Genomic DNA, 72,089 nt, shown 5'->3' with positions numbered 1-72,089 from the left:
GGTTTTTTTCGAGACAGGGTTTCTCTGTAGCTATCCTGTAACTAGCTCTTGTAGAGTAGGCTGGCCTCGAACTCCCAGAGACCTGCCTGCCTCTGCCTCCTGAGTGCTGAGATTATAGGCATGCGCCACCACCACCCAGATGGAAGACCTCTCTTATAGGAGCTGTGGCACCCTTGCTTGCTGCCAGCTAACAAAGCCCATCTGGAAAAATATGTGGCTATCAAGAAGTCTTGCTTAACTCCATTCTTTTGTGTCTAATTTTTTAACTCTCTCAGGTTTTATGTTGATGCAGTTGCCTCATTTTGGCATCATTTTATTGACAGAAGCTGTTTGTTTGTTTGTTTGTTTGTTCGATGCCCAGAAATAATTACACAGAGACTATTGATTAAAACACAGCTTGGCCAATAGCTTTGGCTTCTTATTAAGTAACACATCTTAAATTAATTCATTTCTATAAATCTGTGTATTGCCATATGGCTGTGGCCTACTGGTGAGGTTCCATCCAGCATCTGTCTCCTTTGGCAGCTACATGATGTCTCCCTGACTCTCCTTTCTTTTCACGTCTCTCTTTGCTCAGAATTCCTACCTTGTTCTATTATGTGCTGCCATGAGTCCAAAGTAAATTTTTGTATTAACCAATGGGAATAAAACATATTTGCAGCTTACAGATGGGAATCCCAAATCTTCCAAAATCTATAGATCTGGTGATCCTTGAAATTTCCGTTACCTTTTGTTTTTGATAAATGAAAAGTCTGATAGTCCTCAATAAAACAGTCACAGCCTTGTCTTGCTGTAGCCTTTTCAACACAAGTCTGGCTTCATTCCTTGTGGCCCCATCCTGTGATCTTAACTTGATACATAAGCAGAGGTGCTTAGAAGACTTCATGAAAAATTTATCTAGAGATCATTTTTTGTGATATTTTTGTCCTAATATTTCTTATTCTCTCCATGTTTTGGGAAGTATGTAGGTAGAATTACAAAGGAATAAACTGATTTTCTATACAAAATATTACTTCTATTGGATGGTTATTACTGATGACTCATTCAGGAATACAGTGAAAAAAGAATGAAGAAAGAGACAAGTGTAGCTGCAAGTTTTTCTCCCATCTACCAGCTCCCAAATCACCATTCAGAGGCTTATATTAATTATAAATATTTGGCCAGTGACTCAGATTATTACTGGCTAGCTCTTACATTTAAATTAACTAATAACCCATACTTTGTATATCTCTGATTCACTACATGATTCATGACTTGTTACTTACATCTTTATCCTCCTGTGGCTCTTGGAGTCTCCTTGAATTCTCCTTCTTTCTCTCTGTATCTGTTTGGATTTCCCAGCTAGCTATATTATGCCCTGTCATAGTCCAAAACAGCTTCACTATATAAAGTGGTGGATATGAACCTGGGTCACATTTCAGAACACAGGATGGTGAACTACCCAAGCTATGAGACATCTGCCATGGAGAAGTGCATAGGAGTGTGGAAGTAGCAAGAGTGAGATATATGAGAGGTTGCAGGGTATTGTGTGATATTTTAATCATATTTTGGTAAAAAAAAAAAGCATGTTTCAAGTCAGAGGACAAAGCTAGGTATTTACTGACAAAAGATACCATAGAAGTTTGGAGGACTGTGGCTAGATAGGAGAGAAGTTGTAAGGTTGGGCTGGGAGAGGATCTTGGCCTTCTTTGGATAGAGGAATGGAAGAGGAAGAGTCACTGGTGGCTTCTTCACTGTTTCTCTGATCTTTCAGGTGTTTACCCCTGATATCTGACTCTCAATTTTTATTGATAAAGATTAACTAGTTAATGTTTCATTTGACCCCCTAAAAGATATGCTTAATAAACAGAAAGAGGTAATTAATACACCTAGATATAAATTGCACAGTAGTTTATTAACTTTAATTTTTTAATGCTAATGAAAAGGAAATGGCAGCTGTGGATAAAATTAAAAGGCATACCCTTTCATTTTTTTTATTTAGACCTAAGGAGAAATGTTGTGGAACATTTGTTGAAGATGTGTTACATCTATTTATGCTGTGGAATATTTATTTAATGATGCAAGAGTGGGTTGCATTCCATTATGTTGCATTTTTTAACTCTGTGAAGCTGTGTTACTTTGCCTGCCTAAAACACCTGATTGGTTTAATAAAGATATGAATGTCCAGTATACAGGAATGAGAGGGGTAGGTTGGGATGCCAGACTGAGAGTCTAAATAAAAGAAGAAAGAGAGAAGGACTGAGGACCAAGAAGAGAAAGAGGAGAATGTCAGGGACCAACCACCCAACTTCAGAGTTGTAAGAAGTAAAGAAAAGTATGTAGAATAAATATAAAAGCCCAAAGGCAAAAGGTAGATAGAATAATTTAAATTAAGAAAAGCTTACTAGAACCAAGCTAAGACTGGGCATTATTAAGTAAAAAAAAATCTCAATGTGATTTATTTGGGAGTTCGATGGTGGGCTCCCAAGATAGCCAAAGAGTATAAAAAGTGTAACTACAGGATGGATCATCTGTGGGTATATGCCCAAGACTGGTACAACAGCATCCAGGGGTAGATCTATTCCCAATTTTCTGAGGAACTGCCATCTTAATTTTCATTGTAGCTCTATAAGTTTGTAAAAGTTTTTTCCCCATAGATAACCAGAGTGATATAGCTAAAGTGTTGCTCAGCTCATACCAGTCTATATTTTAAGAATTTTTCATTGACTTGAAATTATTAAGCCTGATCATATCCCAATATACAAGTTAAGAGGCTCAGAACCACCTGGTATTCCAGATTCAGGGGATCTGACATGACACCCTCTGTTCTTCTACACATGGAAGACATTCTTTCTCACACATAAACATTCACAAAATGTGGGGATAAACTTCTTTTCAAAAGTACTCTACCTCATAAAACAATTAGAGCAAAACAAGCTGTTTTAGGCATATAATACAAATTATACACTGTTTTTTTTTATTTCTTATCTTGCATTTGGGTTGAGAAAGTTTTTATTTCCTCACTCTGATGCAGACTTACAGGCAATCTTCAGTCATAGGAAAGAAAATGATGCCGAAGTGCTCTTAATCAATATAATTTTCTTTTTATAAGAGAATGAGATCCTTTTAGTAATCAAAGCTGTTTTTTATAATATTAAAACATTACAAAATTTTATTCAAATTTTCCAATTTTGGTGGAATACTCTCCTCACCCAATCCATTTTCTTTTTTTTTTTTTTAAATCCATTTTCTATTATCAGCAAAGGAGAGAACTAGAGTTCACAGGATGACTACTGGCCAGTGATTTATTGTTATTAAATTTTTATTAGTGTCTTGCCATTCTTGTTTAAGGAACCATAATATGTATTTGTAGACCTGTCTTTGTGTCTTGTTTTGCCTATGATGCAATATATACTTTTGATTTTATTAATTATGATCTACATTTATTGTTGTTTCTCTAGAAAATGATAGATCTTCATCTTTCTTTTTCAGAAAATATACTATATTATGAGGTCTTTTATCATAACTAAGGAAAATTATAACTACAACTATAAGTTCTTCAACTCCATCAAAGACCCCAAAAGGACATAATATTACCTAAGTAAACATGAAGTATATTCCAAGCAACTTCCAAATCTCTAGAAATGACAGAGACATCTTGTTGCCTGGACAATCACCCAAAGTTCTTCTCCATTGTTGGGGCACCCAATTATTCAGCCCACAGGCCCATAGTATCCATCAGACCTTTCCAGGAAGCAGAAAATTTGAAAACCTGTTCTGCCTTGCAATGGAAAAGTCCATCAGTTTCTTTCTTCTCTGCCATACAAAATGTCCTACAGATTCTTTCATGAAACAGAAACCCCAAAGGACGGTCTCACCTTTAAGCAAGTCCAGCAGTCATTTCTCTGTGGGTGCTACACATCCAGTTCATCAAGCAGTCCAGGCAAGAGTAGTTTCTTGCCCAAATGGTTAACAAACTCCAAAAAGAGCCTCTTCGATGCCCATCATCCTCTTGAAGTAGATTGGTGCTTCCAGGAACAGATGTGTCTCATTGTCATGAAGTTCTTAAGCTCTTAAAATATTTTAAATGTCATATTCTGCAAGTCTTTGAAAGATTTGAAGAATCCCTATCTATCTGAAATACATCTCTGTACATCTAGAAAATCTAACTAACATGACTACAAACTTGACTATTACCATTATAGATGACTCTCTACCTATATTTTAAATTATACATTACATTTTAAAATGAGCTACACAAATACAATACCTTAATCAAGAGCAGAAATACATATAATAAAATTGACCTTAAATTTGTATCAATAGGCCAAGATCCATACCAATGCAAATTTCTATAGCATATCCCCCTTTAAATGTAAACAAATACTTATGAAGAGTATTTGGGAATATGGGCAAAGTTCTCTGCGAATGGCTTCCTGCTTTTTATTTGGCAAAGTGATTTTTTGGGGGTGTTCACAGCAACCTTTTGGGTAGTCTTGATTCATTAAACCACATTAGTCTGGAAGGATTCCACAGGTTCTCATCTTCTCTGGAAACAAAAGAACAATATCTTTTCCAAAGCAGCAAATCCTTGGACCCAAATTCTGAAGACATGATACCTTTAGAGCATATCTGTTGTTTACTTAGCTCCTTTACAGTCAAAAAATTCAAAGAAAACACAATAATATACATAATCCAGACACTCTGTATATAGTCTATCTTTATGTGGCTTTTTTCTTTTTATTTTATTACTTTTTAATATTTATTTTATTCTATTTACTCCTTTATGACAGTCTGTACTCTGTCTCTTCAAAGATTTCATTTCCCTTTTTATAAACTATTTGTTTCATTTTATAACTCCCTATATTTTTTCCTTCTCTCTCCCAAGCCTATGTACATTTTTTAAACTTGCTGTGTCTCATTTAGACGTCTTTTATGTATGTATGAATCTGTCCTATTGTGTATATGTAATTCTTTACTATTTAGGAGTGCTTCTTAAAATGCTGAGGACTTCTTATGAACTTAGGCTGTGCCATTGGTAGAGCAAGTACAGCCTGCCAGCTTGCTCCACCCAGTCCAACATAGCAGAGGCATGTTTGCTGCCTCTGAGAGTCATGTACATCGCCCCATTTTCAGGAACGCAGGGGGTCTCAGTTGCCATTAGCAATCTGCTCACAGACCCCATTGCTGGTCTTCCAGAAAGAGTCAGAGTTTGTGCTGGCACCACATCCCAGAATGCCAGCATTTAAAAATGGTGCAGCTCTTTCAGTTTTGATTTTGATTTTGATTTCTACCTCTAAATCAGGAAAACCTCTCTTAAAGGAGCCACAGCATGTCATCAGTAAGCAAAGCCCATCTGGGGAAATAAATGCAGCTAAACTTCATTTTTTTAGTGCCTAGAATTCCTTTCCAAGCTCTCTAAGATCTTATAGCTCTGCTATAGTTCAAAGTAGTTCCTTTATTAACCATTGATAATCGAAGCATATAGAAGGGAATCACACTTTATGAGTTTCTATAGCCTCAACCCATTTCCTGTTTTATGTGCCTACTGTATTGTAGTTGAATCTAATCAGTCAGGTTTCTTCTTTTGCTTTCATGACTTCCCCACCATTATGAACTCTATAAATAAATCACATAAGATTCAGTAGACTTAACTGCTATTTGGTGCTAAGGTGGTTTGGTAGCGTACTCTTTTCATTTTTGTTTGTATATATTTGAAGACAAGTTTTGTCTGTGTACCCCTAGCTATCCTGAAAGTAGCTCTATATACCATGCTGGCTCAAACTCAGAGATCCTCTCACTCTGACTTCCAAGTGCTGCAATTAAAGGTGGGACAGCATTCCTGGCTTTTTTTGTTTTTATATTGTTGTATGATGATTTTGTTCTTATCAAGCATGTGATGTTGTACTGTGCTTCACCCATATCTTGAATCTTAAAATTTTACAGAGTGTATCATTATTTTCCCAGAATGGCATGTATTCATGTCATTAATACTGGCTATGCCTTCATAGTCATTGGATTGCAGGTGCATAAACTTTTACCTGCCTGTTTTTGTTTGTTTTGAATTTTTATTTTATTTATTTATTTATTAACTATTTCTGTCTCCTCCCCAAATTTTTATTTTAAAAAGGGTGTTTTACCTGTATTTATGGATATGCACCATGAGTAGTACCTGGTTTTTATATTGATCAAAAGATGGTACTAGAAACCCTGAACTTGTAATAATGGATAGTTATGATCCCCCATGAGCCCACCTATATGCAAGATCAAGAGACTCTGTACTGTTGAAACATCTTTCCTGCTCTGTGTTGATTATTTGTAATCAGCATATTAATTGCTATTGTTTTCATTTGTCGATTTGTAACTTTTTAAATACACAGTGCCTTCTAGTAAAACCTTATTTATATTGCAGTTTAAATTGGGGCACTTCATGTTTCTGGTAGATGAATAAAGAATTGAAGTAAATGCATAACTCTTTATTGAAACTTCATTAAAATCTATGAGTTGTTTCTATCTTTTATGTTTGTTTGATTATTTTTTATGTGAAACAGGTATTTAATATGTATTTCTGGATTTCCTAGATGTGACTGCATGGACTAGGCTTGTATTCAACTCAGACGCAGATAAAGAAATACATGCCTCTGCCTTCTGAGTGCAAGGATTAGAGGCATGATTCAATGCATCCAGCTTTTTTCATCTTATTTTTCTTTTTTTTAGTTAGAACATAATCATTCATACAATTTCTATTATCTGTACTCTGTACTGTTGATCTGTTTACATATCTTTTATTGTTGGTTAGTAGGCATTTCTCTTGCAAGGTGATATCCCATTCAAAGGGTTCAGATGTGACAGAGGTGAACCTCCTATTCAGTTTGCTTCTAAAGTGTCTAATTGATTAAATTAGGATGTCTATGTCGTGGAATAAGTATGGAGAGCACCAGAATTATATGACTATACTGTCAAAGAAGTTTATATTTAAAGTGTTGTCAAACTCATGCTTTCTGTTGTACACATGTATGGGATATTTTAGAATGCAGTGACCTATGATGACGTGCATGTCAACTTCACTTTGGAAGAATGGGCTTTGCTGGATCCTTCCCAGAAGAATCTCTACAAAGATGTGATGGGCGAGACCTACAGGAACCTCACTAGTATAGGTAAGACTGAATTATATTTAATGTTTCAAATATGGGTATCAACTGTTCATTGGTTAATGATGCTCTTTTGTAATATGATTGAGAAAGATGGATGGGGTAAATAAATCAGGCAGGTTTGTAAGGTGTGCTTCAAATGGTAACTAAATTTTTCTGGTACTATATTTTTAGGATACAGTTGGGAAGACCATAATATTGAAGAACATTGTCAAAGTTCTAGAAGACATGAAAGGTAATTTTCCTGTATAACCTGATACAAATGTACCTCTGAAGAATTTTGAATGTATCCTATATGTTTTAAGAATAACAACAGTGTAAATAATAAAGTGCATTGATGTTTATAAAAATTCTCACAAAATCATATACCTTAATTTCAGATAGGTTAACTGCAGTGGGAGCTGGGGGATGGCGTTCCTGCCACACAGCTCCCTGCTCCCGACCGCCTGGCTAGCTCATGCCCCAAAATAACGACACACAAACTGTATTTTATTAAACACTGCCTGGCCCATTTCTATTCATGTGTGTAGCACCTTGAGGTGCACTTACCAGGAAGATTCTAGCCTATGTCCATCCTGGTTCGGAGCTTCATCTCGTCTGTGTGATGAGCTGCATGGCATCTGTCTCTGAGAGAAGCTGCCCTGCGTCTGAGCTCACTTCTTCTTCCTCCCAACATTCTGTTCTGTTTACTCCACCAACCTATGTTCTAACCTATGAGGGCCAAGCAGTTTTCTTACTAATTAACCAATGACCTTCCTCCATCAGTGCACTGCTCTTGCAAGTCATTCTTTTAAGAAAGAAGTCAAGGAAACAATGTCTTAACCTATTACCATTTGAATCGTAATACAATGAGAGCTATGCTGTAAAATTGCCAATTTATTTCATATTATTTATATTATAAAAGATACACATGTTGAAAAGGTGATAAGTATATCTCTAAAATTCTCTACTACACTAATAGTCCATAGAAAGCATAGTTTAACCCATATACTTCTTAAGTTTAATGAGGGGGCAGTTAGATTTATGAATCAAGGGGCAGCTGTTGTGGAGAGGCCTTAATCCAGAAACCACAAGTCTATGATGACAGAAAGTCAAACTGTGTGAACTCAATTTGGAAACATTATATTTGTTATTGTTCCTTTATTAGGTATATTATACATTACTTTGGATACAAGCCACGTGAGCATAGGGATGTGAAAAAATACAACATACCTCCCACTCTCAGAAAAGATAGAAGATATGTAGCAGTCCCCATGCTGAGTATACTTGTTGAATTTCATATATGAGTATAAGTAATTGGTTTTCTACTCTCATTGTTAATATATCAATAAGCTCACATTTCAGAAAAGTACCATGAGTACTAGGACTGTGTAAATACTTTTGTTTATCATAGTTCATTAGCAAATACGGTATCACTCACAGTATTGAAAACTTTATGAATCCAGTAAGAGTGGGAAAGCTCTGAGTTTTTTCCAGTTCTCTTCAAATACATGATAATTCTCATATGGAAAAAAAAGATCCTGTAAATGTGAACCATCTAATAAAGGCTGTTATCAGTTATCTTCAAAGATGAAAAGTAAGCCTTAATGTAAAGAAAAACAATAGGTGGGCAGTGGTGGCTCACGCCTTTAATCCCAGCACATGGGAGGCAGAGGCAGGCAGATCTCTGTGAGTTCGAGACCAGCCTGGTTTACAAGAGCTAGTTCCAGAACAGGCTCAAAAACCACAGAGAAACCCTGTCTTAAAAAAACAAAAAAAAACAACAACAAAAAAAAACAAGATTGTAAACATGGTGATAAAATCTTAATATATAATTACTGTTTAAAATAGGAATAAATTGTAAATTAATTCATACAGATAAAGAAATTCAACAATGTATTAAATGTAGTAATGCTTTCACATGTACCATTATCATTGTAGGTATGAAACAAGTCAAACTAGAGAGAAAACTTCTGCATATACTCAATGTGTTAAAGCCTTTGCATGTGACAGTCATCTTTACAGGCATGAAAAAGCACATAATAGATTGAAACCCTATGAAGAAAATGAGTGTGGTAAAGCCTTTTCACATCACAGTCATCTTCAAATGCGTAAAAGAACATACACTGGAGAGAAAACCTATGAATATAATCAATTTGGTAAAACCTTTGCACATCACAGTCATTGTCAAAGGCATAAAAGAACACATACTGGAGAGAAGCTCTATGAATGTAATCACTGTGGTAAAGCCTTTGCATGTCACAGTTATCTCCAAAGACATAAACGAACCCATACTGGAGAGAAACCCAATGAATGTAATCACTGTGGTAAAGCCTTTGCACGCCACAGTAATCTTCAAAGGCATGAAAGAAGCCATACTGGAGAGAAGCCCTATGAATGTAATCAGTGTGGTAAAGCCTTTGCTTGTCACAGTAATCTCCGAAGACATAAAAGAAGCCATACTGGAGAGAAACCCTATGAATGTAATCACTGTGGTAAAGCCTTTGCACAACACAGTCATCTACAACGTCATGAAAGAAGCCATACTGGAGAGAAGCCCTATGAATGTAATCAGTGTGGTAAAGCCTTTGCATGTCATGGTAGTCTCCGAAGACATAAAAGAAGCCATACTGGAGAGAAACGTTATGACTGTAATTAGTGTGGTAATGCTTTGTATATCACAGTCATCTTTAAACAGATGAACTAACACATGCTGGAGAGAAACCCTATGAATGTAATGAGCATGGTAAAGGCTTTTCATTTCACAGTACTCTTTAAATGCATGAAAGATCACACACTGGACATAAACTCTGTGAATGTAATCAGTGTGGTAAAGCATTTGCATGTATGAATAATGTAAATCATGAGAAAATTCATACTCCAGAGTAATCCTATAAATATTTTCAGTGTGATAAAATTTTGTACTTTATACAAGAGTAAAACATTTTGTATGCAACAATCTGTTAAAAATCTTTGTATATTACAGTAGATATTGAGCACCTAAAAAAGTTACTGAGGACTTCTTATTATAAAGTATTTGGTAAGATCTTTAGCCAAAACACTTATAATCAGCTACACAGTGATTTGGGATTTCCCTCTGTATGCTGTGAATGTATTTTATTACCGTTGTTTAATAAAGAAGTTGCTTTGTGTCTATGGCATGGCAGAATAGAGCAAGGCAGGAATTCCAAGCAGAGACCGAGGAGAAAAGAAAGTGGAGTCAGACTCCATGTATCTGCTGAAGGAGACAGATGCCCTGGAACCTTACTGGAAAATCACAAGTCTTGTGGTAAAATACAAAATAATAGGAACTGGCTAATTAAAATTTCAGAGTTAGTTAATAAAAATCCTGAGCTAGCTGGACTGTGGTGGCGTACACTTTTAATCCTTGAATTTGGGAGGCAGAGGCAGGTGGATATCTGTGAGTTTGAGGCCAGCCTGCTCTACAAGAGCTAGTTCCAGGATAGGCTCCAACGCCACAGAGAAACCTTGTCTCAAAAATCAAAAAACAAAATAAAAAAAGGCCGGGCAGTGGTGGCGCACTCCTTTAATCCCAATACTTGGGAGGCAGAGGCTGGTGGATCTCTGTGAATTCGAGACCAGCCTGGTCTACAAGAGCTAGTTCCAGGACAGGCTCTAAAACCACAGAGAAACCCTGTCCCGAAAAACCAAAAAAAAAAAAAAAAAAAAAAAAATAGGCCAAGCAGTATTTTAATTAATATAGTTTCTGTGTGGTTATTTGATGTCTGGGCAGCCAGGAATGAACAAGGATCCTCTGCTTATAACACAAGACTATTTCTTCTGTTGAAATAAATTTGGCAGCGTTAATAATCTTTTCAAGCATCATGCCCTTTTTATATGGTTTGTAGTTACAAACTCATGGTAAAAATGAATTCATGTATTTATGAAGCCCTTTGTATAGGGTAAATGGGCCAGCCAAAGAAACACATGCTGACCATGAAACAAGAGCCAGTGAAGTACATAATTTTGACTCTGAAACTGGATTCAAAGAAATATATTCTGACTCCAAAATCAAGACAAAGAAACACACTTTGTTCCTGAATCCAGAGCCAATGCAAGAAACACCTGACCCTGAAACCAGTCTCAAAAGGTTTTAAGGGGTAAGTGAAAGAACACACTTTGACTTTGAAACAAGAGCCAAAGATACACACTCTATCCTTGACCAACTGAGCACAAAACCAGCTAATCCCTAAGATCGAGATCTACCAACCCCTGAGCTTGCAATCCAGCCCATCCTGCATTGCTCAAGATCAGAGATTAACATCTAACCCATTCCCACCCTGAGAATCTTCTCCCTGGGAAAACTCTGCCCCTAAGAAGTCCTATATAAGTCCTGTACCTGTACAGTTGGCATCTGCCCATTTCTGTCCTAGCAGAGGCAGACCCTCTCCTGGATTCTTCTCTTCCAAATAAATTTCTTGAATGAGTTTTGGTTGAAGACCTTTCACTGGAGTGATAAGAAACTTTGTAGTGGATTGGAACAGAGAAGCTTTGATGACCTCTGCTGGCAAACTCTCTTAAAGGAGCAGGGCAGAAGTAGCAACTCTTCACCAGAGACTGCAACATTTCAGCAACAGTTTCCCATTAACTCCAGTGAAGCAGAGAAGTAACAATTTGGGCTGAAGCAGAGAAAGACATTGACCTCTCTATTAGGAAACTCCCTAGTGTGGTGGAACAGCAAGGCGCTGGAAACCTCTTCTAGGAAACCCCCTTAGGGGAGTGGAGCAGAACAGCAATGGACATCTCTGCTTTGAAGCTCTCTTAGCAGAATGAAACAGGGCCCATCTGTAATGGCTTTCATGAGAGGAGCAGTATTGCCACATCCTGCAGGAAGAACCTCTCCCACTGGTCCACAGCCTCGGGTATAGTCGGACGTTTTAATAGTCGGTGTATATCAGGGACCATCTTTGACAAGTATACCACTTACCAGGGTAGGGGTCTGGGGAATAGAAAAATAAGTAAAGAGAATGAAGACAGAAGTGAAAATAATAAAACAGAAACATAGGATAGTACCGGGAGGGAGTTCCAGTGAATATGTAAGTCAGCCTGCATTTCATTTTCCATATACTTTAATACCCCGATACAACAGGGGGAAGAAGACAAAAGACAACTAGAACAGTTTCTTGCTTCAATACTTTGAGCCACCAAGTCTGTAATTGTTGAAAAAAAACATTCTGTTATTCAGGCAGTGAATCCAGCCTAGACTAAGTATCCTAAAGGCAGTCATTCCCTAGGTCAAACCTCTTAATTCAAAAGGAGAAGTATGTTTGAATTGTCTAACTTTCCTCAAGGGCAGGCAGATTTACCCGTATGGGCCCTCTTAAAGTCCAAAACACAAACCAACCACACCTTAGGTCAGAGTGTGTAACCACACCTGTTAACAATTTTGATCAACGTCAAACTCTGACCTTCAGATAAAGTGGAAATAGACTCGTGGTTTTGGACCTCCACAAGGTAGATATCCAGTACACTTTCCCTTCCCAGCTGTAGGTATGGCCTGACTTCTAACAGTCTGGGTACCTTTTTCTTCAGAGCCCTAGCTATCAGCATACCTTCCCTCTACAGCTTCAGTTATAGCCAGATTTATCAACAGTCAGTTGGGGTCAGGAAGGTTAGGGCTTAGGGCTAGGGGGTCTAGGGGGATTAGGGCTTAGGGCTAGGGGGTTTAGGGCTTAGGGCTAGGGGGGTTAGGGCTTAGGGCTAGGGGGGATAGGGCTTAGGGCTATGGGGGTTAGGGCTTAGGGCTAGGGGGGTTAGGGATTAGGGCTAGGGGGTTAGGGATTAGGGCTAGGGGGTTAGGGATTAGGGCTAGGGGGTTAGGGATTAGGGCTAGGGGTGTTACGACTTAGGTTTAGGGTTTAGGCTTAGGCAATTGAAAGTTTTTCTATTTATGTATAGTGGTCTGAACTGCCATCTGGTGTCTTAGAGTGATAAGCACATCTGTTCATGCCTTTCTGACTTTTAGAGTCTTCCTTGAGAAGTCAGATATAATTCTAGTATGGCTCCCTTTATATGTTACTCTGTCTTTTTTCTTTGCATCTTTTAATATTCTTTTTTCATTCTGTATTATTATTAGTGTCAAGGATAATTTTTTTTTCTGTCCCAATCTATTTGCTCTTCTGTATGCTTCTTGTTCTTTTATCGGCATCTCCTTTAAGTTATGAACATTTTCTTCAGAATGTTGTTAAAAATAATTTCTCAGCCTTTGAGCTGGTATTCTTATCCTTCCTCTATCCCTATTATTCATAGGTTTTATCTTTTCGTAGAGTCTGATTTCCTGGATTAACAGAATGTCCAAGATCAAAAACACTGGTGATAGCTTATGTTGCAGAGGATGTGGAATAAAAGGGACACTTCTCCATTGCTGGTAGGAGTGCAAATTTGTACAGCCACTTTGGAAATCAGTATAGTGATTTCTCAGAAAATTAGGAAACAACCTACCTCAAGACCCAGTGATACCACTCTTGAGTATATGCCAAAAGGGGGCTCAATTATAGCACAAGGACATGTGCTCAAGTAAGTTCATAGCAGACATATTTCTCATAGAAAGAACCCGGAAACAACTTAAATGCCCTTCAACTGAAGAATGGATAAAGAAAATATGGTACATTTAAACAATGGAGTACTACACAGCAGAAAAAATAACAACAACTTGAAATTTGTGGGCAAATAGATGGATCTAGAAAACATCCTATTGAATGAGGTAACCCAGACCCAGAAAGACAAATATAATATGTACTCACTCGTAATTGACTTTTAAACATAAAGCAAAGAAAAAAAACCTGCCTACAATTTACTACCCCAGAGAACCTAGACAATAAAGAAGACCTTAAGAGACATACATGGATCTAATCTACATGGGAAGTAGAAAAAGACAAGATCTCCTGAGTAAATTGGGAGCATGGGGACCATGGGAAAGGGGAGAAGGGAGGAAGGCAGAAAAGTGGACAAAAATATAGCTCAATAAAAGAAAAAAATATATACATATATGAAAATGTCATAATGAAACCCATTGTACATCATAAATATATGCAAATAAAATACATTTATAGGTAATTTGGAGAGGAGAGGACTAACATTATTTAATTTTAAGCATAAGCTTGGTAAAAGAATATTTAAGATATGAATTCATTATCAGTCTTCCTGCAAGACTGATGTTGCCAAGCATTATGGATGTATTATTTCATTTTGAAAACTGAATAGGTGAGAAAACTGAAGCAAGAAATAATGTAACAGAAATTCTTTTGAGTCACCAACCATCTTCAAAATCATGACACAGAAACTTATTAATTGTGAATGCTTGTCTTTTGTATGTTACTTGCTATCTCTTATAACGTATATTAACCTGTTTCTCCTCTTCTAGGTTTTGCCTCATTTTTTTTACCTTTCTTTCATTCTGCACTCTGTGTCTGGCTGACACTGCCTGGCTGGCTGTGCCCAGACATCTCCCTTCTTTTCTCCTTCATTCTGTCTTCTCCCTCTATTCTCCTCCTATATATTCTCTCTGCCTAAGAGCCCCACCTATCCCTCTACTGTCTACCTATTGGCTATTCAGCCTTTTATTAGACAAATCAGATGCCTTAAACATCTTTACATAATTAAACAAATGCAGCATAAACAAGTATAACACATCTTTGTGTAGGTAAAGTAATATTCCACAACATAAACAAATGTAACACATCTTTGCAAAGTTAAAGTAATATCCCACATCAGAATAATGATGTAGGATTTCCCTCTGTATGCTGTGAGTATCATTGCTTAATTAAAAAACTCATGCACATAGCAGAATAGAGGTAGGTGGGAAAAACTAAAGTGAATGATGGGAGAAAGAAGGTGGAGTCGTGAGATGCCATGTAGCCATCAGAGGGGAAAGATGAGAGCTGTCAACTGGAACCTTGCCAGTAGGCCACTAGTTCATGGTAAAATATAAAATAATAAAAATGGGTTAAATTAAGATGCAAGACCTAACCTATAAGGAGTCAGAGCTAATAGTCCAATAGTGATTTAATTAATACAGTTTCTGTGTGGTTATTTTGGGGCTGAGCAGCTGAGAACAAGTAAGTGGCCTCCTACAACTAATTGGCCCCTAATGTGGTGTATAATCGATGAATATGCAATTAAGAGTATCATGCTTTACCGACTAAGAAATGGGTTAAATTAAGATGCTAGAGCTAGTCAATAAAAAGAGCTAATATAATAGGCCAGGCAGTTATTTAATTAATATATTTTCTGTGTGGTTACTTTAAGGCTGAGCAGCTGGAAACAAACAAGTGGCCGCCTACAACAGAATAGTATGTTCAAAGAGGACAGTTGATACTGGTGAAGCCCTTTCTGCTTTAGTGGGAATTCTTATGTCCCTTTGGTGAATGTATAAGGTACAAAACTGATATTTAATTCTGATCTTTGGAGACATGTAAGTGAAATCTGCCCACCAGTCTTCCCTTGGCAAAGTTGCCCTATATTAGACAGCTTATTAAATGGAGGTTTTCTGAGGGCCCCCTCCTACTTGACCTGACAACAGGTAGGAGAAGCTTTGGAAATGGCTAAGAGTAGGGATGTTCCCTTGCCCATGAATTCAAGTTCATTTAAAAATTGGAAGACTCTGAACTCTGAAATGTGTACTGTGGTATCTGTTGATAAGGTTCTTCCTTCACTTCAGAGGAAGCCAGAAGCAGTGCTTTGATTCTAAAAGACTTAACTAACTAAAATGCTGTATTTACAATGTTTGGCCGTTGATACAGTTTTTTTGGTGCACAGTATTATTTATTTATTTGGTTTTTTAAGACAGAGTTGCTCTGTGTATCTTTGGAGCCTGTCCTGGAACTATCCCTGTAGACCAGGCTGGTCTTGAGCTCACAGAGATCTACCTGTCTCTGCCTCCCAAGTGCTGGGATTAAAGGCATGCGCCACCACAGCCCACTTTTTGTTTGTTTGTTTGTTTTTGTGTGTGTGTTTTGTTTTGTTGTCATACTACTTTTAAATCAAACTTTCTTTTTGCAAAAATGAAAATCAGGACATGTTGCCCAGAGCTGGCCTGTGGTATCACTAGCTCAGAACACCCAAACTGGCAGAATTCCATTTCCCTTTGTTGATTTCAAAACAAAAGCGGGATAGTATCTCAGAAATAAATTCTCAGCACCCAGAAGTAAGTCAAAGTTGAGGTTGGTCTGTTTCTAGGTGGGATTTTTGGAGGCCCTCGCCTCATCCTGTAGGCTGCCTTAGAAAAACAAAAGGCCTAGAGACAGCATTGGCCTTGGTAGACCAGGCATCCCTCCTATGAGGTCATTTCAGGGAAGCCTCCATCGCCTTTACTCCAGCTTCCTGTAGTCAGGGCTTCAGGTGCAAGTTCAATTTACTGAAATTTAAAACTGCAGGTGTGGGACAGGTGGGTCACTTTTTGCATGCAGTCATTAGGGAGAGTCTCCTGCCACTCAGGACGCACCACCCAATCAGGGCCTCAGGTGTACCAGCCCCTCAGAATGGGCGGAGGCTCTTCCGTCCGCCATGCTTGGCTTAGCTCTGTGGCTGAGCGTGTGTGAGCTGGCGGGTGTGCAGCGCTGTGAGCGGGCGAGTACTGGCGAATGGAAGCAGCATCATGGTGAGCGGGGTCCACTGTCCCCAGGCAGGGATGAGCGGCTGGCTGCCCAGGGGGATCAAATGTGGTGGGTCCTCTCCCTGCTTAAATGGCAGTGCGCCCCATGCGGTCCTTGCAACTTCTGGTGCTAAAACTGCACCCTCCAAATCCCTTGGCTCTGCATCTGCTCAGAGCACTGGCTGCAGTGGACTGTGTGTTGATAAATTTTTGTGGTTTAGCTGACCTTGCTATTGTGCCTGTGGTGCTTTTACTCTCTCTGTGTAATGCAAGTTTCTAAACCCCGAGAGCCCTAGATTCTCTACTGTCTTCTAGAAAGTTCACTTCAAATTTAACACTTACTGTACATTTGGAGTTAATCTTCTGGAGGTTGTAATGTCTGTGTGTAATTAGTTTATTTATAGTAATATATTTGCATATAGATACCAGCCACATTTGTTAGTAACTGCATACTGAGTGTTCTTGGCTCATTTGACTGTGTTTTTATTTCTACATTTGCTATTATATGCAGCTGATCTTTTATTCTTTCCCAAATAGTACCATTTTTATTGTAGTTGTATGAGAAGTTTTGAAGTTGGGGTCACTATATTTACTATTTATTCACTAACTAGTTAACTTTATTTTTCTGTCCATATTATGTTTTGATTTTAGTTTTCTGTTATTGATAAAATAAATTGTTAGAATCTTATACTTAAAATTATTTTTCCCCCCTGTTTTTGTTTGTTTTTTGAATGAGGGTTTCTCTGTGTAGCCCTGGCTGTCCTGGAACTCACTCTGTAGATAGATCTGCCTGCCTGTGCCCCCTGAGTGCTGAGATTAAAAGATGTTTAACACCATGACCAGTTTTATAGTCCAGATTCTTAAATGACATAATATTGAGGCTTCCTATCTACAGCCATAGAATTTCCCTCTTTTTATGGTGTTTCTTAATTTTTTTTAATTATAAATTTATAGTTCTGGTCCATTGATATTGTTATATTTTTATATATTTCTGGCCATTTTATCCATGGTGACATATAAGAGGCACTCTATGTGTGTGGGTGTTTTCCTTGCATGTGTGTATGTTCACACATGTTGGGTACCTCATAAACCTCATGGCCTGCAGGATAATGATCTGCCAGGCAAAGAATGAAACTCAAGTCAGCACCACTTTTGCAGGTACTCGGGTAATAATTTCTTTCATCTATCCCCAGGGTTTATTTTTCCTACACATTGAAACACAGTAGGACTTTGAAAAAGGCTTCTACATGACAATTATCCCAACAAAGCTTCAGCTATGTGGGGACTCTCTAGCAACGTAGCAAAGCACCTGTGACCTTTAGAGTAAGAATGGGTTCTATAGGGTGGTAAACCAAGCTCAGGGCAAGGATCTAAGGAGGAAGGATTTGTAATAAGCATAAGTATCCTTCTATTGATGAAGAATGCAAAGTACATGAGACCTCTTCCAAAAGGATGGGTTCTAATCACTGTAAGATTGAGCTCATGATAAGCGCTTAAAAACTGTTCTGCATGTTGTGGGATTCAGGAAGGCTGGATCTGTAGAACAGATCACCAACAGCTAATTCCAGGACAACTAGGACTGTTAAGCAGAAAATCCCTGTCTTTAAAAAAAAACCTATTTTTTCATTGGTTTTATTCTTCTTCTCACTACTGTTGATCTGTTTGGCTGACTCTCTCTATATCTGTTAGTAGGCAGTCGTTTTTCAATGGCATAGTCAGTAGCCTAGACATGAGAGGGTGATCCTCCATTTCAGTTTCCTTCTAAAATGAATTGGTGGTTACATCACAGACTCTCTGTCATGAAATAAATGCGTGAAGCTCACTGGATTATATAGATGCAATGTCAATGAAATACACATTTGTAATCTTGCCAATCTCACCCATCTGTTACACACATGTATGGGACATTTTAGGACTCAGTGACCTTTCAGGATGTGCTTGTGAACTTCACTCAGGAAGAGTGGGCTTTGCTGAACAATTCCCAGAAGAGTCTATACAAAGATGTAATGCTGGAGACCTGTAGGAACCTCACTGCTATAGGTAAGAATGTGAGTTTTCATCTGCTTTCTAAATTAGGGGGCAAGTGTTTCTTGGTTACCAGTGCTCTAGTGTAAATTATGCTGTGTAAAAGGAAGTACATGGTGAGGAATTCAGGAATGGTTACAATGTTCACTGAAGTTTGAAACTTAAATTTTCCAAAATTTCCAACAATATGTCATACATTTTCTGGTATATATTTTAGGCTACAAATGGGAAGACTACAATAGTGAAGAACCTTGTCAAAGTTCTAGAAGAAATGGAAGGTAATTCTCATGTGAAAGCTAGTACCAAGGTCCCTTTGAAGGAATTTTAACGTCCCCTGGTAATTTCAGGACAATCAACAGAAAAAAAAAAAAAAACAAGCACAGCTTTAAATGTATTGATGATAATTATATTTTCACAAAGCTTTATTCTTCAGTGTAAAGTAGCTGTTTGGTGTTTCTAATACATTTCACTAAGAAACAACACTAGTATCTCTTTTTTAGCCATAGTCCTGTGAGCTGTGAACTAACTATAGAGCTAACAAGTCCATTTACTTTTAAATAATTCAGGTTTGACACCTTAATTAGGGGATCAGTGTATGTCTAAGATCTTATAGAACACAATAGACCACAGTAAAGCAAGCATTACAAAGATGCTTGTAGTGACGCCCCAAAATACAGTGAGAGGGACAGTCAATGAGAGGCACGGAGGTGGAGGAACCTAAATCCCTATACCAAAATGCAACTTTAGGAGGAAAATTTGTTATGAAGTTAAATTGTCTGACGAAAATGTGAAAACCTTTTATTTATCATCCTTCAGTAGGCATATCATATATCTCTCTAGATACAAGCCACGTGAGCATACAGGATATGGAAAAATGCAATGTACCTCTTTTTCTCCAAGAACAGTTCAAAGATTTATAGGAGCCCCAACTATGAATAGACGTGGTGAATGTGATACATGTTTACAATTAATTTGTTTTCAACCTTCAATGGGAATATATCAGGAAAGTAACACTAGAAAAAAGCCCTATGAATACAAGCAGTGTGGAAAGCCTCCAGTTTGTCCTGGTTCATTTGGTACAGGCAGAGTGGCTCACACTATAGGATAATGTTATACGTGTGATCAGTGTGGTAAATCTCTGTGTTCTTCCATTTCTCTTCAAAGGCATGAAAAAAGTCGTATTAGAAAGAAACTCCATGAATCTAACCGATGTGGTAAAGCCTTTGCATATCAGAGTCAACTTCAAAGGCATAAAAGCATTCATCCTGGCGAGAAACCCTATGAATGTAATCAATGTCGTAAAGCCTTTGTGCGTAACAGTCACCTTCAAAGGCATGGAAGAGTTCATACTGGTGAGAAACCTTATGAGTGTACTCAATGTGGTAAAGCCTTTAAATGTCCCAGCAGTTTTGCAAATCATGAAAGCCGTCATACTGGAGAGAAACCGTATAAATGCAATCAGTGTGGTAAAGCTTTTGCAAGCCGTGCTGATCTCCGGGGGCATGAAAGATTTCATACTTTAGAAAAACCCTATAGATGCAATTATTGTGGTAAAGCTTTTGCATATCCTAGTAATCTTCGATATCATGAAAGAATTCATACAGGAGAGAAACCATATGATTGCAATCATTGTAGTAAAGCTTTTGCATGTCGCAGTGATCTCCTAAGGCACAAAAGAATTCATACTGGAGAGAAACCCTATGAATGTGATCAGTGTGGTAAAGCCTTTGCAAATCACAGTCATCTTCAAAGACATAAAAACATTCATTCTGGAAAAATACCCTATGAATGTAATCATTGTGGTAAAGCTTTTCCGTATCATAGTCAACTTCAAATTCATAAAAGAAGTCATACTGGAAAAGAACCTTACAAGTGTAATCACTGTGGTAAATCCTTTCTATCTCCCAGTATTCTTCAAAGGCATACAAGAATTCATACTGGAAAGAAAAAAACCCTATCAGTGTGAGCCTATGTGGTGAACACTCTGTATGTCACAATAATTTTCAAATACCACGAATTATGTCATACTGGAAAGTAACTCTGTAACTGTAATTAGTGTGCTGAAAATTTTATGTCACAGTGGCCTTGGAGAGCATGGAAGATGCCATACTAGAGCGAAAGTTTAAATGTGAACAATGAAGTAAAGCTTTCACAAGTCACAGTCATTTTTAAAGACCTGAAGGAACCCCTTCTGGAGTGCAACCATATGAATGTAAATGGTATGCATAGCAAACTCCATTTCAGATACTCATACAGCAGAAGAACTTAAGGATGTGTATAGTTCCATTTCTGTTGCTGAGATTTAAAAAAGGCATTTCTAAGGTAACTTATTGAAGACTTTACTTTGGATTATGGTTCCATAATCCATCATGACAGGGAGGCATGGTAGCTGAAGCAGGAAGCTGAGAACTCACGTTCTCAACCTGAAGCATGAAGCAAAGAGTGGGAACCGGAAATGATGCAAGGCATTAAGCTCTCAAAACTCACCCCCAGTGACATATTTCCTCCATCAAAGTGACAGTTCCTAAATTATCCCAAACATTGCCACTAATTAGGGACACAATGTTCAAAATACCCAAAAGTTTAGAGGATGTTTCTCATTCAAATCAACATAGAGAGGTAATGCCTTTTTAAGTTACTGTCATCTCTAAATACATTAATGAAATACTGCAGAGAAACTCTGTGTGTAAAAAGTCTTCAGCCAGCATGCCTGCTTTCAGTTATGTGAAGAAATTCATGATGGAGAAGTCTTTGTAGGTGTGACTGTAGATGCTGCAACAACTGGCTTAGAGGAATGAACACAGCAGAAAAACAGTCAGAAGTGGAAATGTTTATTTAAAGATGTGTTTAATTTTTAATTGTGTGATGTTGGTGTGTTTGCATGTGAGTGTGCGCAAAGAAGCCAGATGTATTACATCTCCTATTGCAATAAATGCTAGGAAGTTGCCAGCCATCTGCCCTTGGTCCTGAGCATTAACGTAACTACTGGGCCTTCTTGCTAGCTATGGAAGTAATATTTTAAGCAATATTAAGTATATTTACCTTGATGTCAGAAAACAGGAAAGAACTCATTCACTAGAAAAACCTTATTCTTGTAAACAATTTGGTAAAGACATTCGGCATCACAATTGAGTGGTAATAAAAATTTTTGCTTCATCATTTCACCATAGTTTTGAAATAAATATAATTTTCCATGTTCACTGAAGTGTATATCACTCCAATGTTGTTTGCAGTTTGAAACCTTGGGGGGTAGCCATTGATGTGTGCAGTAGATGTGGTAAATCTCTCTACTGAAGTTTATTTGGAGTTTTTATTTTCCTTCTATGATTTCTGTTTCACTCCTATTGTGCTTTTACTTGGTAATAGTATTTTTCTGCTACAATATATAGACTTGGATGCCCATCATTCAAGTGGTTCACTTTTTATGTAAATACCAAGCAGTATGTGATCATATTATTCAAGCAATAGTATCTTTGAACTTAGGATGCAGAATTGTACCTCCAATATTTCATGTTAGATCAACTGGTTTTAATAATGTAAATGTTCAAATGATTGATAGCAGGATACTAGGATGATCTCGTGTATCTGAAGCAGAATTTCCACGTGTGTCATAGGTAATAAAGTGGGATGTCCATCACTCCTATGTCTCATACCACTCCTGGTGTTATTTCTATTTTATCAGACATTTCTGTAGTGTTTGTGTGTGATCTGGTCATGGGCATGTAGGCTGCACCAATCTAGATAGGAGCCCTCAGGTGTCCTGCCAGATAAAACTTAAGCAGCCAGGACAGTGTGACACTGAAACAGCCCCCTGCCTACAATAGAAACGTCCAAGTAAAGGAGCCCCTCGATGCTTCTGAGGACTGTTTCTCTGTCTGCACTCTCTGTGGGTGTACCGCAGTGCACATCATACTCTTCCTACTTTTGTTTATTGTTTTCTTTTTAAAACTAATTTTTCTTAAGTGCATAAACACATCTCTGAGTGCATGAGTATGCAAGTATGTTTTATGGAAAAATCTTTTAAAAATAAATTTAAATTAAAAACTGATTTATACAGTGATATATCATCTATGAGACAGACAGCAGCCAGGGCTCATTAAATGAACTCTTTCTGGTCCTTTAGATTTGGGAGTGTTTTGGCATTGATCCTTCTACCTTTTAAATCATACATTTTGATTAACAGATAGCATTGGCTCCTAAGCAATCCTCTTCCAAAGTATCCTTTACTTGATTTTCACCTAAGACCTTATGATGCAAGTTGAACATGCTATAGGCATTTCTGTCTATTATTTTATAATTTACATATGTTCCTGCCTCACTTTGAGCTAAACATATCTCAACATGTTTGTGCATTTACCTTATGACCATGTTCAAAAGTGGACTTGAACAGGGTTAGGAATAGGCAGAATCTCTACATGAACATGTCCAGACTCCCTAAGTAAAATCCTTTTGCTTTCTTGGTTGAGGAAAAGCATTTGGATATGCTTCCCATGATCTCCTTGCCTCCTATTAGTAAATCTCAAGTCTTTTTGTCTTGTCTGTGTTTGTTTTGTCTTCGTGGACCCAGGAAGATGAGACCCGTTGAGTTGCTCATGAAAAGCACCCTCCCGTTTCTCTGTAAGTGTCTGTATAAACTTTCCTTTTGTGATTTCTCACTTGTCAACAGATGGACCTGAATTTTATGGAGAAAACTCCTATAGAAATGGAGCCATAATCTAGCATTCTGGTAGGAGAAAGAATTGTTGTGTTTCTGATCTTTTCAGTAAGGCAGAATGCATTGTCTGACCCAGTGCCAACCTGCTGTTTAGTTATAGTTTACATGCAGATAAACTGGGTTAAGGTGGTTAAGAAAAATTAGTAAGTATGTTAGAGTCATCAGCTGAGGGAGCCTAGGAGAGACAGCTTTTAACTCTGGGGTGTGTCATTATGAGAAGTTTAGCTGTGAGTGAGACTATTTTTATTTGTGACAGTGGTCACATCCATGTCTCCATGCAAGTTTGGAGGTCAGTAGACAACTGTGTACAGTTAGTTCTCTCCTTACTCTTTTCCTTGGGTTCCAGAGATGCAATTTTGGTCACACTGTGGGGCCATCTCTCCAGCACCAGTTTGTTTTTTGTTTTGGGGGCATTTTTTTTTCTTTTTTGAGTTTTCGGTGGCTTGAAGGTATTTTCTTTTTCATTTTCAGATTTTATGTCATTTCACTTTGTTTGCATAGTCTACTGTTTAAGGTTTCAGTTTCTCTTTTTCTTCATCAGCTGGGTTAATATCAAATGTGCAAGGGCAGTTATAATCCCAGCTATGACTTTTGAAATCAAAGTAGTTTTTATTTAAAATAAAACTAACCTTAAGCCGGGCGGTGGTGGTGCACGCCTTCAATCCCAGCACTCGGGAGGCAGAGGCAGGCGGATCTCTGGGAGTTCAAGGCCAGCCTGGTCTACAAGAGCTAGTTCCAGGACAGGAACCAAAAGCTACGGAGAAACCCTGTCTCGAAAATCCAAAACAAAACAAAACAAAACTAACCTTAATATATGTAAATATGTATATAATATGTGTATACATAAACACATATGCACATGCACAGTAAAACTAAACAACCATATGCAAACTTGAAGAGACAGTCAAACAAAAGAACTAAAATAGTGTCCACCAGAGTGGAGATGGGAGGAAATGTTTCAACAAAGATGATACCTTTTATGGACTCATGAAGACATGTTGCCAGCATATTCAGATCAACATATGAATGTATAGAATTTCTCCTCAATCAAAATATGACAAGGAGAGAAGGAAAAGCTCCAAAATGAAAATTATAGCCCAGACTAGAGTGGTGGCCCATGCGTATAATCCGTGTGAACAGTAGGCTGATGCGAGAAGACAAATTTGATGCCTGCCCTGCCTACATACTGATAACTACAATAAAGGAAAATTCACACACATGCACAAACAGCACATGAACTGCAACCCTCTTTTTTGTATAGAAAAATTTTAAAACAGATTGAATTTGATTACAAATAAGATTCTATCACTTAAAAATAGTATTTGAAATTGAAATAAACATCAAGTTTTTAAAATCTGAATAAAGATATATATATTTTATTATGTATATGATATCATACATATATAATAAAGTTGGAATTTTTTTCCACTCTGAAAATTGAAATGACAAAATGAAGTAAAATTTAAATTCTGTGGAATTAAAATGCAATGAAAATCAGTCAGTATAAAAATTGGCCAGAACTGATGGCAAATGACTTTAACTCCAGCACTAAGGCAGGTTAGTTAGTTAATTAGTTAGAGGCAGGTGGATCTTTGTGAGTTTGAGTTCAGCTAGGTTTATATTGTAAGACCCTATCTCCAAAAAGAAAAAAATAATTTAAAAAAGTATCTGAATTTTTTGCAACTTGTTGTTGTGACAAGGTCAAGACCCTCTGGCAGACCCAGGCTGACTTTCAGAAGAGAGTTACCATGAATGCTCTTTACTCTCGGTCTAGACCAGCTGATTCTCAGGCCCATAAGGCTTAGTCACCCCACCAGCCTGGTCTACACAGGAAGTTCTAGGCAAGCCTGTCTCAAAGCCATAACAATAACAACAAACATACATTGGGAGAAAAACCTCTCCCATAAATGGTGCTCTAAACAGTCACACAGACAAGAAGGAAACTAGATCCATATCTCTTACTCTGCACAAGAACTAATTCAAAGTGTAACCCAGACTTTGTAAGACTTGAAGCTATGAAACTGTAAGAAAATACAAGCCAAATTCAAGATACAGGCATCTGGGGCTGGTGATTCTCATTTGGTAGCATACTTGTATTGCATGATTAATAAAAACCCAGAGATATTGGCATTCAAACTGAAGATCAGAAAAGCAAAACAGCTAACCACTGGCTTTTACCTCTACCTCAGACCCAAGGGGTTGATACTGCCTCCACGAATCCTCAGTCTGAGACTGAGCTTGAGACCTGTCTTCTCCCACCTTATATTCTTCTCTAGTCCTGGGATTAAAGGTGTGTGCCCCTACTGCCTGGCCTCTATGGCTGACTATTGCGGCTGGTGGGATTAAAGGTGTGTGCCACCCCTGCCTCGCCTGTTAAACTACAACAGAGATGTGTACGTACTTGATTCTGTCACCCTTCTTTTCGATTGTATGGTTTTAGTAGGGAGGGAAAGACTTTTGCTCTGTTTTTCTTTGTTTTACTTGATAGGTTTACCTTTTGGTATTAAAATAGCATTTCACCTACATAGCACAGGCTATCTTTGAACAACACTCCTGCCTCAGGCTCTGGAGTGTTGGGATTGTATACCTGCCATCTCTCCTTTCATGTAAGCCCTAGACTCTCCAGTGCTTCTTCTGTGGCAGTGTTTCTCTGGTGCTGTTTACGGGAGGCTGTGGCTTCACATGCAGGAGCAGGAATGCTGTGGCATGGCAGTAAGTGCACAAGGTGCTGACCCTGAGGCTCCTGGAGGAAGTTTCCACCACAAGCACATAGTGCAGTTACTCTGAGATTGTCTTGGCCGAGCCTGAAATTATCAATTCATTTAGCAAGTGATTCTGAGATTAGACTGCTTTGCAGCACAACACAAATCACTCGGACAGTCTAATTTTTCCCATAGTCACAAAGCTGACCAGTCTGCCTCACTAAGTTAGGCTTCATATGAGGTAGGGCAGGGAAACGCACTCAGAGGTGAGGAAGAGCGAGGCAGGCCTGGAGCAGATATTATAGTGGTGGCCGAGGTTACCACCTAAGTCCTCTCTGCCTGAAACCATGGGAAGGGAGAAGAAAAGTTCAGCTACTGAGGATTTCAGTAGATGAATGCATCAAAGATTAGCATCATTTCAAAACTACCTTCTATCAATGCAGGCCAAGGTATGGTAGATAAAATTATTCTTCCTTCTCTGAAATAATTCTAATGTCCAAATGCTAAGTGTATCATTTGGACTCTCTAGAAACTCAACAATAGGATCATGGATCAAAGTAAGCCAGCAAGCTAGACATACAAGAGAGCTCTAATGGTTTCTGCCCAGAGGCTAGCAGGCTCAAGATCCAGGGAGAAGTGACATTTCAAACTGAGTCTGAAGCAGAAAAAAAAAAAAAAAAAAACCCAAAAATCTCAGTTTAGAAACAGACAGAGAAACTCTCTAAGCCAGGAAAGGGTTAAGCCTTTCTTTCTACTGGGGTCTTCAACTGATTGCATAAGCCCCACCCACGTTAAGATCAGCAAGTGCCTACACCCAATGGACCCATTTAAATGTTAATTTCATCCAAACCTGCCTCCCAGAAACATCCAGAATAATGTGTCACTGAATCTCTGGACACTCCACCATTGCACATAAAAGTATAATTCAGCAAAACAATTCATTCAACACTTGCATAACCCTGCATTAGAAGGCACATAATGCTCCCAGCTAAACCATGTGCTGTTCCCTCCTTCAGGAGCATGTAGAACAATAACCCATACGCAATACACACAAGCTAGCATTGAATGCCACCAACCAGTCTCGAACTTGACCTGTTTACAGCAGGAAGAAATTGTTGTCTTCCAAAGGGCTTCATGAAAAGGGCACTGCTGGGGCTGGAGGGGTTGCTTAGTGGGTACGAGCACAGGCCATACATGCAAGCCTGGATTCCATTTCCAGCACTCACATGAAGACCCACAACCATCCATAACTGATCTGACACCCTCATTTGACCTCTGGACACCAGGCACTGAACATGGTGCACATACTTACATTTTGACAGGACACCCATATACATAAAATAAAATAAATAAATCTGAAAGAAACAAAAAAGACAAGGATTCCAGGAGGCCATGGAAGGATAATAATGATAACGTCATAGGAGATGCATTTCATGTTTTTCTGTTACTGAAAATAGGTTGTTTCTTTCACATATATAGCCTGATTAAGGATTTCCACTCTCTACTCCTTCCGGTCCTTCCCTACACCCTGCTATCCAGATCCACTCCCTTTCTGCCTCTCATTTGAACCAAACCGACTTCTAGGGAATAACAATAAAATAAAATTTGAGAAAAAGCAAATATAACACATCAGAATAGGACAAAATAAACCATCGAAAGGAAAAGAACCTACTTTAGAAAATACACAAGAAATAGACGAAAATACAGAGACCCACTCATTCACACACTCAGGATGACAGAAAAACACTACACTTGAAGCCATAATATTGACCCAAAGTCTTGCTTCCCTGGCTAGAGTCGAAGATGTTATCTCTAATGAAGAATGAAATATTTCTTAAAGTACAGAAAACATTGAATTGTCTATTTTACCCGTAACTTGGAGTGTGTGAGGAGCCGTTCCTACAGGGGTAGGTGACAGAGGGAATCCTGCACATTTTACAACCCAGGGCCAGAGCCCCAGTGAAGCTGTGTAGTTGAAGTGATAAGTATTCCAAGAAGTTCCCAGAATAGCAACTTCCCACACCTCCAGCTGTTTGTGAGGTTATCCTTATCTTTGCCAGGAGCCCTGTCAGACTGCCGATGAGGCCTCTGACAGAGTGGCAAACACCCAATCAACCTCCACAGAGCATTCCATGAACCATGCTGCTGGCTAAAGAAATGTTTCCAATTCATGCAACAAGTGTCTCAGTGCCTGTACAGTGTCATTCACTGTCACAAGTCCAGGGAACAACGGGAGAAATGTACATTTTCTGCTGGAAGGGAATCAGTATTGATTATAAAACAAAATGTTTTTCTAGTCGTTGCATGTCTTCCTTTAAACTATTTTTATTATTTATTTAATGTGTTCCATGACCTTGAGGATAAAAACCTAAACGTTTTAATTTATTATATATTTAGGTATGTGGGTGTGCTGACACCATGTCTATCTGTGCACTGCTTGCCTGCTTTATGCCTGGGGAAGCCAGAAGAAGACACTGGGTTCCCTGGAACTAGAGTTACAGGTGGTTGTGAGCCATCACCTGGGTACTTGGGATAGATGTTAGGTCCTCTGGAAGAGCAGCCAGTGATCTTAATCACTGATCCATCTCTCCAGTTTCAAACTTAAACTTCTCAACCCAGTGTTTAGTCCCACGATATCTGCCCTGTTCTTCTGACCCATGTCCTTATGTGCTCTGTTGCAGCATACACAGCTACTTGCAGCTCCCAGCCTCACATTATGGACAACACATGTTGTGCCTAAAAGGCCCTTCTGCCTCTATTCCTTCTTGAGAAATCAGCTCTTTAAAAATAGCACAGCAGGCTCAGCATTGTGGTGCATGCCTTTAATCCCAGTCTCGGGAGGCCAAGCAAGGAGGATCTCTGTGTGTTCAAAGGCAGCCTAATCTACCTAGAGAGTTCCAGGCCAGTCAGGGCTACACAGTAAAATTCTCTACCTAGCCTCAGTACCACCACTCCAGTTTGAGTTGGAAACCCTTCCTTGTATTCCTAATGCCCTCTGTTTTTAAATCTGTAACCACCCATTTATTTACTGTCTTCCTCACAAAGCTGTGAGCTCCTTAGGAACTACCACATTTACATTGTTAGTATATTTGGTACCTAATACAGAGCTTAGTGTCTGGAAACATTTAGTAAACTAAAGTTTAATAAGAGAGTAAATGAAGGAATGAATTAAATCTATGTATAAGTGCATAAGAGTTTTTAATCTGTTATGATTTAAGATTTACTTTTATTTTTTGCATCTGAATCTTCTGCCCATATGTGCAGTGTGGGCATGCCTGGTGTCCTTGGAGACCAGAAGAGGGTGTTGAGTCCTCAGGAGAGTTGTGAGTCACCCTGGTGCTGGGAACCAAATCCAGATACTCTGCAAGAACAGTAAGGGCTCTTAATCGATCAGCCAACTCTCCAAGCCCCGGTTTTCAGTTGCACCAACATGGATTGCATATCACTAATGTCAACAGCATCTTGTCAGATGACAACTGGTCATAAAGGAAGCACAGTTTCTGTCTTTGCATCTTGAAAGAGGAGAAGAGCTCAGTTAAACAGCAAACCTCAGGGCACTAGCCTGGGAACTGCAGTGCTGAGAAAAGACTCAGCCACGGGAAGTCAGGGCTGAAGTCTCTTCTTAGCAGAGCCAAGGTGACAAACTTTTTCAACAGAAGCTAAGAATGAGACTCAGAAAAGACACAGAGGGATTTTTCAAGAAGACGGAAATTTCACCTGGCAATAGAAAAACCTAAGCAGAAGATATGAGTGGATTCCAGGACCTGCTCTGAGGCTCAGACCCTCAGAATCCTGCCTGCTCCCAACAGGCTTGGCCGGTGGACTTTTTACAGCAGCTCCCTGGCTCCCAGGCAATGATGTTTGTTTGTTTAAATTTTGAGATTTGTTATATATGTATGTATATTTTGCCTGCATGTATGAATTGGCACTGCATGTGTGCCTGGTACTTAGAAGTCAGAAGAGGGCTTTGGATCCCCTAAAACTAGAGTTATGGGTGGTTGTGAGGCACATATGAGTGCTGGGAATCAAACCCTGGTCCACTGCAACAGCAGCTAATGTTCTTTACCACTCAGACAATGATGTTTGTAATCGAATGAAATATTTTTCCTTCTTTGATGGGGGTCTTGGAAATTGAACTCAGGGCCTTTCTCAACAGCCCCAGTCACATTCAATGGTACCTGCTTATGTGGAGAGGGAGGCCTTTCCTCTGTGCTGTAGGTCTTCTGATGGGAAATCTCCTTCAGTCAATGGCCTTTGAGAGTCTGGACCAGGTTAGGTGTGGCCTTGGGTACCAAAACTGCATGCCCACTGGCTTGCTCTCTCTTTCTTTTCTCTTTCTCCCTCTCACCTGGATTCTGGGTTCAGTTCCTGTTCCTGATTCGTACAGAGGCCTGGGATCTGTGAGTTCCCCCTAAATAAAGAAGCCCTTATTATACCCCATTCAGAGCTAGTGTGGGATTTCTTCATTTGCATTGCCCTTTATCTGGTGCATTCCCCTTTAGTCTTCTGTGCTTCAGCTGGAACTGAACTGTGGCTTGACCTGCAGCAACACCACTCAGACACTGCTCTAATTTGAAGACTCTGGGATTTCTCTTGCTTCTTGAAACTCACCTTTTTTGTTTTATTTTTTTAGGGGGTGCATTTTATTTTACTTGAAACAAGCAGCATGTTACCTTTCTGGAGCACAATACCTTAGCTTTACCTTCATCAGACAGTTCTATGGGTAGGGAACCTCTTCTCCTGCTCCTTCTCCATCATCTCATCCTTCTCTTTTCAGCATTAGCAATGGATCCCAGAGACATTTTCATTCTAGGCAAGTGCTTTATCACTGAGTTATATTCCACCTAAGGTATCTTAATGGTTTTCAGAGGGGGCACCTTGGAAAGATGATGGGCTAGAAATAAAGCTCAGGGGGGACAGTGCTTGCCTAGTACCTGAGACGCCCTAAATCCATTCCCAGTACCAAACATGTGCGTTTACTTACATACAATCTTTCTCTCCAATACACACACACACACACACACACACACACACACACACTAGCTGGAGACTTTTCCCTGTCCCACCTGGTCCCACTAAGCCAGTTTTTTTCCTGTTCACCAGTCCCCACAGCTTCTTATAAAATAATCACTCAGAGGCTTAATATTAAATACAATTGTTTTGCCTATGACTCAGGCTTCTTACTGACTAAGTCTACATATAAACTAACCGATTTCTAATAATCTGTGTATCGTGGCTTTGTGGCATTACCTGTTCTCTAGTACATCTTATTGTTCCAGCAGCTTCTGGCATCTTCCTGACTCCCCCTTCTTTCTTCCTGTATCTCTGTCTGGATTTCCCACCTAGCTACATTCTGCCCGGCCATGGGCCAAAGAAGCTTCTTTATCAACCAATAGAAACAAAACATATTCACAGCATACAGAGGGGCAATCCCATAGCAACATGCAAACGTCAAAGTTGAGTTCACATACACACACAAAGATGGACACCACAGAGTTCACCTACACAAACACACACACACAGAGACATGACAGATGAGTTCACCTACACAAACACACACACAGACACCACAGATGAGTTCACCTATACAAACACACATACACACACACACACAACTAAGATGTTCCTTACACCTACCCTTGCTGAAACAATAGCCACTTCACCACCCATTTCAAAATCCTTTTCTTTGCTATACTGGTGGGAATTCAAGTCATTTAAATACATTTCAGAAAGTGATTTGAAAATATGCAAGAGACTAAGTAACTATTTATAGCACATTACTTGTTAGCTTTCAGACATAGCCTTGGGGAAATAAGTAAAAATAAGAAACCTAAGACAAAGTCTCTGCTGTGATCTGCTGGACCTGCTCTGCCTGCGCCCTACTTCCCTTAGTCCCTGGCTCATTGGGGCATCCAGGAGTTCCTGTGTAGGTGCCGAGAAGTTTCATCGGGACGGGTGAGTGTGTGCTATCCTGGGGCAGACTGTCCCGGTAGAGAGCACAAACACCCCTCCCCCAGCTCCTGCTGCAGGGCTTGCTCTCCTACACACCCGCCCCCACCCCCACCCCCAAACCTGCCTTGTCTGCAAGGTCCTTAGCTGTGGAACAGTTTCCTGCCATTTCACTAAGGCTACCAACCCAGAGCAGTGAGTTCTTGACTAGAGGGCAGGCCTCAAGGTCCCCGCCAGGGAAAGCAGGCCCCTGCTGCTGGGGCTGCAGTCTCTGCTGTGATCTGCTGGACCTGCTCTGCCTGCGCCCTACTTCCATTAGTCCCTGGCTCATTGGGGCATCCAGGAGTTCCTGTGTAGGTGCCGAGAAGTTTCATCGGGACGGGTGAGTGTGTGCTATCCTGGGGCGGACTGTCCAGGTAGAGAGCACAAACACCCCTCCCCCAGCTCCTGCTGCAGGGCTTGCTCTCCTACACACCCGCCCCCACCCCCACCCCCAAACCTGCCTTGTCTGCAAGGTCCTTAGCTGTGGAACAGTTTCCTGCCATTTCACTAAGGCTACCAACCCAGAGCAGTGAGTTCTTGAGTGGAGGGCAGGCCTCAAGGTCCCCGCAAGGGAAAGCGGGCCCCTGCTGCTGGGGCTGCAGTCTCTGCTGTGATCTGCTGGACCTGCTCTGCCTGCGCCCTACTTCCATTAGTCCCTGGCTCATTGGGGCATCCAGGAGTTCCTGTGTAGGTGCCAAGAAGTTTCATCGGGACGGGTGAGTGTGTGCTACCCTGGGGCGGACTGTCCTGGTAGAGAGCACAAACACCCCTCCCCCAGCTCCTGCTGCAGGGCTTGCTCTCCTACACACCCGCCCCCACCCCCACCCCCAAACCTGCCTTGTCTGCAAGGTCCTTAGCTGTGGAACAGTTTCCTGCCATTTCACTAAGGCTACCAACCCAGAGCAGTGAGTCCCTGACCAGAGGGCAGGCCTCAAGGTCCCCGCCAGGGAAAGCGGGCCCCTGCTGCTGGGGCTGCAGTCTCTGCTGTGATCTGCTGGACCTGCTCTGCCTGCGCCCTACTTCCCTTAGTCCCTGGCTCATTGGGGCATCCAGGAGTTCCTGTGTAGGTGCCGAGAAGTTTCATCGGGACGGGTGAGTGTGTGCTATCCTGGGGCAGACTGTCCCGGTGAGAGCACAAACACCCCTCCCCCAGCTCCTGCTGCAGGGCTTGCTCTCCTACACACCCGCCCCCACCCCCACCCCCAAACCTGCCTTGTCTGCAAGGTCCTTAGCTGTGGAACAGTTTCCTGCCATTTCACTAAGGCTACCAACCCAGAGCAGTGAGTTCTTGACTAGAGGGCAGGCCTCAAGGTCCCCGCCAGGGAAAGCAGGCCCCTGCTGCTGGGGCTGCAGTCTCTGCTGTGATCTGCTGGACCTGCTCTGCCTGCGCCCTACTTCCCTTAGTCCCTGGCTCATTGGGGCATCCAGGAGTTCCTGTGTAGGTGCCGAGAAGTTTCATCGGGACGGGTGAGTGTGTGCTATCCTGGGGCGGACTGTCCAGGTAGAGAGCACAAACACCCCTCCCCCAGCTCCTGCTGCAGGGCTTGCTCTCCTACACACCCGCCCCCACCCCCACCCCCAAACCTGCCTTGTCTGCAAGGTCCTTAGCTGTGGAACAGTTTCCTGCCATTTCACTAAGGCTACCAACCCAGAGCAGTGAGTTCTTGACTAGAGGGCAGGCCTCAAGGTCCCCGCCAGGGAAAGCGGGCCCCTGCTGCTGGGGCTGCAGTCTCTGCTGTGATCTGCTGGACCTGCTCTGCCTGCGCCCTACTTCCATTAGTCCCTGGCTCATTGGGGCATCCAGGAGTTCCTGTGTAGGTGCCAAGAAGTTTCATTGGGACGGGTGAGTGTGTACTATCCTGGGGCGGACGGTCCCGGTAGAGAGCACAAACGCCCCTACACTAAGGCTACCCAACCAGAGCAGCGGGCAGGCCTCAGCAACCCCCGAAAGGGAGCGCAGGCACCTCCAGCTTGTACTGCAGTGTCGCCTGTGTTCTACTGGACCCCGCCCGACCCCTTGCATTCGGCCTTCTTTACGCGGGTCATTGGAATACCACGCATCCATGTTTTGGTGTTGAGGAGTTCACCTGGAAGGGAACGGTTCCTGCCCCTACACTGAGGAGATACACCTAGAGAGTTAGTCACAGCAAAGACTGGTCCAAGACATCAGGCCTCTCCTGGCTCCATTTGAAGGAAAAGATGGGCAGGCGCCAATGCAAGAATTCCCCCAACAACTTGAAAGGCAACGTGACATCACCAGGATCCAGGAATCCCGAAATGAGAAGTCTAAACCCTAATACAGAAGAATTAGAAGAATTCGACTCAAAAGTGAATTTTATGAAAATAATAGAGGACCTTAAACAGGAGGTGAAAAACTGCCACAACCAATTAGAGATTACAAACAAAAAGGTAGAGGAAATGAATAAATCTCTCAAAGATACCCAAGAAAACCAAGAGAAACAAGAAAAAGTAATCAAACAGGTAAGGGAAACGGTTCAAGACTTGAAGAACGAAGTGGAAGTAATAAAGAAAACACAAACCGAGGGAAGGATGGAGATGGAAAATTTGAATAAACGAACAGGAACTACAGAGACAAGTACCACCAACAGATTACAAGAGATAGAAGAAAGAATCTCAGACACTGAAGATACCATAGAGAAAATAAACACTCTCATCAAAGAAAACAGCATAACCAACAAATTCTCATCACAAAACATTCAGGAAATATGGGACACAATAAAAAGACCAAACCTAAGAATAATAGGGATAGAAGAAGGAGAAGAAGTACAGCTCAATGGTCCAGAAAATATATTTAATAAAATTATAGAAGAAAACTTTCCCAACCTTAAGAAAGATATTCCTTTGAAGGTCCAAGAAGCATACAGAACACCAAATCGACTGGATCAAAAGAAAACATCTCCTCGTCATATAATAATCAAAACACAAAACATACAGAACAAAGAAAGAATATTAAGAGCTGCAAAGGAAAAAGGTCAAGTTACCTATAAAGGTAAACCTATCAGAATTACACCTGATTTCTCTATGGAAACCATGAAAGCCAGAAGGTCCTGGATAGACATACTGCAGAAACTACGAGACCATGGATGCAAGCCCAGACTACTATACCCAGCCAAGCTTTCGTTCACTATAAATGGAGAAAACAAAGTTTTCCAGGATAAAAACAAATTTAAACAATACGTAGCCACAAATCCAGCCCTTCAGAAAGTAATTGAAGGAAAATCACAAACCAAGGAGTCCAACAATGCCCACAATAACTCAGACATCTAAAGACCCTTCACCAGCACAACTTGAAGAAGGGAAACACACAAACTCTACTACCAAAGAAAAGAAAGAAAGAAAGGAAAAATGACCGGAGTTAACAACCACTGGTCATTAATATCACTTAATATCAATGGACTCAACTCACCTATAAAGAGGCACAGGCTAAGAGATTGGATACGAAAACAGGATCCAACATTCTGCTGCTTACAAGAAACACACCTCAACCACAAAGACAGACATCTACTCAGAGTAAAGGGCTGGGAAAAGGTTTATCAAGCAAACGGACCTAAGAAACAAGCAGGTGTGGCCATACTAATTTCTAAGAAAGTTGACTTCAAACTAAAATCAATCAAAAGAGATGGAGATGGACATTTTTTACTCATAACAGGAACAATTCACCAGGATGAAATCTCAATCCTGAATATATATGCCCCTAATATAAAAGCACCCACTTATGTAAAAGAAACGTTACTAAAACTCAAGGCAGTCATCAAACCACACACACTAATAGTAGGAGATTTCAACACTCCTCTCTCACCAATGGACAGGTCAATCAAACAGAAACCTAACAGAGAAATAAGAGGATTAAGGGAGGTAATGAATCAAATGGACTTAACAGACATCTATAGAACATTCCACCCAAATAGGAAAGAATATACCTTCTTCTCTGCAGCTCATGGAACCTTCTCGAAAATAGACCACATACTCGGTAACAAAGCAAACTTACACAGTTACAAAAAAATATCGGTAACCACCTGTGTCTTATCAGATCACCATGGATTAAAGTTAGAATTCAACAACAATGCTATCCCCAGAAAGCCTATGAACTCATGGAAACTGGACAGTCAACTACTGAACCACACCTGGAACAAGGAAGAAATAAAGAAAGAAATTAAAGTCTTTCTTGAATTCAATGAAAACGAAGACTCAACATACTCAAACCTATGGGACACTATGAAAGCAGTGCTAAGAGGAAAATTCATAGCATTAAGTGCCCACTTAAAGAAAACGGAGAAAGCACACATTGGAGACTTAATAGCCCACCTGAAAGCTTTAGAAAAAAAAGAAGCAGACTCACCTAGGAGAAGTAGAAGACTGGAAATAATCAAATTGAGGGCTGAAATCAACAAAATAGAAACACAGAAAACAATCCAAAGAATCAATGAAACAAAAAGCTGGTTCATGGAGAAAATCAATAAGATTGATAAACCCCTATCCAAACTAATCAAACGGCGAAGAGAGAATACGCAAATTAACAAAATCAGAAACGAAAAGGGAGACATAACCACAGACTCAGAGGAAATTCAGAGAATCATTAGATCTTACTACAAAAATCTGTATGCCACAAAATTGGAAAATGTTATAGAAATGGACACTTTTTTAGATAAGTACCATATACCAAAGTTAAACCAGGACCAGGTGAACAATCTAAATAGACCTGTTAGTCGCGAAGAATTAGAAGTTGTTATAAAAAACCTCCCCACCAAAAAAAGCCCAGGTCCAGATGGCTTCAATGCAGAATTCTAGCAGAACTTCCAAGAAGACCTAATACCTATACTCCTTAATGTATTTCACAATATTGAAACAGAGAAGTCATTGCCAAATTCCTTTTATGAAGCTGAAGTTACTCTGATACCAAAACCACACAAAGACACAACCAAGAAAGAGAACTACAGGCCAATCTCACTCATGAACATCGACGCAAAAATACTCAATAAAATACTGGCAAACCGAATCCAAGAACACATCAGAAAAATTATCCATTATGATCAAGTAGGCTTCATCCCAGGGATGCAGGGCTGGTTCAACATACGAAAATCTATCAATGTAATCCATCATATAAATAAACTGAAAGAAAAAAACCATATGATCATTTCATTAGATGCTGAAAAAGCATTTGACAAAATTCAACATCCCTTTATGATAAAGGTCTTAGAGAGATTAGGAATACAAGGGTCGTTCCTAACTATAATAAAAGCTATTTATAGCAAGCCGTCAGCTAACATCAAATTAAATGGAGAGAAACTCAAAGCTATTCCACTAAAATCAGGAACACGACAAGGTTGTCCACTCTCTCCATACCTCTTTAATATAGTGCTTGAAATTCTAGCAATAGCAATAAGACAACATAAGGGGATCAAAGGGATTCAAATCGGAAAGGAAGAAGTTAAACTTTCATTATTTGCAGACGATATGATAGTGTACATAAGCGACCCCAAAAACTCCAGCAAAGAACTCCTTCAGCTGATAAACACCTTTAGTAGTGTTGCAGGATACAAGATCAATTCCAAAAAATCAGTTGCCCTCCTATACACAAAGGATAAGGAAGCAGAGATGGAAATCAGAGAAGCATCACCCTTCACGATAGCCACAAATAGCATAAAATATCTTGGGGTAACCCTAACCAAGGAAGTAAAGGATCTATTTGACAAGAACTTTAAGTCAATGAAGAAAGAAATTGAGGAGGATACCAGAAAATGGAAGGATCTCCCTTGCTCTTGGATAGGGAGGATCAACATAGTAAAAATGGCAATTCTACCAAGGGCAATTTATAGATTCAATGCAATCCCCATCAAAATCCCATCAAAATTCTTCACATATCTTGAGAGGACAATAATCAACTTTATATGGAGAAACAAAAAACCCAGGATAGCCAAAACAATCTTATATAATAAAGGATCGTCTGGAGGCATTACCATCCCTGACCTCAAACTCTATTACAGAGCCTCAGTATTGAAAACAGTTTGGTATTGGCATAAAAACAGAGAAGTCGACCAATGGAACCAAGTAGAAGACCCTGATTTTAACCCACAAACTTATGAACACCTAATTTTTGATAAAGGAGCTAAAAGTATTCAATGGAAAAAAGAGAGCATCTTCAACAATGGTGCTGGCAGAACTGGTTGTCAACGTGTAGAAGAATGAAAATAGATCCATATCTATCACCATGCACAAAACTCAAGTCCAAATGGATTAAAGACCTCAATATTAGTCTGAACACACTGAACCTGATAGAAGAAAAAGTTGGAAGTACTCTACAACATATGGGTACAGGAGATCACTTCCTACGTTTATCCCCAGCAGCACAGACATTAAGGGCAACATTGAATAAATGGGACCTCCTGAAACTGAGTAGCTTCTGTAAAGCAAAGGACACTGTCACTAAGACAAAAAGGCAACCCACTGACTGGGAGAAGATCTTCACCAACCCTGCAACAGACAAAGGTCTGATCACCAAAATATATAAAGAACTCAAGAAACTAAACTTTAAAATGCTAATGAACCCAATAAAAAAATGGGGCACTGATCTGAACAGAGAATTCTCAACAGAAGAAATTCAAATGGCCAAAAGACACCTAAGGTCATGCTCAACCTCCTTAGCGATAAGGGAAATGCAAATTAAAACAACTTTGAGATACCATCTTACACCTGTCAGAATGGCTAAAATCAAGAACACCAATGATAGCCTTTGCTGGAGAGGTTGTGGAGAAAGAGGCACACTCATTCATTGCTGGTGGGAATGCAAACTTGTGCAACCACTTTGGAAATCAGTGTGGCGATTTCTCAGGAAATTTGGGATCAACCTACCCCAAGATCCAGTAATACCACTATTGGGAATATACCCAAGAGATGCCACATCAAATGACAAAAGTATCTGTTCAACTATGTTCATAGCAGCATTGTTTGTAATAGCCAAAACCTGGAAACAACCTAGATGCCCTTCAATGGAGGAATGGATGAAGAAAGTGTGGAATATATACATATTAGAGTACTACTCAGCAGTAAAAAACAATGACTTCTCGAATTTTGCGTGCAAATGGATGGAAATAGAAAACACTATCCTGAGTGAGGTATCCCAGACTCAAAAAGAGGAACATGGGATGTACTCACTCATAATCGGTTTCTAGCCATAAAATAAAAGACATTAAGCATATAATGTGTGATCCTATAGAAGCTAAATAAGAAAGTGAACCCAAAGAAAATCATATAGTCATCTGCATGGAGAGGGGGAAGTAGACAAGATTCCAGGGCAAAAACTGGGAACTTGCGGGTGAGGTGGCATGGGGCAAAGGGGAAATGGGATGAGAAAATGAGAAGGGGAGGATGGGAGGAGCTCGGAGGATTGGGATGGTTGGGATATAGGAAGGATGGATATGGGAGCAGCGAAGTATATATCCTATCTAAGGGAGCCATCTTAGGGTTGGCAAGAGACTTGACTCTTGAGGGGTTCGCAGGTGTCCAGGAATATGTCCCCAGCTGGTACCTTGGGCAACTAAGGAGAGGGAACCTGAAATGACCCTATCCTATACTGATGAATATCTTGCATATCACCTTAGAACCTTCATCTGGCGAGGGATCGAGGTAGAGACAGAGTCTCAATTTGGAGCAACGGTCTGAGCTCTTAAGGTCCAAATGAGGAGCAGAAGGAGGGAGAACATGAGTGTGGCGGAGCAAATGAATGTAGACAGATTATATAGATATATACAGCTTTAATAAGGAAATAGACTTACAGGACCACAGGTTCCCGCGGCGGAGCAAAAGACAAAAAGAGGGGCTGCTGGGCTCACGCCCGGCAGATTTATCCGTAAACATTAGCCCGAGGCAAACACGCCCCCAATGGGTGGGGCTATGTCCCTACACATGAGCAAAAAATCAGGACCACGAGGGATGCACCCACCCACTGTGACAGTGGAACTGAGTTATTGGGAGCCCACCAAGGCCAGCTGGTCTGGGACTGAATAAGCATGGGTTGATTCCGGACTCTCTGAGCATGGCGGTCAATGAAGACTGATGAGAAGCCAAGGACAATGGCACTAGGTTTCGATCCTAATACATGAACTGGCTTTGTGGGAGCTTAGCCTGTTTGGACGCTCACCTTTCTGGACGTAGATAGAAGGACCTTGGTCTTCCCGCAGGGCAGGGAATTTGGACTGCTCTTCAGTATCGAGAGGGAGGGGGAATGGAGTGGGGGGAGGAGAAGAGGAGTGGGGATAGGGGGAGGGAAGTGGGGGGAGGGCAATATTTGGGAGGAGGGGAGGGAAATGGGAAATGGGGAGCAGGTGGAAATTTTAATTAAAAAAGAATAAAAATAAATAAATAAGTAAAAAAAAAAAAAGAAACCTAAGACAAAAGCATATTCATCATACCAATACTTATAAGAAAAAATGAAAACAACCAAGATGCCAACAAAATTTGAATATCTGAAACTGGTTTTGATACAGGACTCAGATAGTTCAAGTATCCTGGAAGCTATGGATAACCTTGAACTCCTGATATTTCTGCCTCCACATCCCAAGTGTCAAGATGACAAATATGCCCCACCACTCTTGGCTCATTTTGTTTGCTTTCTATTTTGAGATTAAATTTCACTCTGCTACCCAAGCTGATTGGAGCTCAGGGCAACCCTCTTGCTTCATCCTTGGAAGTGCTGAGATGACAGGCTGGAGCCATCACACCCAGCTCAAAATATGAAAATTTTGGAGTGCCCTGTAATGCCAAATGCAAAAATCTCCACGACTGATCTCATGTAATTATCAGAGTCAAAAAGCCAGGGTGATCTCCTGCTCTCAGCTTCTGTAGTTGCCCGTAGTTATTTAGGGTGGAGATATGTGCAGACTCCCCCAGGAAAGCAAGCACAAATAGGAATAGAGCAGTCTGTGCAGATCAGATACTTATGATATCCCACATGCGGTGAATCCCTACCTGCATTACTCACAACATTGGCTTAGTCTGTGCTGTGCAGAGCACCATTGCTGAAGATGTCAAACAAGACAGGTGTGGTGTCTCACATTTGTAACACCAATACTCAGGACACTGAGGCAGGAGGATTACGGACTTGAGGCCAGTCTTGGCTGTACAGGAAAACCCTGTATCAAAATAAACAAATGTCAAAAGACTCACAGGAAATCCCTGTAGTGAATAGTCAAAGTAAAGGTGGACATGTTTACATAGCAGTTGGAGAAACTGGACAGAGCTGTGTGAAATGTCTATCAGAATAATATTCAATAACCATCATACAGGACCTGGACAGACAGACAGACGAAAACACTGTTCAAGTCCCATGTTTAAAATGATGAAGGGAAGTTAATAAAAGGCAGGAAACCCTGAGTGAAACTGAAGTTGATGGCTTCCCTTGTCAGCATATGCCATATAAGAGTGTGCTAATCATAATGGCAGTAAAGAGCCACACAACTACCACAACCACCACTACCTCTACCACCACTACCAAACCACTACAACTACTACTGCTACTACCAACTCCACCAGAACCACCCACTATCACTATTACCATCAACACCACAAACACCTCTTGAAGGCGAAGGCATAAGTCACAAACAATCTCATACCAGTTTGGAATTATGATTAATAGAATGGTTATTTATTTAAAGGGGAAAAAACTTACAGATCACCGTCCCAGACAACAGCCCTCTGTGCAATCAGGAAGGGAGTCTAGTCGCCGGAGGCAGAGCAGGAAGTAAGAGAGAGAGGAGAGGGAAGTGCCCACATTTTTAAAGAGAGAGACCACGCCCCAATGGGCGGGTATTTCAGCGGCTATTGGCTGAAGGAGTGGAAGGACCTCCCTAAACACCTCCCCCTTTTGTTTAAGTAAGAGAGTTCTAAACCTACTATGAAATTATATACAATAAGTACAAATATCCTATTCTAACTAGCTTAGGTCTTGTATTATAAATAACTTGGCCAAGTCATGAGAGAAAAGTAACTACATTTATATAGTCTTTCAACCCCATCGAAGATGTGAGAAGGAAAATAATGTTACCTGGGTAATTAGGAAGTTCAGTAAAACAACTTCCAAAACATGCAACAAATCACAGACACAACTAGCTACCTGGGCAATCACCCAAAGTCACGTTTGCAGCGTTGAAGCAACCAACTTTGGCTAAGGTCTAACATAACTGACATACCATTTTCAAAGGCAAGCAACTTTTCAAAACTATCTTACCCTGTCTTGGTAGGATATGACAGTCCTGTTTTATCCATTGATGCACGCTCTGTATCTCTGGCGGGGACCTTGAGGCCTGTCCTCTAGTCAGGCACTCACTGCTCTGGGTTGGTAGCCTTAGTGAAAGGGCAGGAAACTGTTCCACAGCAAAAGACCTTGCAGACAAGGCAGGCTTGGGGGTAGGGGTGGGGGTGCGTGTGTAGGAAAGAAAGCCCTGCAGCAGGAGCTGGGGGAGGGGCGTTTGTGCTCTCTACCAGGACAGTCCGCCCCAGGATAGCACACACTCACCCGTCCAGATGGGACTTCTCAGCACCTACACAGGGACTCCTGGTAGCCCCAATGAGCCAGGGACCAAGGGATGCAGGGGGCAGGCAGAGCAGGTCCAGGAGAGCACAGCAGACACTGCAGCCCCAGCAGCAGGGGCCCGCGTTCCCTCATAAAAAATGTTTTAAACAGAGGTAGAAGCATGCATGCATGCATACAATAGTCAATATAATTTAACTTTGTATCAATATATAAGAATCGATACCAATATATTTGTCTCAAAACAATAACTCACAAGTACCAACAAGTACCAGTCTATTATCCCATCATTCCATAATCCCTCTTTTTTTTTCAAATGATCCCTGAGCTTATAAAATTCCTCCCCCAACCTCCCAACCCTCAACTGTATACTAATTATAATCAACCCCTAAATGATGTCCCTAAACCCAAGGGCAAACTTTACTGGGAGAGGAGACATCGTCCTCTAGAATTACTTCCAGTTGTTATGGGGGCGACGTTCTTTTTGCGGGATCCTGTGAAAGTAAAATGATGGTTAAATTTCAAGATCAATGTCTTTTAAAATTGCAAATAGTCTCTGAGTATTTTGTGGAGGTCTGGCCAGAATGTTGTACAAGATGTGCACCATTTCAACTAACCAAGTTGGAACCATCTTGTGCAGCTGGTACCCAAAACAGGTCTTGTAGTAGCACTATCAGTATCATGACGTCATATCAACCAGGTGGAGTTGTTGTTATGGGGCGCCATCTTCTTCCTGGAAACTTCAAATGTCACTACAGGAAAAACTCATTGTTCATTGTGAAAAACTTAAACATTAATCATATAGACATATATAGACATGCATATATTCAATGAAAGGCATGATAGATATATTCAACGAAAAGTATGATAGATATGAAGAAAAGCAAAGATGTTTTCTAAACTCATTATTTCTTTCTGTCCCATATCATGGCTCTTGACATGAGACAGAAACTCCAGAAACTCTGGGTTTTTCTCTTACCAACAGGCTTGGAATTGGAGAGGGACTGAGCCAGAGTCCAACTTCAAAACCAGCTTTATATATTAATAAATAAATGCACATTAATACATATTTAAATATAAGAGTAGAATAATTTTACTAACGGGACCTATTTGATTTTCTTGCTGATTCTTATTGGGTTGTAAATAGTTTCCATCTGTCAGTATTCAAACATCCTGGGTCCCTTGAATTTTTTGAAGATGAGTGTTTTCCTGCAGAGATAAGAAGAGAACCCTGCCCCCATTCTATATGTTTTTCTTACCACCTGTATGAATTTCATCATTGTGGATGAGTTGTCATTTCTCCTTTCCAAGAGGTTATTCCTCTTCAAATCGAAACTTTATTAATTTTGATGGTATCCACAATTTTTCTTCTCCTGTGGAAACAAGAGCAAAACCCCTTCCCCAACGTAGCACATCTCCTGGCTTCCATTGAGAGGTCAGCACATCTTTGAAATAAATCGGTTGATTTAGTTCAGTAGACTTTTCCATTATCCAATGTCTTTCTGCCGCTATTGTTCCTTTCTCATTAGCGTTAAGAAAATTCAAGGTTAATAAAGCTTTATGTAATCTATTCTGGGGGTATTTTTGGTCCCTTTCTGTTTCTTCAGCATATCCTTTATAGTACGGTTTGATCTTTCTATAACTTCCTGACCTGTAGGATTATTTGGTATACCTGTAATGTGTTTTATATTATAATAAGCAAAAAAGCATTTCATTTTCTTAGATACATATGCTGGACCATTGTCTGTCTTTATTTGTGCAGGTATACCCATGATGGCCATAATTTCCAATAAATGTGTGATTACTGAATCAGCCTTTTCTGAGCTCAGGGCAGTAGCCCTTTGAAAACCTGAATGTGTGTCTATGGTGTGGTGTACATATTTTAATTTACCAAATTCCATAAAGTGGAACAAATCCATCTGCCAGATTTCATTTCTTTTAGTACCCTTTGGGTTACTCCCTGCAGGCAACGGTGTTTGATTATAGAAAGAACAAGTAGGACATCTCTTTATAATGTCCTTAGCTTGTTGCCATGTAATGGAAATTCTTTCTTTAGGCCTTTACTATTGACATGATGCTTTTTATGAAATTCTGAGGCCTGCAACATGCTTCCAATTAATAATTGATCAATCTCAGCATTGCCTTGTGCTAGAGGACCAGGCAGAACTGTATGGGACCGGATGTGTGTTATGTACATCAGACAAAGCCTGTTCCTGATGGTGTCTTGTACCAGGATAAACAATGAAGTCAACTCTGTGTCATCTGGTATAAATTCAGCAGTTTCAATATGCAAGATAACTTTCTGCATATTGTGAATTTGTAACTATATTAAGAGGTTCTTTAAAATCCCTTAGCACCATAAGAATGGCATATAATTCTGCCTTCTGGACAGAATTATAAGGGCTTTGTTCCACCTTACTCAATTCATCTGACTTATAACCTGCTTTCCCTGATTTATTTGCATCAGTATAAAACGTACAGGCTCCAGTTATTGGAGCATCACGTACAATTCTAGGAAGAATCCAAGACGTTCTCTTTATAAGGTTAAGTCTATAACTTTTGGGATGGTTGATATTAATTTCTCCCAAAAAATTAGCACAAGCTCTTTGCCATGGTTCATTGTCTTTCCATAACTTTTTTATTTCTTCAATAGTAAAAGGTACTATAATTTCTGCTGGGTCTATACTTGCTACTTGACGAAGTCTCAGCTTACCTTTTATAATTAATTCAGAGACTTTTTCCACATAAGTTTTCAATTTTTTACTTGGTTTACTAGGTATAAATATCCACTCTAAAATAATATCTTCTCTCTGCATTAAAATCCCTGTTGGAGAAATTCTGGAAGGCAATATGACTAGGATGCAGCTAAGATTTGGGTTCACCCTATCCACATGTGCCTCCTGTAATTTTTCCTCAACCATTGTCAGTTCCTTTTCTGCTTCAGCTGTCAGTTTTCTTGGACTATTCAAATCTTTGTCACCATCTAAAGTTTTGTTTAAATGAACTATTAGATCAGGTGTTATCCCAACAGCTGGTCGTAGACTGGAAATATCTCCTAACAATCCTTTTTTTTTTTTTTTTTTGGCATAAAGCATTTTATTGGGGGAGAGAGGCAGAAAGAGAGAGGGAGAAGAGAAAGAGAGAAAGAGGGATCTCCTAACAATCTTTGGAAGTCATTAAGAGTCTTCAACCAGCTCATTGATTGTGGCAAGCCATAAATCACCTGCCTTGTAATTTTGCCTGGCCTGGCCAGCTCCATGCACACGATGCCCCGAATAGTTCTGCTGTGCCAGATGAGGCAGGCATCCACCATCCTGCTTATAGCTCATAGCATTCCACAGCCTCTGAGCAGTGACCCAACCCACAAGTGTAGGAGAGCCTACTGGCCAGCAGCAAATAACCCTGGGTCTCTCAGCCAGTTGTGGCACTGGGAAACTTGTGCCTGACCCTGGCAACCGCATTCCCTGCTCAGCCCCTGATGTCGTGCGATACCCCCCCACAGGTCGTTTTTGCTCCTCATGTCTTGTCTCCAGCCTCATCCTAACTCCACCAGGTCCAACTACGGAGAAGCTGCAGCTTCCAGGGGCCTGTGGTGCATTTGCACCAGTGTGTAATTCCGCACTCCAGATTGATTCTTCCCAGCTCCCATATCTGCCCTTCCTCCATATCAACAATCCCACTCCCCTAAGCTGTCCCCAATATTCACCTTCTCCCTTCTCTCTCAGGCTCTCCCCTTCTCCCCACCCCACCCCCACCCCACGCTCTCAACCTTTGCCTGGCGATCTTGTCTGCTTCCAGTTTCCAGGAGTATCTATATATGTTTTTCTTTGGGTTCACCTTGTTATTTGGCTTATCTAGGCTTGTGAACTAGAGGCTCAATGTCCTTTGTTTATGGCTAGAGTCCACTAATGAGTTAGTACATGCCATATTCATCTTTTTGGTCTGGGTTATTTCACTCAGGAGAGTGTTTTCTATTTTCATCCATTTGCATGCAAAATTCAAGATGTCATTGTTTGTTTGTTTGTTTTTTAACCACTGAGTAGTATGCTAATGTGTATATGTTCCACACTTTCTTTATCCATTCTTCCATTGGGGGACTTCTAGGTTGTTTCCAGGTTCTGGCTATGACATATAATGCTGCTATGAACATAGTTAAACAAATGCTTTTGTACTATGATTGGGCATCTCTTGGGTATATTCTCAAAAGTGGTATTGCTGGATTTTGAGGTAGGCTCACTCTCAATTTTCTGAGAAACTGCCACACTTATTTCCAAAATGATTACACAAGTTTGTATTCCTACCAGCAATGGATGAATGTTCCCCTTACTGCACATCCTCTCCAGCATAGGTTATCATTGGTGTTTTTGAGTTTATCCATTCTGACAGGTGGAAGACGGTATCTCAAAGTTGTTTTGATTTGCATTTCCCTGATCACTAAGGAAGTTGTACATGACCTTAAATATCTTTTGGCAATTTGAACTTCTGTTGATAATTCTCTGTTCAGTTCAGTACCCCATTCTTTAATTGAATTATTTAGAATTTTAATGTCTATTTTCTTGAGTTCTTTATATATTTTGGAGATCAGACCTTTGTCTGGTGTGGGGTTGGTGAAGATCTTCAAATCAGTGGGTTACCTTTTTGTCTTAGTGCCTGTGTCCTTTGCTTTACAGAAGCTTTTCAGTTTCAGAAGGTCCCATTTACTCATTGTTTCTCTTATTGTCTCTGCTACTTGGGTTATATGTAGGACGTGGTCTCCTGTGTTCATGTATTGCAGGCTACTTTCCAATTTCTGTTCTATCAGGTTCAATGTGGTCAAATTCATATTGAGGCCTTTAATCCATTTAGATTTGAGTTTTGTGCATAGTGATAGATACGGATCTATCTTCATTCTTCTACAGGTTGACAACCAGTTATTAAAGCACCATTTGTTAAAGATGCTTTCTTTCTTCCATTGTATAATAGCTACTTTGTCAAAAATCAGGTGCTCATAGGTTTGTGAATTAATATCCGGATCTTTGATTTGATTCCATTAGTCAATGTCTCTGTTTGTATGCCAATACCAAGCTGTTTTCTTTACTGTAGCTCTGTAATAGAGTATGAAGTCAGGGATGGTAATGCCTCTGGAAGTTGCTTTATTGTATAGGATTGTTTTGGCTATCCTGGTTTTTTTTTTGTTTTTCCATATAAAGTTGATTATTATTATTATTTCAAGGTCTGTGAAGAATTTTGTTGGTGTTTTGATGGGGATTGTATAGAATCGGTAAAATTGCCATTTTTACTATGTTGATCCTCCCATTCAAGAGCATGGGAGAACATTCCATTTTCCACTGTGCTCTTCAGTTTCATTCTCCAAAGACTTAAAGTTCTTGTCAAATAGATCTCTTACTTCCTTGGTTAGAGTTACCCCAAAATACTTTATGCTATTTGTGGCTATCATGAAAAGTGATGTTTCTCTGATTTCCCTCTCTGCTTCTTTGTTCTTTGTGTCTAGGAGGGCTACTGATGTTTTTGAGTTGATCTTGTATCCTGCCACATCACTGAAGGTATTTATCAGCTGTGGGAGTTCTTTGGTAGATTTTTAGGGGTCATTGATGTGCACTATAATGTCATCTGCAAATAACGAAAGTTTGACTTCTTGCTTTCCAATTCGAATCCCCTTGATCTCCTTATGTTGTCTTGTTCCTATTGTTAGAACTTCCAGCACTATATTGAAGAGGTATGGAGAGAGTGGACAGCCTTGTCTTGTTCCTGATTTTAGTGGAATGGCTTTGAGTTACTCTCCATTTAATTTGATGTTAGCTGTTGGCTTGCTGTATATTGCTTTTATTATATTTAGGTATGATCGTTGTATCGCTAGTCTCTCCAAGACTTTTATCATAAAGAGATGCTGAATTTTCTCCAATGCTTTTTCAGCATATAAAGAAATGATCATATTTTTTTCTTTCAGTTTATTTATATGATGGATTACATTGATAGATTTTCATATGTTGAACCAGACCTGCATCTATGGGATGAAGTCTACTTGATCATAATGGATAATTTTATTGATGTGTTCCTGAATTCAGTTTGCCAGTATTTTATTGAGAATTTTTGCATCGATGTTCATGAGTGAGATTGGTCTGTAATTCTCTTTCTTGGTTGAGTCTTTGTGTGGTTTGGTATCAGAGTAACAGTAACTTCATGAAAAGAGTTTGGCAATGACTCTTCTGTTTCTATCATGTGAAACACATTAAGGAGTATATGCATTAGCTCTTCTTGGAAGTTCTGGTGGAATTCTACATTAAAACAATCTGGATCTAGGCTTGTTTTGGTTGGGAGGCTTTTGATGACAGCTTCAATTTCCTCATGACTTATAGGTCTATTTAAATTGTTAACCTGGTCTTCATTTGACTTTGGTATATGGTACTTATCTAAAAAAAAAGGTGCATTTCTTTCATTTTTTACAATTTTGTTGTAGACAGGATTTTATCTCTCTCCCTGTCTCTCTACCTCTTCATCCATCCATCTATCTATTGTCTTTCAAGACAAAGTTTCTCTGTAGCTATGGAGCCTTTCCTATAACTAGCTCTTGTAGACCAAGCTGGTCTGGAAATCAAAGAGATTAACCTATCTTTGCTTCCCAAGTGCTGGAATTAAAAGCATGCATCACCACCTTCGCCACCAAGCAGAGCTGTGTCTTTAAGCACAGTATAACTCTATGGGAGGTGCTCTTGTCAATCAGGCCTCACTAGCCAATCAGGCCCTCCAGGTGACCTGCCAGTCAGAAGTTGTGCAGGATTCTTCCGGTGGCAGCCATTTTCAAGCTTGACTTTGAGGTGAAGTCGGCCTCAGCGGTTTTGTGTGCTCTGCTGTGAGTGCAGGAAGCTGAGCAAGGATCATGGGCAAGTTGGAAAACGACAATGTGGTGAGCTTGGGGCTATTCTCAGGCCAGGAGAGGCAGTTAGTTGAGCCATGGGAGACAGTGTGCTGCATCCTCCTCTGGACTGGTGGGAGTTGGTGACCAGATCCAGAGTTCATCCTGTTTCTGCCTGGTCCTGCTGGTCCTGCAAGCCCCAGCAGGGCCTGTGTGATCCTGCATGATTCTGCAGGTTCTTTGAAATTCCCGAGCTGGCAGCCTCTGAGTAACTTCACTATCCTTACTGCGCCTGTTCAGAGATTTGGGAATGGGACTGTGCTTTGAAATTCCATTGCTGTTGACTTCCCTGTGAAATGTGGGCTCCCTTAGTGCTTGTATTGTCGCAATGGAACACAGATTTGCCAAAGTCACATAGCCCTAGTCTATTCTGTTCCAGAAGTTCTGCACCTTGAACATTTACTATTTAGGTTTAGGATCCATCTGGAGTTAATTCTGTGGAGCTTGTAAACAGTATTTCCTTTATAGAGTAGCACTCCACTGCTAAACTGTGATGAAGAAGAGTAGAATTGATGGTAATAGAATTGATGGTATAAGGAATTACCAGTTCTTGGGAAACATTAAGTCACAAAGTAGAATTTAGTTAAGGGAGAACTGTAACCCAAATACCCCAAAGGAAATGGTATTCTATCACTACCAGTTAGAGATTAGTATGATAAAATATACAAGTTTGTCCCCCAGGATTAACCAGCTACATTCCCATAACAAAGGAGACAAGCATGATTTACAACCAGCACAAGTGCCTATCCCTCCTTAAAAAGCTGGCTTCTAAATGCTGCTCAAGGGGCCATTACAGGATCACAACCAACATAAAGTCCTGTTGTGCCATAAAGGTATATTAATTCTAGAATTCATTTCCAGTCTTTTTGAAAAGTGATTTTGAGTCAAGGTTTCCTATTTTGACTGCAATGTGCTTGATCCCGGCCTGTAGCCCCACAAGACATTTGTTCTTGTTCTCCTCTTGACTAAACACTCTAAACCTTGGATTGCATGTCTGCAGCACCACACAGTTCTAAAACGGTGTTAGAGTCACATAGTGAACTGTCCATTGCAGAGCAGGGAAAGGATTTGTGTGTGGAGCATGGCTTCTCCTTTCAGACTGTAAGAGGAGGAACATTGTTCTGTGTTCACTGCAGGGGGAAACAGACTAGATAATAGCTAGGTCACAGACTGAAGTTGAAGTCACTGAATTGCAGGGATCTCCATTACAAAGGAGGAATGATGGGGCATGGTGAGTGACTTTCTTTGTAATTTCCCTGCAGGTATTAATTCCTTCCCTGTGAATGAAGACAGACAGATTGGTGGGTGTACAATTTCGGGAGGATAGCTTGAACTACTAAGTATTCAGTTTCCAATTAGAGAACTCTCCTGTGCAGATATGTACAATCTTAGTTGACATAGTTAAGTCAGCTGAAAGGTTTGAGAAACAGACAATTGACTGTAACACCAGCACATTACATCACTCAGGACCTAACATTTTACATGGAACAAAGTCATACAGTCTCTTATTAATGGCATTCTCTCTATCAGGGAAGGGCCTACTCCATTTCACATTTTGTATAGATAAGTGTCCGTTTTTTTTAATCATTTTAAAGCATCAATTATTGGTATCATTTTAACATTCATTATCTTTAAATGCATTACTGCTATATTTTTCAAAGTTTCCTAGTTTAAGAATTTCATTCGATTTTTTCTTAAGTGCTGTTTATTTATTTATTTCATCAGCTTAGAGCGGGATTTCTTGACCTTGGTGGTCACAGCTCCCGTTGGGGCATCAAATGACTCTATCACAAGACGGGCCTAAGAACATCAGAAAGCACAGATATTTTATATCATAATTCATAACAGTAGTAAAATTATAGTTATGAAGTAGCAGTAAAAATAATTTTATAGTTGGGGGTTCAACACATCAGGAGGAACTGTTTTAAAGGATCACAACATTAGGAAGATTGAGAACAGCTGGTTTATATCAATGTCTCCTGTAGCTCAGGCTTCCCTCACCCTATGTAATTGAGAATTGCTTTGAACACCTAATCCTGCCTCTGCTACCCAGTGCTGGAAAGACAGTCCTGCAACTCCTTCCAAGCTGGAGCTTGACTGGTCTGCGGGAAGGAGAAACAGATTAGTGAAAGAGTATCCTCCAACTTCTCCATATTTTACCATGAATTTATAAGTGAAGTAGAACCTGTGTAGGAATTTACTTCACTGACCAACTATAAAGCAAGCATAGTCACAAAAGAAAAAGGGATGGGCAAGAAAGGGGGTGAAAGCTTTTCTGCTGTGACAGTAGTGGACATTAGCAATGAGTAGTGACACCCACAGACCATGGCTTCGAGAATCGGTATAAAAAGGTAACTTATTATTAAACCAAATTACTGTAGTTACAGTAATTCAAGCAAACTAGATCTGGATAAAATTGTATGGTCCTGAATAACATTACTGCATACCCCGAGAGCAATGATGTGAATTTTACTTGGTGTGCTCTAATACAGATCCCAAGTCTCTTGAGCACATGTCCATGAAGCTTGTTTCAACTTTTAAACCGTATTTTTTGATATTATAATTACCTTATTTTCACTCTCTCTCTCTTGCATCCAACTGTTCCCATGGACCCTTTATTATGCTCTAATCCATGGCCTCTTTTTGTGTAACAGTTACTGTTTGAATGTGTCCTGTGTTTGGTTACAGGACCTCCCAGCTATGAAGTAAAGGGTTGGCTACACTGGACATTGAGTGTGTAATGGAATATGCTCACATAGGACCCTGTGCCTTGGAGGAGGAACAGAAAGTGCTCTGGGGGAATGGAGGATTGTACTAAACTGCAAATTTCCTAGATTAGGTTCTTGTCTCACCCTAGTGTGGAAGCACAAACCTGGAGGGTTTTTGCTCTCTGAGACATTTGATCTCTGTTCATCCAGTATGGTAACTTCTAATGTCTTGAAGCCCAGCTTGGTGGTTCTAGTTAATGAAGGATTCTACTTGGCAATCAGGAGCATCAGTAGGAGGTAGCTTACAGGTTCTTTCCAGGATTCTCTTGTTCTGCTGAAGGGAGCTGTAAGGAGGACCACAAAGCCATACCATGGTGAATATAGGGGCCACTGTCCCCAGACCAAGAACAGGTTGGCTGAACTGTCAGAGCTGCTTGGAAAGGAATGAACCATGAGTCAGACAGGGTCTGTTAATTTGTGTGGTGACCTGGGTAGTGGCCCTCGGTGTCTGAGCTTTGTTGATTGTGGATTCCCTGGGGGAGGGGGAGGCTCTGCCATTCTTGTGTGGGAGACTCTGAGCTTATAATCCTGTTGCCTCATGCTATGTAACTGAAAATTGCTCTAAACACCTAAAATAGACAGTCCTGCAACTCCTTCAGGACCAGGCCTTGATTGAACTGTGAGAAGGAAAAATAGACCAGCTAATGAGTGACCTCCAGTATCTCTGTCTTTAAGTACTTCTTTATAAATGAAGAGGGATCTGTGTAAGAATTGAGTATATAGGTCAAGCATGAAGCGGTTAGATTCACAGTTCAGAAAGGGAGAGACAGGACAGTGGTTGAGAACTTACCTACTTCAACAGTAGTTGAGATAAGCAATGCTTAGCTATGTACAAATTACCTAATTAGGAATTAGGTAACCAATATTAGATGCTCCATAAATGTCCCGGTGGCCATTTCTTGTTGTCCACGGGCAGGGCTATCAAGAACCTGGATAAAGAACTAACCTTCTCATTAAACCAAATTGCTATAGTTGCAATAGTTCAACCAAAATAGATCTGAGTAAAATATGGCCCTGCCTAACAGGACTATTATTTTACTGGTTTTAAATATAAAAAGCCTGAGATCAAAGGTTTAAGAAATCTTTGATGTGCTCTAATATAAATCTCTATTTTCTGAAGCACATGGCCTTAAATCCTGTACCAACTTTTCAAAATAATTTTTTTTGGGGTTTTTCGAGACAGGGTTTCTCTGTGGTTTTGGATCCTGTCCTGGAACTAGCTCTTGTAGACCAGGCTGGTCTCGAACTCACAGAGATCCGCCTGCCTCTGCCTCCCGAGTGCTGGGATTAAAGGCGTGCGCCACCACCGCCCGGCTCAAAATAATTTTTTGAGATTATATCATATCCACATTCTCTTTCCTGTCCCCAAGCCTTACTGTGACCAGTTATTATCTTCTAATTCATGGCCCGTTTTTCTTTAACAATAGTTGTGAATGTGACCTTTGTTTGGCTGCAGCATTTCCCAGGTGAGAGGCGATGGGTTGGCTACACTGCACATTGTGTGTGTAATGGAATGTGCTTTGGATGAGGATCAGGGTATGCTCTAGGAAAGTGGATGAATGTCTACTAAAATACAAACTTTGTGGACTAGGGCCCTTCCTACTGGGCAGAACAGGAAGTGCTGTTCTGTCTGAATCATTTCATCTCTGCTCACCCATTAGAGGAGCTGTTCATATTCTGAGGCCTGGCAGAGTGGCCAGAGCCAATGAGGGACACTGGGAAGTCTTAGCAATCAGGAAGAATAGTGGCAGGTAGCTTGCAGGTTCTCTCCAGGATTCTTCCCTACTTTTGTTGTGATGAGTTGTAAGGAAGACCACACACAGGCTATGCCATGGTGAGTGCAGGGTGTTCAGGGGAGGTCTGTTGAGCTGTCATTTCTGCTGAGGTTTGGATGGACCATGAGCCAGGCTGTGGTTCTGTTGCTCTATTTAATGACCTGGGTAGTGATCTTTGTCCTCTGAGCGTCCCTGTGTGTATGGATTTCCTGGGAGAGGAAAACTCTGTAGCACTGGCCTGGTAGGCTATAGTGCTTGTCATATCATTGTCCAGTGTACACACAGGGACAGGCTTTTGGTGTACAGTGGGAAGACAGATTTGAAAACTGATACTCTGGTTTCTAGAAGTTCTGAATATTGCAGTCTACTTTCCAGTTTGTCTTATAAATGTTTGAAATAGTTTAAAAGCTGGTAGAAATATGGTGATGTTGATGGTCTTTAAGCAATACATGATTAAAATGCTTCTAACTTTCTGCTACCACTAGCTGCAATGGTGTGATTCAGTGATGTTTAGTTCCAGGGGACAAAGGGAGTCTCTTTTTTTTGGGGGGGGGTTTCGAGACAGGGTTTCTCTGTAGCTTTGGTGCTGGTTCAGGAACTAGCTCTTGTAGACCAGGCGGGCCTCGAACTCCAGAGATCCATTGACTCTGCCTCCCGAGTGCTGGGATTAAAGGCGTGCGCTACCACCGCCCGGCTTTTTTTCTTTTTAATTTTTTTTTTTTTTTTTTTTTGGTTTTTCGACACAGGGTTTCTCTGGTTTTGGAGCCTGTCCTGGAACTAGCTCTTGTAGACCAGGCTGGTCTCGAACTCACAGAGATCCACCTGCCTCTGCCTCCCGAGTGCTGGGATTAAAGGCGTGCGCCACCATCGCCTGACAAAGGGAGTTTCTGAGCTGCAGAGGTTTCTTAGGTGTGTATGGTATTAGTCAGGTAGATAAAGCAGAATCTATACCTTGTGCTATAATCCATTTGACAGGAAGCAGAAATTATTCTATATTATTTTGGGATTGGGCATCATTGGGGCTGGGTTTACCTGAAAACACAAGTAGGTCTAAGGGGCTGCAGAACCATAGCAGGAGATCATCTCTTTTGCAGAGAGAGCTCTAGAGCATGGGGCCTCTCTGGAAGAAATACCAGTAGCTGGAGGGTCAGAAACAACAGTTTAAGGGTTACCTTGAAGTATTTGGTGAATTTTCTGAAGTCTTTATTTATTTATTTATTTCTATACACACAGACTCATAGGTAGCTGGGTATCATTGGTCAAGATAACACGTTTCCTGACTAGTGTCCTTTGGTCTTTTGGTTAATAGCTAATTGTATTTTCCTGCCTTTGTTCTCGGCTTTTTCTCCATCCTTTTTATTCTTTGCCAAATACGATACACATTCTTGTCTGATCAGCTTTGTGGTGATTTTTTTCCCCCAAGACAGGGTTTCTCTGTAGCTGTGGAGCCTGTCCTGGAACTTGCTCTGTAGACCAGGCTGGCTTCAAACTCACAGAGATCCTCCTGTCACATTTTTTTTCTATGTCCTGCAGAATGTCTAGTAGACTCTTTCGTAAAGCAGAAACTGTCTCACCTTCTTTAGGCAACTTGAGCACTCATTTTTTTTTACTTCTTTTTTAAAAATTTCCACCTCCTCCCCTGATGGAGGAGTTAATTTCATTGGTTAAATAAAGATACTGCCTAGGCCCATTTGATAGGCCAACCCTTAGGTGTGTGGAGTAAACAGAACAGAATGCTGGGAGAAAGAAGCCAAATGAGGAGTCACCATGATTCTCTCACTCCACACAGGTGCAGGTTAAGATCTCCCTGGTAAGCCACCTCGTGGGGCTACACAGAATATCAAAAATGGGTTAGATCAATATGTAAGAGCTAGCCAATAAGAGGCTGGAACTAATGGGCCAAGCAGCATTTAAATGAATACAGTTTCCGTGTAATTATTCCGGGTAAAGCTAACCGGGTGGCGGGACGCAGCCCCGCCCGTCCCATCTTCAACACTCCCCTCTGCTATTTCTCTTCCCCTCCCCCCCTTCTCCTCCCCCTTCCTCTCCAGTCCAAAGAGCAGTCAGGGTTCCTGCCCTGTGGGAAGTCCAAGGTCCTCCTCCCACCATCCAGGTATAGGAAGGTGAGCATCCAAACAGACTAGGCTCTAGCAGTCATTTTTTAGGTTCTATATGTCACGTTTATACAACATACCATTTAGTAATCCAGGCAAGAGCAGTTTCTTGCTCAAATGGCTAGCCTTGTCACATTGAAGGCAAATTCCATAATGAGTTTCTTCAATGCCCATCAACCTTTCTGAAATAATTGGTGCTACCAGGAGACATGTCTTACTGTCATGAAAAGACCTAAGTTTTTAAAACATAAAATGCCATATTCTGTATGTCTTTGAAAGATTTGAAGAATACCTATCCATATGAAATATATCTCTGTACATCTAGAAAACCTAACTAACATTACTACAAGTTTAACTATTATAAATGATTATCTATTAAATTGTATTTCTTAACTATACATTGCATCTTTAAATGAACTGAACTAATATAATACCTTAAACAAGAGCAGAGTTTCATTTAACAAAATTGACCTTAAATTTGTATCAATAGCCCAAGATCTAGACAAATACAAAGTATTATCTTTATATCATATCCCCTTTTAAATGTAAACAAACATTTATAAACAAGAATTGGGAATTTTGGAGTATTTCTCACCAAACTGCTTTCGGCTTTTTGTTGGACAAAGTATTTTTGAGTGTTCATGGAGACCTATCAGGGGATCCTGGTACATCAAACCACCTTATTCTGGGAGGAATCCACAGGTTCTCATCCTCTACAGAAACAAAAGCAGAACCTCTTTTCCAAAGTAACATATCCTTAGACCCAAATTTTGAAGTCAAGATACTTTTAAAGTATATGTGTTGGTTTGCCTTAGCAGCCCATACAATGAAAATGTCTCTCTGTGTTCATTCACAGTCAAAGAACTCAAAGAAAACACAATAATGCACTTAATCTAGACTCTCTGTGTGTTTCCCATCTTTATATGACTTACTTTTCTATACTCCTTTAATCTATGACTGTCTTCGGTCTCTGAAGCTTACATACATTTATACACTGTGACCCGTTTACAGTTCTTTTTAACTGAATCTGGCTTTTTTGCACATTTGTAATTATGTTTTGACCAGAAGCAGTTTTTAAAAAAATGCTGAACAGGTATGGCTAAAACCAACTCCTTAGGCCTGCCTGCTTGCTCTATTTAGTCCAATATGGCAGAGGTATCTTTACCGCCAACTCTGCAAGCTCTCTCTGCCTCAGCTCCAGAGACATGGCATGTTTATGTCTCCATTAAGCAATTTGTAACATGCTGCACACAGACTCCATTTAAGTGCAGTACCTCCCAAAAGAGTCAGAGCTATTTGTGCCAGCACAAACCAGGCAGTTCTTCCCTAAAGAAACTGTACATCCTTTGTTGCCAATGCTGAGTCAGAAAGACCTCTCTTATAGGAGCTGTGGCACCCTTGCTTGCTGCCAGCTAACAAAGCCCATCTGGAAAAATATGTGGCTACCAAGAAGTCTTGCTTAACTCTGTTCTTTTGTGTCTTAATTTGTTTTAACTCTCTCAGGTTTTATGTTGATGTAGTTGCCTCATTTTGGCACCATTTCATTGATGCAGGCTGTTTGTTTGTTTCCTGGATGGCCAGAAATAATTTCACAGAGACTATTCATTACAACACTGCTTGGCCAATAGCTTTGGCTTCTTATTAAGTAACACATCCTAAATTAATGCATGTCCATAAATCTGTGTATTGCCACATGGCTGTGGCCTACTGGTAAGGTTCCACCCGAACTCTGTCTCCTTTGGCAGCTAGATGGTGTCTCCCTGACTTTCCTTTTTTTACTTCTGTCTTGCTTGGAATTCCCACATTGTTCTATTATGTGCTGCCATAAGTCCAAAGTAAATTTTTGTATTAACCAATAGGAATAAAACATATTCGCAGCTTACAGAGGAAAATTCCACATCTTCCTGGAAGCTATAACTGTTGTGATCCTAGAAATTGCCATTATCTTCTGTTTTTGATAAATGAAAAGTCTGATTGTCCTCGTTAAAACAGTCACAACTTTGTCTTGCTGTAGCCTTTCCAGCCCAAGTCTGGCTTCATTCCTTGTCGCCCCATCAGGTAATCTTAGCTTGATACATAAGCACAGGTGCTTAGAAGACTTCATGAAAAATTTATCTAGAGATCATTTGTGTGATATTTTATCCTAATCTTTCTTATTCTCTCCATGTCTTGAGAAAGGGAATAAGTAGAATTAAAAATGAATAAACTGATTTCCTGTACAAAGTATTGCTTCCATTGGATGGTGATTACTGATGACTCATTCAGGTCTACAGTGAAAAAAATGAAGAAGAAAAAGACAACAAGTTTAGCTGCAAGTTTCTCTCCCATCTGCCAGCTCCCAAATCACCATTCAGAGGTTTATATTAATTGTAAATATTTGGCCAATGACTCAGACTATTACTGGCTAGCTCTTAACATTTAAATTAACCCATAACCCATAGTTTGTATAGATCTGTTTTCTTCATGATTCATGAGTTGTTACCTCACATCTTTTTCCTTCTGCGGCTCTTGGAGTCTCATTGAATTCTCGCTCTTTCTGTATCTGTTTGGATTTCCCAGCTAGCTATATTCTTCACTGTTGTAAGCCAAAACAACTTCATTCATTAACCAATAAAAGCAACACATATTCACAGCATACAGAAGGACATCCTACTTCAGAAAAAGTCTGTTTTGTTAAGAAAAACAATACTAGGTAGTTTCAGATGGCAATCTAGTGGTGAAAAAAAGGTGCACAGATTATCAAAGATTTTAGAACCATTAAAGGAAAGAACCTGGATGGGCATTTGAAGCCTAGGAATATGCTCCAAGTGTAAGACCGCATGTAGCTAAGCCCTTAATTCTTGGAAGAAGTACACAAAGTAATTCCTTGTCCCAGGAGCAACATCATTTAGGACTTGCAGCAAATTTGGTTCAAGCTTGGTAGAGTCTATCAAATCTTGGCAGGATTACCTATGTCATACTGATTCAGGAAACATGAAAGATGCAAAATATAAAGATCATGGATTCTTCTTTTGTGATCAGGCCATCATTATTTTACCCATCTATGTTTGGCAGAGTCAGAGCCCCAGTGAAGAAGACATTGTGAGGGTTCATTACATGAAGTGGTTGTTATGAAACTGGGTCACATTTCAGACCACAGTATGTTGAGATACCCAAGCTTTGGGACATCTGCCATGGAGAGCTGCATAGGAGTGTGCAAGTAGCAAGAGTGAGAAATGTGAGAGGTTGCAGGTATTGTGTGATATTTTGATCATATTTTGATTTTAAAAAAAGCATGTTTGTAGTCAGAGAACAGAGCTAGCTATTTACTGACAAAAGACACCATAGAGGTTTGGAGGACTGTGGATAGATAGAAGACAAGTAGTAAGGTTGGGCTGGGAGAGGATCTTGGCCTTTTGGGATAGAGGAATGGACGAGGAAGAGTCACTGGTGGCTTCTTCACTGTTTCTCTGATCTTTCAGGTTTTTACCCCTGATATCTGACTCCCAATTGTTATTGATAAAGATTAACTAGTTAATGTTTCATCTGGCCAGCTAAAAGATATGCTTAATAAACAGAAAGGGGTAATTAATACCCCTAGATATAGATTGTACAGTAGTTTATTAACTTTAATTTTTTAATGCTAATGAAAATGAAATGGCAGCTGTGGAGAAAGTGAAAAGTTATAACCTTTCATTTTTTTATTTAGACAAAAGGGGAAATATGGTGAAAAATTACATCTATTTATGCTGTGGAATATTTATTTAATGATGCAAGAGTGTGTTGCATTCTTTTATGTTGCATTTTTTAATTCTGTGAAGCTGTGATATTTGCCTGCTTAAAACACCTGATTGGTGTAATAAATATCTGAATGGCCAGTAGCTAGGCAGGAGAGGGATAGGTTGGGATGCCAGACAGAGAGAAGAAATAAAAGGAGAAAGAGAGAAGGATTGAGGACCAAGAAAAAAAGTGGATAATGTCAGGGACCAACTTCACATTCAACCACAGAGTAAGAAGTAAAGAAAGGTATATAGAATAAAGATAAAAGCCCAAAGGCAAAGGTAGATAGAATAATTTAACTTAAGAAAAGCTGACTAGAACCAAGCTAAGACTGGACATTCATAGGTAAAAATAATTTTTCATGTGATTTATTTGGGAGCTGGATGGTGGACTCCCAAAAGAGCCATAAAGTAAAAAAAAAAATGTAACTACAGGATGGATCATCTGTGTGTATATGCCCAAGACTGGTACAACAGCATCCAGGGGTAGATCTATTTCCAATTTTCTGAGGAACTTCCATCTTGATTTTCATTGTAGCTCTATAAGTTTGTAAAAGTATTTTCCCCATAGATAACCAGAGTGATATAGCTAAAGTGTTGCTCAGCTCATACCAGTCTATATTTTAAGAATTTTTCATTGACTTGAAATTATTAAGCCTGTTCATATCCCAATATACAAGTGGGGAGGCTCAGAACCAGCTGGTATTCCAGATTCAGGGGATCTGACATGACACCCTCTGTTCTTCTACACATGGAAGACATTCTTTCTCACACATAAACATACACAAAATGTGGGGATAGACTTCTTTTCAAGAATACTCTGCCTCATAAAACAATTAGAGCAAAACAAGCTGCTTTAGGTATATAATACAAATTATACACTTTTTTTTAATTTCTTATCTTGCATTTGGTTTGAGAAAGTTTTTATTACGTTATTCTGATACAGACTTACAGGCAATCTTCACTCATAGGAAAGAAAATGGTGCCTAAGTGATCTTAATCAATATAATTTTCTTTTTATAAGAGAATGGGATCCTTTTAGTAATCAAAACTGTTTTTTATAAAATTAAAACATAAGAAAGTTTTATGCAAATGTTCCAATTTGGTGGAACAGCTTTCCTCTCCCAATCCATTTTCTATTATCAGTAAAAGAGAGAACTAGAATGCACAGGATGACTACTGGCGAGTGATTTCTTGTTATTTAATTTTGGTTAGTGTCTTGTCATTCTTGTTTAAGGAACCATAATATGTGTTTGTAGGCCTGTCTTTGTGTCTTGTTTTGCTTATGATACCATATATGTTTTTATTTTATTAATTATTATTTAATTTTATTGTTGTTTCTCTAGAAAATGATAGATCTTCATCCTTCTTTTTCAGAAAATATACTATATTATGAAGTCACTGAGCATTTCTTGGTTTAGGAAGTTTCCATGCAGAGACAGTTTTAGTGTTCTCTTCTTGATCTTAGAGGCTTGCTTTTCCCATTTCTTGACCTATCTATGTTTTCCATTCTTTGTGTTTGTTATGGTTAATATATTGATTTTGTGTTTAAAAGAATCTTCTCATATATTATCATCTAAACCTTAATTAGCTTCAGCTGTCAGCATAATGTAGATTAGAGTCATCTGAGAGAACATCAATTGAGGCTTTTCCCAGATCAAAATTGCTACTTACTATTTTAGGGGGAAATTGTGTTGATTGGTGATTAATGTGGGAAGGCTCTTCTCTTTCCCTGATGGTGGAAGTCATCACAATAAGTAAGTGTGACTGAGAAGGATAAGAAAGCTTGCTGAATCTGAGAGAGTGACTAAGCAAGAAAGAAAGCCAGTAAATATTTTTTTCCTGGTGTCTCTTGTGGTCAGTTTTTAACTTGAGTTTCTATCCTAACCTTCCACAGCTGTGGGTTGTGACCTGGAAATATCAGTCAAACAAGCCTGTTTATTACCTTATATGCTTTTATTTAGAGAATGTAATCACAGCAAAAAATGATCATAATTAGGTCAAAATTTGATACACCCAAAGTGATTTTGTTGCTGGGTAGAATGTGGAAAGTTTGTCTTTTGGAGGAAAATTGAAAATATTAGGACTTTAGATGGCAAAAGCCACAGAAATCTGTACAAAGAGCTACTTAGCTAATCTTATAGGACTAGGAATATGGGGGTGTTGAAAGTAATGCACACAATGGAGCTGAGTTCACAGGATTTCATTGGGAAATAGACTTCACTAAAACTTATCTCTCGGCCATTTGTATAATATTTTCTTCCCAAAACATTCCAATTTTCTCCATTCCCTGAGATATTGAATAAGGACAAATTAAAAAGTAATCAGGTGCTTTCTTAGACAAATTATTGATTCTGTTGGGTGTTTATTACTAATGGTTTATTTAGGTCTACGGCAGAAAAAAAGAGTGCTGTAGAAAGAAATGAAAAGTCAGTTTTGTGGAGAAAAACAACACTCCCATTTATTCCCTATGCCTTCCAGCCCTTCTTAATCTTTTCTACCAAGCTATTGACTGTTCATTAGGCCAAACAGGTATTTTAGACCAGCCCAGTATCATATATTTAGAGAATTAAACAAATGCAACATAAAAGAGTGCATCACATATTTGCATCTTAAAACAATTGTTTCAAAACATAAACAAATATATCACATTTTACAATTATATTCCATAACAACCAGAGTCTTAATTTGATACAGCCTAGGGTGCATTTTGATACCACAAGATATTGAGATGCCTAAACTATAAACATCTTCTATGGAGAGCTCGCTGAATATAGGGAGTGGAAGTAACCAAGAAGAGCAATGTATGAGAAGATGCAGGGATAGGGCCATCTAAGCCCTTTGAAACTGAAGCCCTGTGCATCTGAGACAGAGCTACAAGTTTTGATGTTTGTCTTGCTATACTTCAGTCTTGCCTTAGTAAAATCTTCTCTCACTATGTCTCCATTTTTCTACTTTGGAGTGTGAATGATATTCTGTGCCATTGTATGTTGGAAAGATGTACTTGTTTTCTGATTTTTACAAGATTTTACTTACTGTGGGACAATGATCTTGTACCTTGTAAAGATTTGTCACTTGTATTGGTTTAATAAAATGCTGACTGACCAGTAACCAGGCAGGAAGGATAGGTGGGGTGATCAGAACAGGAGAATTCTGGTAAGAGGAAAGGCTCAGTCTACAGTCATCACCCAGATGCAGAGGAAACAAGATGAGAATGCCTCACTGATAAAAGGTACCAAACCATGTGGTTAACACAGATAAGAATTATGTACTAATGTAAGATGTAAGAATTAGTTAATAAGAAGCATTCAGTTTAGTGTCCCTCCCCTATCAAAGTAAGTTCTGTCCTATAGCTCTGCTATAGGCCCAAAGCAGTTCCTTTAGTAAACAATGATAATCACAGCATACAAAGGGGAATCGCACATCACCTCCCCTTTTCTGTTTAAATGAAAAGGAAGGTTTTAATTTTAACATAGTAAAATTACAAATAACAAAACAGGAATCATGAAAGAATTATAGTTATAATACTTATATCTATTTTATCTTTTATCATAACTAAGGAAAACTATAACTACAGCTATAAGTTCTTCAACTCCATCAAAGACCCCAAAAGGACATAATATTACCTAAGTAAACAGGAAATATATTGCAAGCAACTTCCAAATCTTGGACATCTTGATGCCTGGACAATCACCCAAAGTTCTTCTGCATTGTTGGGGCATCCAATTATTCAGCCCATAGTATCCATCAGATCTTTCCAGGAAGCAGAAAATTTAAAAACCTGTTCTGCATTGCAATAGAAAAGTCCATCAGTTTCTTTCTTCTCTGCCATACAAAATGTCCCACAGACTCTTTCATGAAACAGGAACCCCAAAGAACGATCTCACCTTCAAGCAAGTTCAGTAGTCATTTCTCTGTGGGTCCAACATATCCAGTTCATCAAGCAGTCCGGGCAAGAGTTGTTTCTTGCCCACATGGCTAACAAACTCTATAAAGAGCCTCTTCGATGCCCATCATCATCTTGCAGTAGATTGGTGCCACCAGGAGCAGATGTGTCTCATTGTCATGAAGGTCTTAAGCTCTTAAAACATTTTAAATGTCATATTCTGCAAGTCTTTGAAAGATTTGAAGAATCCCTATCTATCTGAAATACATCTCTGTACATCTAGAAAATCTAACTAACATGACTACAAACTTGACTATTACCATTATAGATGACTCTCTATTTACCTATATTTTTAATTATACATTACATTTTAAAATAAGCTGCACAATTACAATACCTTAATCAAGAGCAGAAATACATATAATAAAATTGACCTTAAATTTGTATCAATAGGCCAAGATCCATACCAATGCAAATTTCTATAGCATTTCCGCCTTTAAATGTAAACAAACATTTATGAACACTATTTGGGAATATGGGCAAATTTCTCTCCAAACTGCTTCCTGCTTTTTATTTGACAAAGTGACTTTTTGGGGGTGTTAACAGCGACCTTTTGGGCAGTCTTGATTTATCAAACCATATTAGTCTGGAAGGATTCCACAGGTTCTCATCCTCTCTGGAAACAAAAAAAAAAAACAATCTCTTTTTCAAAGCAACAAATCCTTGGACCCAAATTATGAAGACATGATACCTTTAAAGCATATATGTTGGTTACTTAGCTCCTTTACAGTCAAAAAATTCAAAGAAAACACAATAATATACACAATCCAGAAACTCTGTTTATAGTCTCTCTTTTTTTTTTTTTTTTTTTTTTTTGTTTTTCAAGACAGGGTTTATCTGTGGTTTTGGAGCCTGTCCTTGAACTGGCTCTTGTAGACCAGGCTGGTCTTGAACTCACAGATATCCGCCTGCCTCTGCCTCCCAAGTGCTGGAATTAAAGGCATACGCCATCACCGCCCGGCATTATATAGTCTATCTTTATGTGGCTTTTTTATTTTATTACTTTTTAATATTTATTTTATTCTATTTACTCCTTTAATTTAAGACTGAATGTACTCTGTCTCTTTAAAGACTTCATTTCACTTTTTATAAACTATTTACTTCATTTTATAACTCTCTATATCTTTCCTTCTCTCTCCCAAGCCTATGTACATTTTTTAAATATGCTGTGTCTCATTTAGAGGTCTTTTATGTATGAATCTGTCCTATTGTGTATCTGTAATTATTTACTGTTTAGGAGTGCTTCTTAAAATGCTAAGGACTTCTTATGAACTTAGGCTGTGCCATTGGTAGAGCAAGTACAGCCTGCCAGCTTGCTCCACCCAGTCCAACATAGCAGAGACATGTTTGCTGCCTCTGAGAGCCATGTACATTGCCCCATTTTTGGCACACAGGGGGTCTAAGTTGCCATTAGCAATCGGCTCACAGACACCATAGCTGGTCCTCCAGAAGAGTCAGAGTCTATGCTGGCAGCACGGCCCAGAATGCCCACATTTCAAAATGGCGCAGCTCTTTGATTTTTGATTTTGATTTTGTTTTCTACCTCTAAATCAGGAAAACCTCTCTTAAAGGAGCCACAGCATGTCATCAGTAAGCAAAGCACATCTGGGGAAATAAATGCAGCTAAACTTCATTTTTTAGTGTCTAGAATTCCATTCCAAGCTCTCTAAGATCTCTAAGATACTATAGCTCTGCTATAGTTCAAAGTAGTTACTTTATTATCCAATGATAATCGCAGCATACAGAGGGGAATCACACTGTATGAGTTTCTATAGCCTCAACCCATTTCCTGTTTTATGTGCCTACTGTATTGTGGTTGAATCTAATCAGTCAGGTTTCTTCTTTTGCTGTCATGACTTCCCCACCATTATGAACTCTATAAATAAATCACATAAGATTCAGTAGAATTAACTGCTATTTGGTGCTAAGGTGGTTTGGTAGTGTACTCTTTTCATTTTTGTTTTTTTTTTATATTTGAAGACAAGGTTTGTCTGTGTAGCCCTAGCTATCCTGAAAGTAGCTCTCTATATATACCATGATGGCTTCAAACTCAGAGACCCTCTCACTCTGACTTCCAAGTGCTGCAATTAAAGGTGGGCCAGCATTCTTGGCTTTTTTGTTTTTATATTGTTGTATGATGGTTTTGTTCCTATCATGCATGTGCTATTGTATGGAGCTTCACTCATATCTTGAATTTTAAAATTTTACAGAGTGTATCATTATGTTTCCCAGGATGGCATGTATAGGTGACATTAATACTGCCTTGCCTTCTTAGTCATTGGTCTGCAGGTGTATAACCTTCTTCCTACCTGTTTTTTAGCTTTGAATTTTTATTTTAAAAAAGAGATATTTTACCTGTTTGCATGGATATGCACCATGTGAGTACCTGGTTCTTATATTGCTCAAAAGATGGTACTAGAAACCCTGAACTTGGAATAATAGATAGTTATGATCCCCCATGAGCCCACCTATATGCAAGAGCAGGAGGACTCTGGACTGTTGAACCATCCTTCCTGCTCTGTGTTAATTATTTGTAACCAGCATATTAATTGCTATTGTTTTTATTTGTCCATTTGTAACTTTTAAAACACACAGTGCCTTTTAGTAAAACCTTATTTATGTTGCAGTTTAAATTGGGGCACTTCATGTTTCTGGTGAATGAATAAGGAGTTGAAGTAAATGCATAACTCTTTGTTGAAACTTCAGCAAAAATCTATGAGTTATTTCTACCTTTTATGTTTGTTTGATTATTTTTTTATGTGCAACAGGTATTTAATATGTATTTCTGGATTTCCTAGAAGTGATTGCATGGACTAGGCTTGTATTCAACTCAGACGCAGATAGAGAAATACATGCCTTTGCCTTCAGAGTGCAAGGATTAGAGGCATGATTCAATACATCCAACTTTTTTCATCTTATTTTTCTTTTTTGTAGTTAGAACATAATCATTCATACAATTTCTATTATCTGTACTCTGTACTGTTGATCTGTTTACATATCTTTTATTGTTGGTTAGTAGGCATTTCTCTTGCAAGGTGATATCCCATTCAAAGGGTTCAGATGTGACAGAGGTGAACCTCCTATTTCAGTTTGCTTCTAAAGTGATTCGGTGATTAAATTATGATGTCTATGTCATGGAATAAGTATGGAGAGCACCAGAATTATATGACTATACTGTCAAAGAAGTATATATATCAAAGTGTTGTCAAACTAGTGCTTTCTGTTGTACACATGTATGGGATATTTTAGAATGCAGTGACCTATGAAGACGTGCATGTCAACTTCACTTTGGAAGAATGGGCTTTGCTGAATCCTTCCCAGAAGAAACTCTACAAAGATGTGATGGGCGAGACCTATAGGAACCTCACTAGTATAGGTAAGACTGAATTATCTTTCAGGTTTCAAATACGGGGAACAACTGTTCATTGGCTAATGATGCTCTTTTGTAATTGATTGAGAAAGATGAATGGGGTAAATAAATCAGGCATGGTTGTAAGATTTGCTTCAACTGGTAACTAAATTTTTTACAATTTTTAATATATAACATGAATTTTTCTGGCACTATATTTTTAGGATACAGTTGGGAATACCATAATATTGAAGAACATTGTCAATGTTCTAGAAGACATGAAAGGTAATTTTCATGTATAACCTGATACAAATGTACCTCTGCAAATTTTGTAATGTATCCTATATGTTTTAGGAAAAACAACAGTGTAAATAATAAAGTGCATTGATGTTTATAAAATTCTCACAAAATCACATACCTTAATTTCAGATAGGTAAACTGCACTTGTAAGTCATTCTTTTAAGAAAGAACTCAAGGAAACAATGTCTTAACCTATATTACCATTTGAATCATAATACAATGAGAGCTATGCTGCAAAATTGCCAATTTATTTATTTCATATTATTCATACTATAAAAGATATACATGTTGAAAAGATGAGAAGTATATCTCTAAAATTCTCTACTACACTAATAGTCCATAGAAAGTGTAGTTTAACCCATATACTTCTTAAGTTTAATGAGGGGGCAGTTACAGTTATGAATCAAGGGGCCGCTGTTGTGGAGAGGCCTTAATCCAGAAACTACAAGTCTATGATGACAGAAAGTCAAACTGTGTGAACTCAATGTGGAAACATTATATTTGTTATTGTTCCTTTATTAGGTATATTATACATTACTTTGAATACAAGCCACGTGAGTCAAGGGATGTGAAAAGATACAGCATACCTCTCTCTCTAAGAAAAGATAGAAGATATGTAGCAGTCCCCATGCTGAGTATACTTGTTGAATTTGATATATGAGTATACAAATAATTGGTTTTCTACTCTCATTGTTAATATATCAATAAGCTCACATTTCAGAAAAGTACCATGAGTACTAGGACTGTGTAAATACTTTTGTTTATCATAGTTCATTAGCAAATATGGTATCACTCACAGTATTGAAAACTTTATGAATCCAGTAAGAGTGGGAAAGCTCTGAGTTTTTTTCCAGTTCTCTTCAAATACATGATAATTCTCATACGGAAAAAAAGATTCTGTAAATTTGAACCATGTAATAAAGGCTGTTATCAGTTATCTTCCAAGATGTAAAGCAAGCCTTAATGTAGGGGAAAACAATATTGTAAACATGGTGATAAAACCTTAATATATAATTTCTCTTTATAATAGGAGTAAATTGTAAAAATTAATATGTACAGATAAAAAAAATTCAACAATGTATTAAATGTAGTAATTCTTTTCATATGTAACATTATCGTTGTAGGCATGAAACAAGTCAAACTAGAGAGAAAACTTCTGCATATACTCAATGTGTTAAAGATTTTCAGTGTGACAGTCATCTTCACAGGTATGAAAAAGCACATATTAGATTGAAACCCTATGAAGAAAATGAGTGTGGTAAAGCCTTTTCACATCACAGTCATCTTCAAATGCGTAAAAGAACATACACTGGAGAGAAAACCTATGAATATAATCAATTTGGTAAAACCTTTGCACATCACAGTCATTGTCAAAGGCATAAAAGAACACATACTGGAGAGAAGCCCTATGAATGTAATCACTGTGGTAAAGCCTTTGCATGTCACAGTTATCTCCAAAGACATAAACGAACCCATACTGGAGAGAAACCCAATGAATGTAATCACTGTGGTAAAGCCTTTGCACGCCACAGTAATCTTCAAAGGCATGAAAGAAGCCATACTGGAGAGAAACCCTATGAATGTAATCAGTGTGGTAAAGCCTTTGCTTGTCACAGTAATCTCCGAAGACATAAAAGAAGCCATACTGGAGAGAAACCCTATGAATGTAATCACTGTGGTAAAGCCTTTGCACAACACAGTCATCTACAACGTCATGAAAGAAGCCATACTGGAGAGAAGCCCTATGAATGTAATCACTGTGGTAAAGTCTTTGCATGCCACAGTTATCTCCAAAGACATAAAAGAACCCATACTGGAGAGAAACCCTATGAATGTAGTCAGTGTGGTAGAGCCTTTGCATTCCACAGTCATCTACAAGTTCATGAAAGAAGCCATACTGGAGAGAAGCCCTATAAATGTAATCACTGTGGTAAAGCCTTTGCTCAACACAGTATTCTAATAATTCATGAAAGAAGACATACTGGAGAGAAGCCCTATAAATGGAATCACTGTGATAAAGCCTTTGCACATAAGGGTGATCTACAAAGGCATAAAAGTACCCATACTGGAGAGAAACCCTATAAATGTAATCAATGTGGTAAAGCCTTTTCATGTCACAGTTACCGTCAAAGGCATAGAAGAAGTCATACTGGAGAGAAGCCCCATGAATGTAATCAGTGTGGTAAAGGCTTTACTCGTCACAGTAGTCTCCAAAGACATAAAAGAAGCCATACTGGAGAGAAACCCTATGAATGTAATCACTGTGGTAAAGCCTTTTCATGCCACCGTAATCTACGAATACATAAAAGAATCCATACTGGAGAGAAACCCTATGAATGTATTCACTGTGGTAAAGCCTTTGCACAGAACAGTAATCTACAAATTCATGAAAGATACCATACTGGAGAGAAGCCCTATGAATGTAATCAGTGTGGTAAAGCCTTTGCACAGAACAGTCATCTACAAATTCATGAAAGAAGCCATACTGGAGAGAAACCCTATGAATGTAATCACTGTGGTAAAGCCTTTGCACAGAACAGTCATCTACAAAGACATAAAAGAAGCCATACTGGAGAGAAGCCCTATGAATGTAATCAGTGTAGTAAAGCCTTTGCATGCCACGGTAATCTACAAAGACATAAAAGAAGCCATACTGGAGAGAAACCCTATGAATGTATTCACTGTGGTAAAGCCTTTGCACAGAAGAGTAATCTACAAATTCATGAAAGAAACCATACTGGAGAGAAGCCCTATGAATGTAATCAGTGTGGTAAAGCCTTTGCACAGAACAGTCATCTACAAATTCATGAAAGAAGCCATACTGGAGAGAAACCCTATGAATGTAATCACTGTGGTAAAGCCTTTGCACAGAACAGTCATCTACAAATTCACGAAAGAAGTCATACTGGAGAGAAGCCCTATTAATGTAATCAGTGTGGTAAAGCCTTCGCATGTCACAGTATTCTCCAAAGACATAATAAAAACACATACTGGAGAAAAACCCTATGAATGTAATCACTGTGGTAAAGACTTTGCATGTCACTGTAGTCTCCGAAAATATAAAAGAAACCCATAGTGGAGAGAAACATTATGACTGTAATTAGTGTGGTAACACTTTGTTTATCACAGTCATCTTCAAACACATGAACTAACACATGCTGGAGAGAAACCCTGTGATGTAATGAGTGTGGTAAAGCCTTTTCACTTCACAGTATTCTTTAAATGAATGAAAGATCACACACTGGACATAAACTCTATGAATATATCCAGTGTGGTAAAGCATTTGCATGTATGAATAATCTAAATCATGAGAAAATTCATACTCCAGAGTAATCCTATAAATATTTTCAGTGTGATAAAATTTTGTACTTTATATAAGAGTAAAACTTTTTGTATGCAACAATCTGTTAAAATCTTTGTATATTACAGTAGATATTGAGTACATGAAAAAGATACTGAGGACTTCTTATTATAAAGCATTTGGTAAGATCTTTAGCCAAAACACTTATAATCAGCTACACAGTGATTTGGGATTTCCCTCTGTGTGCTGTGAATGTATTTTATTACCATTGTTTAATAAAGAAGCTGCTTTGTGTCTATGGCAGGGCATAATAGAGCAAGGCAGGAATTCCAATCAGAGACCGAGGAGAAAACAAAGTGGAGTCAGACTCCATGTATCTGCTGAAGGGGACAGATGCCCTGAAACCTTACTGGAAAATTACAAGTCTTGTGGTAAAATACAAAATAATATAAACGGTTTAATTAAAATGTCAGAGATAGTTAATAAAAATCCCGAGCTAGCTGGGCTGTGGTGGCGTACATTTTTAATCCCTGCACTTGGGAGGCAGAGGCAGATGTATATCTGTGAGTTTGAGACCAGCCTGCTCTACAAGACCTAGTTCCAGGAGAGGCTCCAAAGCCACAGAGAAACCCTGTTTCAAAACAACAACAACAACAACAACAAAAAGAATTCGGAGATAATAGGCCAAGCAGTGTTTTAATTAATATTGTTTCTGTGTGGTTATTTCAGCTCTGGGCAGCCAGGAATGAACAGGATTCCTCCGCTTATAACACAAGGCTATTTCTTCTGTAGAAATAAATTTGGCAGCGTTAATAATCTTTTTAAGCATTATGCCCTTTTTATACGGTTTGTATTTAGAAACTCATGGTAAAAATGAATCCATAAATTTATGAAGCCCTTTGTATAGGGTAAATGGGCCAGCCAAAGAAACATAACCTGACCGTGAAACGAGAGCCAGTGAAGTACATAATTTTGACTTTCAAACTAAATTCAAAGATATGTGTCCTGACTCCAAAATCAAGACAAAGAAACACACTTTGTTCCTGAATCCAGAGTCAATGAAAGAAACACCTGACCCTGACACCAGACTCCAAAGGTTGTAAGGGCCTAGTGAAAGAACACACTTTGAATTTGAAACAAGAGCCAAAGATACACACTCTATCCT

General features: G+C 39.4%; 2 protein-coding genes across 2 annotated transcripts; both read left to right on the top strand.

Annotated features, from left to right (window-relative positions):
• Window positions 1-5,093: 5,093 nt before the first annotated feature.
• On the top strand, window positions 5,094-8,416 carry LOC130862568 (zinc finger protein 431-like). The gene is made up of 4 exons (XM_057752225.1): window positions 5,094-5,189; window positions 7,010-7,136; window positions 7,305-7,365; window positions 8,278-8,416. Exons 1-4 carry the CDS (start codon window positions 5,094-5,096, stop codon window positions 8,414-8,416), a joined length of 423 nt encoding a protein of 140 aa, XP_057608208.1.
• An 11,561-nt stretch (window positions 8,417-19,977) lies between these two features.
• LOC130869370 (zinc finger protein 431-like) lies at window positions 19,978-70,548 on the top strand. The gene is made up of 4 exons (XM_057761397.1): window positions 19,978-20,099; window positions 67,224-67,350; window positions 67,548-67,608; window positions 68,748-70,548. Exons 1-4 carry the CDS (start codon window positions 20,028-20,030, stop codon window positions 70,546-70,548), a joined length of 2,061 nt encoding a protein of 686 aa, XP_057617380.1. The 5' UTR covers window positions 19,978-20,027.
• The last annotated feature ends 1,541 nt before the right edge of the window (window positions 70,549-72,089 follow it).

Source organism: Chionomys nivalis, chromosome 2, assembly GCF_950005125.1.
Source record: "Chionomys nivalis chromosome 2, mChiNiv1.1, whole genome shotgun sequence".
NCBI lineage: Eukaryota > Metazoa > Chordata > Mammalia > Rodentia > Cricetidae > Chionomys > Chionomys nivalis.
This window is presented reverse-complemented; position numbering and strand designations above follow the sequence as displayed.

Excerpts from the sequence above, each read along its gene's own strand:
- LOC130862568 (XM_057752225.1), top strand. The coding sequence starts at position 5,094 with ATGTACATCGCCCCATTTTCAGGAACGCAGGGGGTCTCAGTTGCCATT. Across the intron at positions 7,137-7,304 it reads CAGGAACCTCACTAGTATAG|GATACAGTTGGGAAGACCAT; the intron begins GTAAGACTGAAT and ends CTATATTTTTAG. Across the intron at positions 7,366-8,277 it reads AGTTCTAGAAGACATGAAAG|GTATATTATACATTACTTTG; the intron begins GTAATTTTCCTG and ends TTCCTTTATTAG.
- LOC130869370 (XM_057761397.1), top strand. The coding sequence starts at position 20,028 with ATGAATGTAATCAATGTCGTAAAGCCTTTGTGCGTAACAGTCACCTTC. Across the intron at positions 20,100-67,223 it reads GCATGGAAGAGTTCATACTG|AATGCAGTGACCTATGAAGA; the intron begins GTGAGAAACCTT and ends GGGATATTTTAG. Across the intron at positions 67,351-67,547 it reads TAGGAACCTCACTAGTATAG|GATACAGTTGGGAATACCAT; the intron begins GTAAGACTGAAT and ends CTATATTTTTAG.